Raw genomic sequence first — 72,089 nt, 5'->3', positions numbered from 1 at the left:
AATCTGGATTGAACCTGAAACTGAGCTAAACTAAAATGGACATAACTCGCGCCAACCGTGGTCGGCACCACCAGCGTACCGGGTGTGAAATGAAACCAAATCGAACAAATATGACTGACTTAAAACTGACCGGAAGTTGAATCGAATAAAATAAAAAAAAACTGAACGGAACCAGAACTGAACTGAGGACGAACTGATTGGAGCACCGCCGCCGTCGCTGTTCTCCCCGAGCCGTCGCGTCGCCGTGCATCGTCGCTGACTGCCGTCTCTCTCTCTCTCTCTTTCTTCGTCTCTCTCTCTCTCTCTTCGTCTCACTCTCTCCTCTCTCGGTTTCTGTCTCGCTGCCGTGAGCCACATCGGCTCTCCCCTTTCTCCCTCTGATCTTGTCGCCGCCACCACCGTGGTGGCCAGCCTGCCAAACGACGAGGAAAGGGGGGTTCTGCAAGTGTGAGTGAGAGTGGAGGAGTGGTTGGAGGGTGTTTGGCTCTGTGTGTGGGTGTGTCGGAGGACGAGCAGTCGGAGGAGCTCACCGGAACGTGTAGCCAGTCGCCGGAGTTGGTGAGGGAGACAGAGGTCATCAGGGTGTTGGTAATGTGCGGTTTAACAATGACGGGGCTAGGGTTTGTAATCTTATAAAAGGGCATTTAGGTTTTAATAGAGTTTAACTTGAACGAGGGTTTAAATGATTTAGGAATCGGGTTATGTCTGATGTGAAGACCGCAGAGCAGTGGTTAGTGTGCGTGCTTGTGGGAATGGTGACCCGGGTTCGAGTCCCGCAGTCATCATTTTTTTTGTAATGTTATTTTCCTTTTTGATGTTTTAAGAGAAGTTTATACTTTCAACAATTACATAAATTACCCCTGAACTTTAACTAATCAAGTTATGTTGTTTAAAAAAAAAAAAAAAAACTAACTTTACAAATTTGTTAATTAGGTTAGTTTATATTACTAACTTTAAAATATAATGAGAGTAACTAGATTATTATAGAAATTAAACTTTTATATTGTAAAATTAATTAATTTAATTAGTTAAATAGTGAATAAATAACTAAAATTATAACAAAATAGATTAAAGATAGAATTTTTCGACGAATTATAACGAAACGACAAATACAAGGATACCGAGTTACCAAAAATAGGAATAGGAACAATGGTTTCTAAATATGGAAAGTTGTGAAAACGCGGAGCGTTACATGGGTCCCTGTGGTTTCAGTTTTATTGCCATTTTGGTCCAAAAATGAAATCAGGTCATATTTGTCTTATAAAATCCTGTTATTTTGTCATTTTTCGGAGGGGCAAAATGATCATTTCTTTTTTATAAATAAATACCATATTTTATAAGACAAATATGACCTGATTTGCCCAAGAGAAAAATGACAAAATTGCAGGATTTTATAAGACAAGTATGACCTGATTTCATTTTTGGACCAAAATAACAATAAAACTGAAACCACAGGGACCCAGATGCAAAAGGTTTGAGTTTTGGACTAAAGTGGAAAAGTAACCAAACCTCAGGAACCAAAATGGTAGTTTACTCTATTAAACAATTTTACTTTTCTAATTTATTATAAAATTACCTTTTTGTTATACTTTTTATTACTCTGTTTATTTACTATTTTACCTGCTTATAGCCAATGATCCATAGACCAATTAGTATGGGGAGGTGGGAAGGTTTACCTACTTATATGGGGTTCCTGTCCGAAAGGTCTCAGGGTTGAATCTTGCGGAAGGCAAACTGGCAATAATATGCCAATCGCAGGATTCCTACTCGTGACCTAGGTGATCAAAAGCCAAAGGTCTAACCTGGTGATCTAGCCGTTAAAAAAAAATTACCTGTTTACAAGATTCCTTGAAAAGTATATTTACCTACAGTTTCGCCAACTGTAGTTGACGGTTCTCTTTTAAACATAAAAAAAAGTTAAAAGTTATAATAATAATGGAAAAAACAAAAATAGTTCTTTAAAATATTTGATTTAATAAATTTTCTTTTCTTTTGTTTAATAGTAAATAAATATTATATAAACATGAATATGATTAAATAAATTGTCTTTTTTTTTGTTTAATAGTAAAGAAATATTATATAAACATGAATAAAACTTCTAAATATTGTTTAAAGTTTATAAAAAAGACTTGATAAAACTTCTATTTTGCTGCACATGGCCCTGAGAGCTCCTAATTTCTCATGGATGACCTTAGGTAAAAAGAAAATTTTAAGGGACTAATTTTTAGCCGACAAGGCTCCTTAGGGGCCCTCGAATTCTCATGGGCGGGAGTAAGTAAAAGAAAATTAGGATACCCTGAACTTTTCTTCTAGGTCCGCCACTGCCAAAGTAGATTGCAGTGGTGTTCTAGTTGAACCCGATCTTCCGTCTTGTGAACGCCCAAGATGGCCTTACTGGGTATGGTTAGGATAGGAGAGAGGGAGAGTACAACTAACATCTATTCTAGAACTTTGCGCAAAATATACGCCAATATGTAAAGCCTTCAATATTGTATTATTTAACAATATAAATTATCTCTGTTTTATTTTTCTTTTAATTAGCATGGCCATCTATAGATTCAATGTATAAAGGATCCAGTTAGTGGTTTGAACTAATTAATCTCAGAGTATGTTATCAATATTTTCAATGTTTACTAACGAGAATAACATATATTTATTATAGTTACAAATTTTCACAATACTAACACAGTAACTTGATAGATTTTTGTTATTTTCTTTTTAAATTCTTATTTCTTTTTATATTTTTGTTCGGACTGCTAAAGAAAAATTAAGAGATTCAAACTTCGGGATATTTTTCCAGTAACTATATACATTTGAGTTCTAATTATGTAACATCTATAGAAAGAACTAAAAGAAGGTAATAGATGATTTAGAAGCTATATAATGAAATACTTTAATAAATATGGATCGTAGATTTCTTGTCGATTTTACTCGATCTTTCCACTCCTCCAATGCACATGAAATTCTCAAAGACTGTTTCATCCATATCTAAGTTTTGTGTACGTCAACTTGTCCTTATCTTCTATATATGAAAACATTACGTATTGTTATACTTAACAGATGTGCATTCTCTTGTCTTTCCTATGAAAAAGATAATATATTCCTTAGGCTACACGGTATCGTCCCGTCCTCCACCCGGCGCCGCCACCGTGTCACCGTCCATCCACGCCGCCCCCCTCCGTCCCCCCCTCCGTCCCGTCCTCTTCGTCCATTTTTCGCCGTTTGCGACGGAGCAAACAGGTGGGCCCCCCTCTGCGACGACCGTCCTCCCACGCCGCCGCCCCCGTCTTCATCCCCTCCTCCCACGACGCCCGTCACCATACCGGAAAGCCTTATATATTCTGTGCCCGATCATAGTCGGCAATCAAGCAACTTACTCTAATCAGACGGATGCGATCCTCTAGACTGTACACATCATTTATTGATCGACCGTTGTCTTTTACGCCTTTTGTCCTTCCCAAAGTATTTTAGGACTATTCTACGCTATTGAAAACACAATTTTGGCACAAAGAAGCTAACTTCCAAACACGACCGGCTTAAAATGGGGAAAAAATTGAACCCTTGAGCATGCTTAAGAGCCATCTCACATATAAAATATAAACAATTTTGACTGCTTCAAAGCATCCCCTAATATTATCCAAGATATTCTTGGTAACTTGTAGGCACCGTAAATGGGTTTTCCAAAAAAATTGTGTTTATTTCTAAATGAAATAAAACAAGAACTAAATGACCTTTGATTGGTTCTTTTTCTTTTTTTTAATTTCTAACTAGGATTACAACCCGCCGCAATGCGACGGAGATTCTTTAGTTATAAATAAGTCAATTTAGGACCCACACGTTATGTTAAACCTGTCAAACGGAGAAAAATAGACGATGTAAAAACGTTCACCCACACACGCACGTTGCGTCGTGTTAACTCGCAAAATTTAGATCGAAACGTAAAAACGTTAAACCAAAGGCGCACGTTGCGATGTGTTAGTCACAAAATTTAGAACCAAGCATAAAGCGAAAAATTTGCGGAAAATCAAAACTATAAAGGACCAAAGTTGAGAGTAAAAAAAAGTTATGAGGATAGATTACAAAATATAAAAAGTTTTGGGTTAAAAGTAAAAAAAACAAATAGTTTTGAGTTAAAAGTAATTTATGAAATACTTTTGGGTGAAAAGTAAAAAAAAATCAATTTTTTTGGAAAACCCCCAAAGCCAACGTTACGACAACCATATGCATAACCATTTTTCTTTAAAAACCCCCTAAAGCACACCCCGCGTTGCGGCGGGGCGTAAAACGGTGTCAAATAATACTAATGTCACACAACCGTCATCGACCACCAACACTGACTCGACCTATGATATGCGTGTTGCGACAAACCTGTCAAACATGGAAAAATAGAGGTAAAAACGTTGAACCACACATGCACATTGCGTCGTATTAACTCAAAAAATTTAGAACTATACGTAAAACGAAAATTTGCGAAAGATGAAAAGTATAAGTAACAAAAGTTATGAAGTTAAATTGCAAATAATAAAAAGTTTTGGGTTAATGTTGAAAAAACAAATTATGTAGGGTGAAAATTGTAAAAAGTAAAAACCTTTAGGTTAAAAGTAAAAAATCAACTTTTTTTTTGAAAAAGACCCAAAGCACAATGTACAATAATGCACAAAAAAGTTGTAAAATTATATACGGAATAATTTGTCCATTTTTTTTTTAAATTGAAAAGTAACTTCTTAATATGACACTTAAAGTCAAATATTAGATGATTTTCCAACTTTCTTTATCATTTCGGATATATGACTATATGCTTACATGAGTGTGTATATATAGGAGCTACAAAGTGTAGGTCTTGAACTATAAGTGAATTTCTTTGACTTCGAGCTTCAAAACCTCAACTCATCAATGGAGTTTCCTGCTGTTTTTCTTGTTGGTTATCTTATGTTATCCTGTTTTGCTGCAAGTTGCTATGGTGTCACCTTCTCTTCTCTTCATAAGACACTTATAGTCTCAGCTTCATCTCCGCTAGGCCATGGTATCTCTCTCTCAAAGACAAAAAGTTATATTTGTCCTTTGAAAAATGCTTGAATACTACATATTTTTGCAAGAAAATCACATACTAGAAGAGAGAGGGGGGGGGGGGGGTTGTAAGCTGTAAGCTGTTGATTGAGTAGTTGAAACCAGAGAGTGAACCAGAGGGTCAAGAGGGTTCGCTAACTCTGGGCACACTGGAATCTATTTAATTTTTATATAATAGCATTTTAGCATAAAAAAATAGTTGCTAGTCAGTAGAGAAGAAAACTTTATGATGCCCCTAAACTTTTTTCCAACAAAATCATTTTTGTCATAATTTGTTGAAAATGACCGTTTTATAGGCGTTTCCGACAAATTTTGGCTTATGAGATGAGCTAGTTTTCTAGTAGCGTAAAAGGTTCTTGTTCCACCGCCCGTTGAAATGATTGTAATGATAAATTGCTTTTTTTGCTATGGCAATCCGATCAAGTTTTTCCACTTGGGTATGCAACAAGACTCAAACTTTTACTAGTTTCTCTAACTGAATCTGAATCTTGCAGTACTAAAAGCTGGGGAAGATGAACTCACAATAAAATGGGAATTTAACCAGACTTTCCCACCGGGAACAGACTCGACCTACAAGACCGTAAAACTCAAACTATGCTATGCACCGGAGAGCCAAAAGGACCGGCCATGGCGGAAGACAGTGGACGACCTAAAGAAGGACAAAACATGTCAACACACGATTGTTGCAAGGCCATACAACCCTTCAAACAATTCATTCATTTGGAAAGTTGAAAGAGACATCCCTTCAGCTAAGTTTTTTGTGCGAGTCTACGCGTATGATGGTCAAGAAGTTGTGGTGGCATATGGCCAGAACACGGATCACAGCAAGACTTTTGATTTATTTACAATCCATGCGATCACAGGTCGTCATGCCTCAATTGATGTTGCATCTGTTTGCTTTTCGTTTTTCTCGGTTGGTTCATTGGCTGCGTTTTTTTACATGGAGAGAAGAAAGGGGAAAATTTCACAACACAAGTGAGGTGAGAATTGTAATGGACTGAAAATTTGTGTTTCTCAAGTTCAATGAATGATCAATGTATCTTTGGACCCTGAAGGATTGTGATGTGCATACATGTATATGGATTGAACATAGCAAGCTTCTTAAGGTTTGATTATGGTAAGGTACATGTGCATGTACAAGGTTAGGTCTATCTAGTTTTACTTATAAAAAATATTGTCGGATAAATGAATTTTGTTTATATATATAAGTTTCTATTATAAGGGCCTAATTTTACTAGTTACACAAAGCCCCTGAAATCTACGTCCATCGTTGGTCTAAGTCTAACCGATAAACTAGCTAGGCTTACCAATTTCATAAACCTATTACCTATGCTAATCGAACTATGATAGACCATATCCTAGTGGTCTAGTAATATTGATAATTTCCCTCACAAATGTGATGTAGATTCAAATCCCTAAAAGTTCAAGTTGTTTTTTAAGAGCAAAGGTTACACTCCAAAATTACTCCCCCACCCCAAGATTTGAACTTGGGTCACTCCACAAAAGAAAAACCCTCTTGATCACTAGGCAACATGCCTAAGGGGCCCTAAAAGTTCAAGTTAATTAGGTGATAGTTAGAACTAAGAAAAGTTTTCAAACAAAACCAAACTATTGACCAGAACCTACCAGCCCAAACAACCAAAAGCAGTTATGGGACTAACGGTTTTACAAACTAATACTAGCCAAACTAACAAACAAACCGGATCAGCCCAACCAATAAAAAACATGTATGGTTACTTGGACCAATTTGCCGACTTGATAACTTACCAAGAACCATTTCCATCATTACATGATGCTCCAAATTAATTTTGTTTGTGTGGGACACTTTTCAAAGCTCATATTAATTAAAAACAACCCTTAGACCCATGCGTACTGGAGCGTCATGGGGGATCCATGTTGACGATCGCGCCCCATAGCACCAAGGAACACCCCCCCCCCCCTTTTCCGGCGCTATGGGTTGAAAATGAGGAGGGCCGCGATGAACATAATGGCACTGTAGAATGGTTTCTCTCACATACACATATATATACATACAATTAAAGGGATATAACTCCACTACATAACCCTTCTTTTTAATACATTTTGCCACTTGTCACATAACCCCCATGGGGTTCCATGAGGCTTGACCACTACACATGGTCTTAAGACCATACGTAATGTACCGTGAGCGTGAGTGAGAGAAAAGGGTGCCACATCAGCTCACATTCATGCAAACACTTCACTCCTGAGAGTCCGTGACCAAGCTGAGCGTGAGCAAGCTCAAGCTCATGAGACAACAACAATTAACCATTGAGCTAACGAAATAACTTGTGCACGTTAGTTTTAAAAAACTAAAAGTTTTGTTTATTTATTTGTTTCTGAACATGACCATATAAATTTTAACGAAAACATAGTTGGTTTAAAAAAGGTATTTTTGGTTTCGTAAGCAGCTTTGACACGGAAACTTGATAAGATATATAAATGCATAATTAAACCAAAAATACACCAAAATCTATTAAAACTATGTATCAATATATTTGGAACCTACATCTGTAATTTTTTTTTTATAAAAATAAAAGGAACTAATAATCTGTGTAGGTAAAAATGAGGTGTGTAAGTTTGTTTCAACAAATTGTGTATGATATGTGTAAGATACGTTTAGATATGTGTAAGATAAACTTCAACAAATTTTAAAAAGAGATGAGAGAGTAATAATGTTTGTTTTCGAAAGTATAGGATAAATTTTTTATATGTATAGGATAATATGTTTAAACTAATTAATTGGAAAGAGAATAATTAATTGGAGATAAAGTTTAGTATTTTATGAATATACTCTTATCATTTTTTTTAGTTCAAAGATTTGATAAGAAACTAGTAATTTACATGTAGCGTGTTGCGGTGGTGTAATGTTTTTTTTAAGTAACCCAAAGAAAACTATAGCCTATTACACACGTTAGCTCATGCGTCATCTATAACAACCTAAAGACGAAGGAAAGGGTTAAGGCGGTGTAACGCTTTTTTAGTTAATTCAAATAGACGGTAAGATACATAACATTGAATTATAGCATATTATATACATAGGGGGAGATTCATTTGAGAAGAAAAATAAATTGAGAAGAAAAAGAATAAAGGGTACAATTGTAAAACATTAAATAGTTTTTCTCTCATCTCTTTTATTATTATTTTTGACTAATTAATTAGTCATAAAGAGTATCATCCTACACACTAAAATTTTTGCCTAGACACATCAAAATTTATCCTACACGTTTTTGAAATTTATCCTACACATACTGAAATTTATCTTACACAACTCGTAATTCATCCTACACACCTCATAATTTATCCTACACTTTAAATTAATTTTTTTCTTCTTTGAAAATATATATTTTTTTAAATAAGTTACAAATTTAATTTAGTGAGCTATTAAAAAGGAAGACTAAGAATTAATGATCTATCTAATTTTACCAATATACCCTTACACCCATATTAAATACAAAAATTAAATGAAGCATTATTATTGGTTGAAGTTTGTTCTTTTTTATTCTTACAAAAAAATTCTTCTCATTTGAACTCTCTACTATATACATAAACCGATAATTTAGAATGTGTTTATAATGCCGTCAATGTCTACAAAATGTGAGAGACAAACAAAAGATAAAGAAATCAAAACATATGACATTAGATAAACGCTTGTAAATCCTAAACCCTAAACACATTATGCAATACCAAAAGTTATATACGAATGTGTTGTGGGAGATGCTCTTAGCCTCCATTGATCATCCATGCAAAGCAAGTGTGAAATCCGTTTCTTGGAGTTCCATTTTAAGTTGCAAAATATGAAACTTGTAGTGTTTTCACTTGACTTTGCATTGTGCGTCAGTGATACAAACATGCTAGGAAATTACCATATCATCAAATGTTCATAACCATACATCAACCATGATTCTTAAAGAATCAAACTATCAAAGAAGACGCCAAGGGAATAGAAGTTCTAAAAAACAAAAGGCCAAACCCATTTAGGTTAAAATATCCAAAAATCCAAATTCATGTGAACATATTAACGATGTAAAAGCTAGTATTTATACAAATTATATAAGTTAAAAAGTAATTTAAAATTACGACAATATATACATACCAAATTTATTTTGTAGACTTCCAATTAAAGTCATATAATTTCAATCTTATGGTCGATTATTGTAGGTTTTAGATGCAAACTGGATTCCCTAATGAATTACTCGATTTTTCTTCAGTTAACGTCCTAGAGGTCTCTACCGTGTTTTAGGCCGATATCAACTATTCTATGAGATTTCCATTTCTAGACTTCAACTTGAAGTCACAAATTGTGAATTTTGTTGTTCACCACCATAAGTTTTAGTTGTAACACGGATTCATCATTCAAAAGCTTTATCACCTATAACTTTCATGTAAGAATAGGCATTAAAAGCATCCAAGTGTGCATGTTATACGGGTGAACTACAAAATATAGATTTCTATTATTATATTAACACCATGTAATATTTACTTTGGATATAAATAAAGTCAACATCATGTCATACCTTCTCTACTTGAATATATGTATTATTGGCGGGAAAAATCCAAAATATGATTCAATGTAAACATGAACACCAAAGTCCATCACTTTAAGATTTCTTTTTTAAGTTGATCTCAATTACTCTCAATGTCCCTTCAAAGTTTTCTAAAATCTAGATCACTAAAGCTTGTGCAATTGCTTCCCATGCAATTTTGAAAGTAGAAATCTAAGTTAAAAAACCAAATTTATATGAGAATATGGAGATTGATATGATTTATGCCATGTAAACTCACATGACAAACCACCAAAACATAAGCAACAACAAAAGACATATAAAGACAAACCTTATCAAGGACAAACTATAGTTTTAAAACATCATCAGGGCAATTACAATTTCCTAAGCAATGAGAAAAGACATATAAAAGAATGACAACCTTATCAGGCACACAAAAATAGTTTCCATTAAAGATTCAACACTATTACTTGAACATTAAAGCATGAAAGAAGGCTACAAATAGCAACATTACAACAACTGGCCTGATGTCGTGGTCACAATCAAATTTAATCCAAATACAACTAATTAGCTAGCTGTTGGTGCACTGAATGTCTGTTATCTACGTCTTTATCGAGTCTTAGGTCTAGATAGGTTAGATTGGAGCACGGAAATCAAGTTAGGGTTATAGTGAGTGATTTCGCTCCTAATGTGTAAGTTAGGGATTTCGCTCCAAACTATCATAGGTGATTCCGCTCCAAATCAATCCAGGTGATTTCGCCCGAAACGTGATTCCTCCTATCATTTGGAGCGAAATCAATAGCACTATAAATACCTGAGATGTGATTTCATTTGTAACGTTTGGAGCGAAATTAGGTCATGTGCTAGGTGTCGAAACGCTGTCAAAATTTACTCAGAAAGCATTAACAGAGAAGGAAATTGAAAGGAAAAGCTGTTGTGACTTTGTTTACATTGATTCCGCCTCTGTACACGAAGATGAACTGCCTTAATTGACTATTTAGGGTCGCACACGGTCCAACAAGTGGTATCAGAGCACAGGACGAGGAGTTCATACCCTAGCAGCTTGATTCTACCGGATTTTCTTATTTCTACTCTCTTCTTCTCATACTTTTCTGATTTGAACTAGTTCCAACGGTTGAAATGACCTGAATTTCGAGTATATTGTGTAAAACATAGAATTAACAAAGCCTAGAAAGAATCAGGTTAAAATTCGGATTAAAATTGGTTAAAATTGCCTAAAAACCTGATTTCGCTCGTAAAGACAATCGCTAATTTCGCTTGAAAAGGCTAATTTCGCTCGAAATTCACATGGTCATTTGGAGCGAAACCTGATTTCGCTCGAAGAGAAGTTCTGATTTCGCTCGTAGGGACATAAGTTTCAGATTTCGCTCGTAAGACATTTTCTGATTTCGCTCGAAATCAATCATTTCTGATTTCGCTCGAAACCTACTTTTTGATTCCGCTCGAAATCAGTATACATCTGATTTCGCTCAAACTGATCTTGATTGATTTCGCTCAAAAAGCTGATTTCGCTCGAAATCACTGTTTTTCAAAACTTTGAAAATTTTCTAAGTGTTTGCTGATTTTTCAGGTACTTTCAAGATGGATGATCTTTTCATGAACCCGTTTAGCGATATGTATGCGTTTGCTGGAAATTCTGGAGACGATACTTCTTCAAAAAACACGAATGAGAATCCTCCAAATACAAAGAAAAAGCTATCGGATGCTTTGGAAGTTGAAGGTGCTTTCGGAACTTACAACAAACCACCAAAATTGATGGCTATTGAGGAATATAGCCGATGGGCCAAGAAGTTCGAAGATTGGTTGAAAGCCTTTGCTTTTCCCAGCTGGAAGAATCTAAAAAAAGGATACCAGGATGGAGGCAAAAGTGGGGAAAGTTTAACTTCACCTGAGGAGATAGAATCGTTTGTTGCTGAGCAGAAGTGTGTTGCGTTGCTGTTTCAATCCGTTCGTGAAGATATAATATCTTTGATCGAGTACTCTACTGCTAAAGATCTCTGGGATAAGTTGAAAACCAAATGTTTAGGAAGTACAGAAATTGTGAAAAACAAAAAGAAACTACTTAGAAAAGAGTTTGATTTGTTTGGGTGTTTAAAGAATGAGTCTGTTTGTAAAATAATTGAGAGGTTTGGGCATCTAAAGCTGGAACTGGCAAGAAATGGAATTTTCTATTCTCAAGAAGAGTTAGTCGACAAGCTGTTTGATTCATTGCCAGACGAGGTGGATTGGCAGTATTATGCGTTAATGCTGAAGAATACGATCAAGCCTGCAGAGCTTACAGTGGATCTGTTGATTGAGAGACTTGAAAGTCATGAGCTAGAGCTAAAGAAGACACACAAAGTCAATCACTCATCGTATCAGCAGAACTTGGATTTGTATTATCCAAAAAGCATGATGCCAAAGAACACATCTCCCAAGACTGTGTTTTCTGCTGAGAAGATCTCCACAACAAACAAAGAAAGTCAAAGCAGTGGATATCATAGTGGTTATCACAGTGGATCTTCATCAAATTCAAACCAGTCTGATGCAAAGAACTTATTTCTATGCAACATCGCTATAGACTTAAAGAATGCTCAGAATTTTAGCGAGGAGTCTGCTAAACAACAGATGGTTTTCTTAGCGTCGGTGATAGAATCTTATGAAGGTCTTGTAGCAGGGAAGATTGGCAACACCAACTTGACGAAAGAAGATTATGATCAGATAGATCCTGAGGAGATGGAACTGATCGACATAAGATGGTGTATGGCCAGTGCAGTTCGTCGTGCACAGTGTTTCATGGAGATCACAGGGAGGAAGTCAATTGGTGGACCTTCTACCAAATTGGGCTTTGACAAGAGTAAAGTGACGTGCTTTAAATGCAAACAGAAAGGTCACTTTAAGCGTGAATGCAGAAACGCGTATGCTGATGAATCTGAGAACCCGTTCAGAGAAGATTACTACAAGAAGGCAATTTATCATTAGAATAAATCAGAGCCGCCAAGATTGAAGCAGCTGGAGGAGAACAAAGAGAAGTCTAGAGCTCTTGCAGTAATTCACGACGATGAAGGCTACAACTGGAGTGAGTTGTTACTTGAGGAGGATGCGGTTGGATATGCATTCATGGCAAAGACAGAACCTATTCCTTGGAAAGACAACAGAACCGAAGAACAAAAGTACATTTACAGAAGGTCGTTGGCCTCGAACAGATTGGTCAGATTAGCTGGTATTTTTAATGAAGCAGTAAGAGCTAAGAGATGGGATCCAGATAGGGAATGTTATCTTGATCCATATGGAAACATCGCTGTTGACCATAAAACTCTTGATGTGGAAACTATAATCGAAGAGTTTAAAGACGAAGATGAGTATTGGCAGAAAAAATGGTGGGGAAGTGGAGATGAGAAAGAGAAAGAAGAGAAGGAGAAAGAGAAGAAAGAGATAGAAGAAGAGAAGTCAAAGAAGATTGACACTGGGATCATTGACACGACGCAGGAGTTGAATGCTGAAAATTTTGGAAAAATGGCTGACAAGGTGCTGGCAGCTATGGCGCTTGAGGTAGATTCTAAATCCGTCTCTGAGTCTAAAGGCCAGGTCAGTTCAAACATGTCAACAACTGAGTCAGGTAAAAAAGTCAATGGTGATGTTGTTTGCAAAAATTGCATCAAGGAATGCAAAGTTTGTAACACAGTCACTTATCGATACGGTAAGAAGGTTGAAGATTTGACTGCGAGAGTCAGAAGCGTTGAAGATCAAATTCTTGATCGTGATAAAAGGGTTAAAGCTTCAACTGAACGGTTAAAAGAATTAACTAACAAAATTGAAAATGATAAAATTGATCATGAAAGGATTAGGCAAGAAAATGAAAAGTTAGTTCTTGAAAATCGTCAGATCACTGAAAAGTTTGAGAAATTGAAAAGCACTATGAAAGATAAGGATGACCGAAACGGTAAAACATATAAAGAAAACGTTCAACTAAAAACAGTGCTTCGACTAAAAGAAGAATTAACCAACCAACAACTGGATGAAATCGCAAAATTAAAGCTTAAAGTTCAAGAAGCTGAAATTGAAAATGAGCGAATCCAGTTGAAGCTTAAGAGTTACAACTCCGCAAGCTTTGTTTTGCAACACATAGTTCCCAAACCCATCGGGAAAAACAAAGCCGGCGAAGATGTTTACTCTGATGGAACCGGGGTGGGTTTTCATCAAGTTCCACCACCTGTTCTTGACAATTATTCGAAAAAGCAATCTGGGTTGGTTGAAATTGGAGAAGAGAATGAAGTGAAACTTCCTGATTCAATTGATCTTACTTTTTCTTCTTCATCATCTAATGATAGTGTTCAGACATAAATTGTCAAAAGCACAGCTGAAAGCGTTTTGATGACTAATTCAGCTGAAGATGATGGATTTTCTTGGACAAAACATTCCGAAACAAAAGTCCAAGAACAACTTAATGATGAACCTACTCTTGTCATGTACAAGATGTCGGGATCTGATAAGTTGTTTTCGGATTCTGAGTTTCCCATTGAGAATGTTAATGTGAAAAAGTGGACAAATGTTTACAAGTTGGTTGAAGTTGAGTTGTCAGAAGTGAACAGTTTGAGTTAAACAAAGAGACAAATGAATTTTGAAAAAGATAAAGCTTACTATAAGAAACCTGTTATTCCACCACGTTTTCATAATAACAATCGAAACAACTGGTCGGGTGGTTATCAGGGTGGTAAGGGTTATCAAAAGAGAAATGTTCAAAACAATAAATTTGTTGAAAAGAAGGTGTTTGTGAACAGTTCAAGTTCATTGTCTGATGAAGAAGCAAAGATTTTTTCGAAATCAAATGAAGAATTTTTTGAGAAGAAAGCTTCAGAGTCTCAGTCTGACGGCACAAGTCGGGTAGCTGACACCCGAACATGCTTCAGATGCAATCAGGTTGGACATATTGCTCGTAATTGTACCAACTTGAAGTCTAAGACTGAAGTTGTGAAGATTCAAAAATGGAAAGTTGATGCTAATGGCAAAGCTCCATTGGTTGTTGAGAAAAAGGTTTTGAAAAATGACAACACCAAAGTAAAAAATGAACCCGTAAAGAAAGTGGTAACTAAAAATGACATTTTTTACAAACGGGTAGCATTATCTCAACAAGTTTGGAAACCTAAAACAGAGACAAAAATTTCAACTTCTGAGGAGAAAAAGGTTGAGGATTCAATTCCGATTGAGTATGATACAAATTTTCCACCTCTTAAGGCTGAAAACTTTAAAATTCAAATTGCAAATGTCAAAAGTACCAAGGTTACACCCAAGACTGATGAGGCTTGGGTGGACACAATGTTTGACTAAGTAGTTTGAATTGCCGGAGCTTCCTTGTTCGCGAAGCATGAATCGGCATCCTTATTGAAGTTTTTAAATCAATTTGTGTTGTGTGCAGGATCTTCCAAAACTCATTTCGAGATGGATCATGGATAGTGGAGCTTCTCGACATATGACAGGGAAAACTGCATTGTTGTATGATGTGAGGAATATAAATGGAGGTTACGTAGGGTTCGCGGGTAATCAAGGTGGTAGGATTGTAGGTGAAGGAACGTTATCCAATGGGATTGTGACGTTTGAAAGAGTTAACTACATTGCTGAGCTGGAGAACAATCTGCTGAGTATCTCGCAGATTTGTGACAGGATGTATACCACTCACTTCACTGACAAAGAATGTTTGATCTTGAAGCCAGGATTTGTAATCCCTGAGGAATGGATTATCATGAGGGCACCAAGAGTTAATGATCTGTACGTGTTGGACATGAGCGTAGCTACTACAACCACGGGTCAGGCTCATTGTTTTGTGTCTAGAGCAACTGAGAAAGAATCGAGATTGTGGCACCGCAAGATGGGGCATATACACCTACGGAAGATGAATCATTTGGTTCATAACAATTTAGTGTTGGGTGTCCATGTCAAAGGTTTTCATCTGGAAGGGGAGTGCATTAGTTGTATCAAAGGCAAGCAGAAGAAAAAGTCACACCCTACAAAGCAAGTCAATTCAGTTTCAAGACCTCTGGAAAGACTTCACATGGATCTATTCGGTCCTGTGAATGTCAAAAGTATTACAGGAGACTACTACTATTTGGTCATTACTGATGATTATTCCAGATTTTCGTGGGTTTCTTTCTTGAAGACGAAAGATGAAACGTTTGACAGTTTGATGGCGTTGTTCAAGAAGATTGAGAATTTGTACCAAAGGCGTATCAAAAGAATTCGAAGTGATAATGTTACTGAGTTCAAGAACAGTAAGATGGAAGAATTTTGTGATGAAAGAGGTATATTGCATGAGTTTAGTGCTCCGTACACTCCGCAGCAGAATGGAGTCGCAGAACGCAAAAACCGGACACTAATCGAGACGGCTAGAACAATGCTCGCAGATTCAAAGTTACCGATAAATTTTTGGGCTGAAGCTGTTTCTGCCGCATGCTATACGCTCAACAGAGTTCTCACTGTCAAAAAGTTCAACAAAACATGCTTTGAGCTGATAAATAACCGCAAACCGAATTTGAAGTATCTAGAACCGTTCGGGTCACCCTGTACTGTTATAGAGCCTCATGGAAAGTTTGGTCCGAAGAGCATTGAGGGAATATTTGTTGGTTATGCAAGTCCTATGCGACGTGTCTTCGTTCCAAGTGAGAAGCGGATTATTGAAGCTGCAAATGATGAATGTCAAGGTTATACTATGCCGCCGCAGAATCCAGGAGATTCATGGCGTTATCATTATGACAAGTTATGGGATTCGTTTGACATGATGGAAGAACAAGAGGAAGAAGAAGATTTCTTTGATGAGTTGGATATTTTGCGAGAGTACGAGTCGTAGCAAAGGTTCCCAGCTGAGTATTCTAGACGACCACGGGAAACTTCAAATGACGATGAAGCAGGTCCTAGCAATGCTGGTGAACATGATGATGTCCAACAAAATAAAGTTGCTCAAGATAATCAGTCGGCAGAGAATGATAATCAAGAAGCTGAGAATATGCCGATATTTGATCACAGTGGTACAGATTCTGAGGGGGAGCAGATTCAGGATTCAAGTCAAACAAACCAAATTAGTGAACAAGGTGCAGATCAAAATGTTACTAATCTGGAAGGCGATGTGGATGTTCCAAACGAAGTAATGCCGCGAACTCTTTCATACCATCCAGAGGAGTTGATCATTGGAGAGTTGCAATCGGGCGTTCGCACGAGACGTCAAATTGACCAAGGGCTTACATGTTTTTACTCTACAGTAGCACCTCTACAAACTGAATTTTCATTAAGTTGTTTTATTTCGCAGATCGAACCAAGAACTTACAAAGAGGCGCTTACTGAAGACTCTTGGGTCATTGCGATGCAAGAAGAGTTAAGTCAGTTTGAAAAGTTGGGAGTGTGGAAGCTAGTGGATTTGCCGGATGGTCACAGGAAAATCAATACAAAATGGGTATTTAAGTGTAAGAGAGATGATCGAGGAGTTGTTGTACGAAACAAGGCTCGACTCGTTGTCCAGGGATTTAGTCAACATGAGGGGATTGATTTTACTGAAGTGTACGCTCCTGTGGCACGACTAGAAGCAATCAGAATTTTCCTGGCATTTGCATCTTGGAAGAACTTCAAAGTATATCAGCTAGATGTAAAATCGGCGTTTCTTTATGGGAAGGTTAAAGAGGAGGTTTATGTCGGTTAGCCGCCAGGCTTTACCGATCCAATCCACAAGAACAATGTCTACTTATTGGACAAAGCGCTGTATGGTTTACATCAGGCCCCGAGAGCCTGGTATGAGACTTTGTCTCAACACCTACTAGCCAACAGTTTCATTCATGGAAAGGTGGATGCCACTCTCTTCACCAAAAAGGTCGACGGACATCTTCTGATCGTACAGATTTATGTGGATGATATAATTTTTGGGTCAACAAATGAGAATCTATGCAAAGATTTTGAATCAGTGATGAAGCAAAAATTCGAAATGTCATCAATGGGGGAGATGAAATTCTTTTTGGGACTACAAGTTGAACAACTTCCTGAGGGAATCTTCATTCACCAGACGAAGTACGTGCATGATATTCTAGAGAAATTTGGAATGTCAAGTTCTACTTCAGCTGCTACCCCACTTGCAACAAATCATGGGATTCACCCAGATCTCACCGGAGACAGGGCTGATGAGACGTTTTATCGATCCATGATAGGTTCATTGATGTACTTAACTGCTTCACGTCCTAATATCATGTACCCAACGTGCCTCGCAGCAAGATATCAATCTAACCCGAGAGCTTCTCACATGATTATTGTGAAGAGCATATTACGCTACCTGAAAGGAACTACTTCATTGGGGTTGTGGTATCCTAGAAAAGGTGACTTTACGCTCGAATGGTATTCCGATTCGGATTTCGGATGCTGCAAAGTCAATTCAAAATCAACAACTGCAGGATGCCAGTTTTTTGGATCTCGCTTGGCTACCTGGCGGTGTAAGAAACAAACGTCTGTGGCGCTATCTACATGTGAAGCGGAGTACGTGTATGCTAGCAGTTGCTGCTCTCAGATCCTGTGGATACAGCAACAGATGCGCGACTACGGTTTGCAGTTTCTTAACACGCCTCTTTTTGTTGATAATGAGGCCGCAATTAATATAACAAAGAATCCAGTACATCACGCTAAAACTAAACATATAGAAATTCGTCATCACTTTATTCGCGATTGTTTCGAGAAAAAGTTGATACGAATTGAGAAAATCCACACTGACGAACAAAAAGCTGATTTACATACCAAAGCTTTTGAAAAATCACGTTTTAAATATCTTTTAAAACTGAACGGTATGAAGCTTCTTTCGGTGCCGGATGGCATTATTGGCGTTGATGAGGGTACTGTTGTGGATGAAAATGAGAAACAATCTGCAATGGTTTGTCGATTTTTTACCTGTTTTGGTATTTAGGGGGAGTAGATAAATTTCCAGAAAAATACAAAAACAGTAAAAAAATAAATTCAAAAATACAAAAATATGATAAAATTTTCAAAATTTCAAAAACAATAGAAAATCTGAAAAAGAGCTTGTGTAAAAAGGGAAAATGATAGTACATCAGTTTGACAGTTACAGTATGCTAAAGATTTGTAAATAATTAAAGCGTAAACAGTCTCACTGATGATGTGTCGATAGGTTTTCGCACATTTAGTAGATTTATTCGGGATATAAACCAAAAACTTCAAAACGAAACTTATTCGTGGGGAACACTACTTGGATATATAGGTAACCCCTGAAATCTCGTTTGAAAGGTCTCTTATTCTGAGATACTAGGTCTTTATACTCAGTGATATCTGGGGTATTATTCCGGGACTTCTGCTGAATGGAAGTTCTGACCTAGTCCCCGAATAATACTTTCCGCAAATGCTTGAAACATAGCATCGCCCTCAGCAACTTGATTAAACAATAAAATTGATAATCAGTGCTATTGAAACAAAAGATCCTCTAAAGGGGACACACCGAAAAGTCGAAGCCGTCATCTCTCTGCGTATACGGAAGTATCGACCTGAGCTCTCACGGCCCTTGCATTTAACCCCTTACAGATATCATTTGTGGTATACTCACCTGTAAGATTGAATACTTGGGATTCTGGATACGGGAGTATATTCAAGAGGTGGGACACATGAATGAGTTAAGTTCATAAAACATCTAAATCGAATCCTGAATAAATTGAAATTTGTGTGAAAATTTAAAATGGATCAGTATATCGACAATCAACGTGAATTGTTTAATTCTGAGTATGAATTAAAGCTTAACGGTACTAGTAATTTGTCTGATAAGCTGATATGATTCCCTGACACGCTCACCAAAAATATGATTGTAAATAGTTTAATTTCTTTACATTCTGCAATTTAAGTTTCTGTATTTCATTTCCTAGTTTAGATACATCATAAAAATCCAAAGAAATTTTTCATTTCTGCTTTATTTTCCGACAAACCAAAGTGGAGAGTTGATCGTTGGATTCTCGAAAGCTGAAGCAGATGCAGGAAAAGTTCTGGACTGGAAAATGAGGAGAGCTTATCTTGATAAAATTTGGATTGTTGAAAAGTCAAAACAAGTTCATTAACTTGATGCTTGTTATTTTCAGGAAAATGTTTTGAAAATGTTAAACAAAATCAGTTTGTTTGTCAAAAGATCAACCAAGGTCATTAAGTTGAACTTGGTAGATTAATTGAGTAATCAGGGTCATTAACTTGGACATGAATACTTGAGTGGATTTCTAAAGTTGATTAATTTTGTGATTTATTGTTAAAATCAATAGATTGTAATGTTATTGGTAGAGTAACAGGTTGTAGATTCTATCATCTCCATGGCTTATAAAGTCAAAGTTTGAACCAGATAAAGATCCTAGATCCCAGCATATCGAAAGGGGGAGTCTGTGAAAGGGGGAGTCTAGAGTTCTAGATCAACAGTCAAAGGGGAGATTGAAGATAGAACTAGATCAAGATTCTGAACCTGTGAAAAGTGAGTTTTTACAATGAGGAGACAGAGTTGGAGAAAAGACCAAGACTGAAGACTCGACGCCGAAGACTTCGTCAACATCCAAGGGGGAGTCTGTTGGTGCACTGAATGTCTCTTATCTACGTCTTTATAGAGTCTTAGGTCTAGATAGGTTAGATTGGAGCACGGAAATCAAGTTAGGGTTTTAGTGAGTGATTTCGCTCCAAATGACACTTGTGTCATTTGAAGCGAAATCAAATTTATTGTAATTTCGCTCCTAATGTGTAAGTTAGGGATTTTGCTCCAAACTATCATAGGTGATTCCGCTCCAAGTCAATCCAGGTGATTTCGCCTGAAACGTGATTCCGCTCCTGTCATTTGGAGCGAAATCAGTAGCACTATAAATACCTGAGGTGTGATTTCATTTGTAACGTTTGGAGCGAAATTAGGTCATGTGCTAGGTGTCGAAACGCTGTCAAAATTTACTCAGAAAGCATTAATAGAGAAGGAAATTGAAAGGAAAAGTTGTTGTGACTTTGTTTACATTGATTCCGCCTCTGTACACGAAGATGAACTGCCTTAACTGACTATTTAGGGTCGCACAAGGTCCAACACTATCAGTAAGTGGGTATCGAACACAGGGAGTTTGTGGAATATGTGTTATTTAAAAGTGTATCTAAGTTAATTAAGATTAAACTAATTGCAATAAAAATAAATTCAAGGGTTTGTTTGATTGGTTGAATTTTAAAACTAAGATTACTAGTCTAATTGCAAAATGAGAATTTGGGTAGTAAACAATTTAGAGACAAATGACCATCTTTAGTTTCCGGTTTGCTTTGACATTTATGCTATCATTCCACTAGAAAGAACTACATAGACATAGTTCATGTGTGATTAATTGCAGTGATGAAAGGGAACTAAGTACTCAGATTCCTAGAACGTGAGGTTGTTACCCGATGATCAATTAACCCTTACCCAAGTCTAATTCTATCCATGATATCTCGATTGCCAACGGCACCAAGAACGTATGATTTCAAACTAGATTCACATAAGAATCAACAATTTACTAACAATCAATCACACACCATAACAAATAAGTCATAAAGATGAAGTTTGTTATTCTAGAAATAAGGAATTCATGCATAAAGTCTTACATAACCTTCAACCAAAGATGATCACAAAGTATTTAGCCACTCATGGCCCGAACAAACATCATAACAAAGTCTTGATCTTCAAAATAAGTTAGAAACATAAGAACAATGATTAAAGATGTCTTCAAGCTCCCAAGAACAACCAAAAATCGTCCCCCAAATGTTGTGTAACCGATTAGGAATGATAAGTACTCAAAAGACATCATAAAATACCAATAAATGGGGCAGTTACAACTTTTACGCAGGTCAAAGCCGTAACCTACGGCTCTTGCCGTAGGCTACGGGGTCAATAAAACTCTTACGGTGAGCCAGAACTGAGCTAAGGTGGACCAGAAGACCCAGTGAGGGCCGTAACCTACGGCCAGAGCCGTAGGCTACGGCGGCGCCAGGTTTTGTTTTCTTGTTTTCTTCATAACTTTCTCGTTTCAACTCCGTTTTCTTCGCCGTTTTCGCCCACGTTCTCGTAATTTCATCCTCTATCATGTGCTATTCTTAGTTCTTCAATTCCAAAATTTTATTTTTTCATTGATGCTCCAAATTCCTTCCCTTTTAAGCTCCATTTGCACCTGCACGTCCAAACAACTAATAGTTACCAAGTTCAAACAATTAAACGTGTAAAGCATGGGAATTTAATCTTTTTAAGGCACCGAAGGGTTGTCCTACGGACCACCCGTCACATCCCCACACTTACCCGTTGCTTGTCCCAAGCAACCCATTCAAAAACCATTTCAAAACCACAAGCGATCAACATGCAAACCAAGCTAAAATGTATCGTCCTTTTACTAACTTTTTATCATACCACAAGACACACCCCTCACAACAACTCTCGGTGACATGAAATATTAGCACATTATGCTAAAACACTTAATGCATGTGTGTGATTGTGCGATAATAAGCTTGTATACAAATCAAATCTCCTCCTATCAAATATTTAGCATGCTTATGAATCAAAAGGACATTCGGGTTGTAACGGGGCTATGTGTAAAGGTAGGAAATAGTGGGAGTGTGAAAGTAGCTCATTGATTCGACCCGGTTTTTATTTCTACTACTAAACAAAGCAAACATCAACTATATACACAGCTTCATCAACTTTCTCAACTACTATTGCAACTAAATACTTCTTTTTGTATTTTTCTCATATTTTTCTCTTTTTTTTCTTTTTTTATAACACATAAAACTCAACAATATATACAAGAATATCAACAATCACAAACTAAACTCCTAAACCGGGTCGTCTCAATAGGTAAAGTTTTTTTGTAAGAAGTAGGTTTGGGTCACAACCGAATAGTATAAGGCTCAAACATGGCTTTCTAAAGACCAAACCCCCACCCCTCACAATACCAAGCTCATATATGTAACGTATGAGGTCCAACCCCCAATTCCTACACTCTCACACATTCGGACGAGGCTACCTAAAAATCCCTATCATTTTCACAAGCATGCTAACTCTAGGATTTAACAAGCATTCATGCACAAGTTCTATTAACACAATACACACACCGCCACTCAAAACAAAGAAAGCATCTTTAATAATCATGCGTGGCTCAAACACTCACCAAGAAATGACTAAAAAGGGGTGTCGGTATGTCAAGTGGAACAATATCAAGTGTTTCGATTTCGACAATTTTTCGTTTGGTTTCACAAATTTTTAAAATTCTCAAAAATTTTCCCCCCATCCCCACACTTGGGATACATTGACCCCAATGTATGGTTTTGAAAGGAATTGATCGCTAAAACCCATTCAAACTTTTTTTTTTTTAACAAAACATAAACAAACTAACTACCAAAATTTCAAAGCTAAAGAACATAACAAGACTAAGGAAAGAGTACAATGACATGGTGAAGTTTGACACAACAGATGTTGTAGACAATCCGACTTCCTATCACCACCTTCACACAAATATCCGCACATCTTCCCCACACTTGAATGTCGACACGACCCTGAAACATAGAAAAATAAACACAACATGATCAATATAAAACCCCGGGTTGCCTCCCGAGCAGCGCTAAGTTTCGAGTCTTCAGCCAGACCATGCCACCCCTATTTATGGTGGCTCAAAGATCGGTTCCTATCACATCCCCCACTGTAGCTTGTCATTGGTTGAAATGCATCCATCAAATGTCCATTCGGTGGATAGTCAACTACATACCTGCTTGAACCTTCATACTTCTTTTCACACCCCGGTGGGTTTTTTTGTTTTTATTCTCTGATGCACACTTTTCATATGGTTACTAGACTCTCTACCCTTCTCTTCAATAGGTTCATAACTAATCTCCCTAGTATGAACATCAAAGTACAACTTACGGTTCTTTTCGGTCATAGTATTTATCCCGTCTCTAAAGTTGATTTGAGCACTCGCCGTATAAAGAAACGGTCGACCTAAAATTACCCTTTGTTGTGATGCCAATTTGGTAGAGGCATAATCTAGGACCAGAAAATCCACCGGATAGTCGAATTCTCCCAACCGAATCATAACATTCTTAACCATTCCCCGTGGACACCTCCAACTTTCATCCGCCAAGCTCACCATGGTGTCTATATCTTGAAGCGGACCAAAATCATACATATCATATAAGTCACCTGGTAAGACACTCATGCTCGCCCCATAATCCAATAATGCATGAGGAATTTTTAGTTTCCCCACTCGGATAGGCACGATTAGCGCTCCATGCTCCTTGTCCATTTCAACCTCGGCATCCCTTCCTATACCTGCACTCACTTGACAAGAAGAAGTAAGAAATGTTTCATTATTAGGAACGGTGCTTACCATATTGATATTACGCTTTTTATGTTCTTGGCATTTGTCACCGTGTCATTTTGTAGTTGGCCTTTTGCTTTCTTCCATATTGAAAACATGTCGAAAAGTATTTCTAACACTTATAGTGAAAATAATTCTAAGTGTTAGATTTTTGGAAAAATTTCGCCACGACTTTATTTACAAATATCGGAGGTGACATCACTCGCAAGTTGACTCATTTGGGTAGTCAACGACTGAATTGCTTTATCACAGATTTCGTCTTTTTGAATGCGAGCATCATCAAGTTGATTCCTTCGTTGCATCTCAATTTGCATCACCTTCAACATCTCCATTACTTCGTTTCCACCTGAAAAGCTTTGACCCGTTTGATATTGCCTTTGAAATCCTTGGTTTCCTTCGAAGTTCGAGTTGGCTTGATTTGACGAATTCCCGTATCTAAAGTTCGGGTGATTTCGTAAACCGGGGTGGTAAGTATTGGAATTCATGTTGTAATTTCTACCACCCCCGCCTTGCCCTTGCAATGCATTCACCTCCTCATATTCCCCTTCCACTCCTTGGCAATTTTCAGCCGCATGCCCTATCTCATTACAAAGCACACAAACATTATAAATTTGATTAGAAGTTTGAACATTACCATCGTCTACCGCATGCACTTGAGTTCGGGTAATGGCCGGTCGTGCTCTCCTTGATGCTTGAGCTTTTCTTTTTGATGTGACCGCCATTTGTTCCAAGAATTCCCAATCGTCATGCTCATAATTCGTGCCAAAAGTGCCATTTGTGACAGACATTAAGTCACGAGCATCTTCTAAACATAACCCATCATGAAAGACATTCATCAACTCCCATAGCTCTATCCCATGATGAGGGCAATTCTTTATCATCATGTTGAACCTCTCAAATGCTTCATGAAACATTTCACCCGTTTGTTGTTGAAAACTTCTCAAACTTTTTCTAGCATCGTTCGTCTTTTGAGCGGTGAAAAATTCATCCAAGAAAATTTGTTGCATTTCTGCCCATGTATAGATAGATGCCGAAGGTAATGTATAGAACCACTTTTTAGCCTTGTCTTCTAGGGAAAATTGGAATAACACCAATGTGACATCATCGGCCGAAAATCCTTGATCCCCAATAGTGTTGCAAATCGAATCATAAGCCTCCAAATGAAAATAAGGCTCCTCCGTTGCTAGACCCTTATATTTTGGCAAACTTTGTAACGAGTTGGTTCGAACTTCGAACGTCCTTCCTTGTTCATTTTGAGGGATAACTACTGATGAAGGATTATGAGTGATCACCGGTCTAAAATGTGCTTCTATACCTCTTGCATGTTCTCGAAGATGTCTTCTTGGTACACCCACCCGAACTCTTGGGCGTACGGGACCCATTGGTCTTTGAGCTTGTGGTCGTGGAGGCCCAAATTGTTGTAGAGGTGGTTGAAACCTTGGCCCCACATGAGGTTGTTGAACACGACTTTGCACTGGTGGACCTTGTGGTGGCAATTGTTGAGGTATGATTTGTTGTTGAGGAATCCTACCAACACTTGACATTCTTTGGTTTTGACTTTGACCTTGCACATAAGTATACTCCCCTTGATCTCCATCACCCCCATACATGTAACCTTCCTCATCATATCCCCCAAAATCTTCTTCATACCCATCATCGAACCCATCTTGTCTTAATCCCGAAGTATGTTGAAACCGTGACTGAAATGGAGCGGAATGGATGATAGATGGACCAGTTTGGAATAAATTGGATGGTGGCATTTGGTATGCTGATGAAGGTTGACCGGATGTTGGGAAAAATGTTGAAAAAGCTGGAACAGCGGATGATGTAGGGTTGTAACTGAAAGAGTATTCAGATTGAGTGATTTCGGGTAAGGTAGTGTTGGTTGGTTTGACTTCTGGTGTGGATGTAGGAATGGTAGTATTTGGTGATGGTTGTGTTGAAGATGGTATAAAAGGTGGTGTAAGTTCACCCGTAGTGGGTGGTGGTGGTGGATCCATGTATCTGATTGGTGTAACTGGTGTAGTAGGTGTTGTTGGTGAACCACTGATTTTATTTTCACGTAGCAAGATTCTGTTTCTTCTCAAAGCTCGTTCAATTTCCGGATCAAATGCCAATGGTGATAGCTTGTGAGAGCTCCTAGTAAGCAAGCACCTGTAAATACCTGCACACTAACACACCCAGCGTAAACATGAAAAATAACAAACTTAAAAAGATAAAAAATAACACACGTTGCGCACTACTCCCCGGCAAAGGCGCCAAAATTTGACGTGATGTCGTGGTCACATTCAAATTTAATCCAAATACAACTAATTAGCTAGCGGTAAGTGGGTATCGAACACAGGGAGTTTGTGGAATATGTGTTATTTAAAAGTGTATCTAAGTTAATAAAGATTAAACTAATTGCAATAAAAATAAATTCAAGAGTTTGTTTGATTGATTGATTTTTAAAACTAAGATTACTAGTCTAATTGCAAAATGAGAATTTGGGTTGTAAACAATTTAGAGACAAATGACCATCTTTAGTTTCTGGTTTGCTTTGACATTTATGCTATCATTCCACTAGAAAGAACTACATAGACATAGTTCATGTGTGATTAATTGCAGTGATGAAAGGGAACTAAGTACTCAGATTCCTAGAACGTGAGGTTGTTACCCGATGATCAATTAACCCTTACCCAAGTCTAATTCTACCCATGATATCTCGATTGCCAACGGTACCAAGAACGTATGATTTCAAACTAGATTCGCATAAGAATCAACAATTTACTAACAATCAATCACACACCATAACAAATAAGTCATAAAGATGAAGTTTGTTATTCTAGAAATAAGGAATTCAAGCATAAAGTCTTACATAACCTTCAACCAAAGATGATCACAAAGTATTTAGCCACTCATGGCCCGAACAAACATCATAACAAAGTCTTGATCTTCAAAATAAGTTAGAAACATAAGAACAATGATTAAAGATGTCTTCAAGCTCCCAAGAACAACCAAAAATCGTCCCCCAAATGTTGTGTAACCGATTAGGAATGATAAGTACTCAAAAGACATCATAAAATACCAATAAATGGGGCAGTTACAACTTTTACGCAGGTCAAAGCCGTAACCTACGGCTCTTGCCGTAGGCTACGGGGTCAATAAAACTCTTACGGTGAGCCAGAACTGAGCTACGGTGGACCAGAAGACCCAGTGAGGGCCGTAACCTACGGCCAGAGCCGTAGGCTACGGCGGCGCCAGGTTTCGTTTTCTTGTTTTCTTCATAACTTTCTCGTTTCAACTCCGTTTTCTTCGCCGTTTTCGCCCACGTTCTCGTAATTTCATCCTATATCATGTGCTATTCTTAGTTCTTCAATTCCAAATTTTTTTTTCATTGATGCTCCAAATTCCTTCCCTTTTAAGCTCCATTTGCACCTGCACGTCCAAACAACTAATAGTTACCAAGTTCAAACAATTAAACATGTAAAGCATGGGATTTTAATCTTTTTAAGGCACTGAAGGGTTGTCCTACGGACCACCCGTCAACAACATCAAGAAAAAATACAATAAACATCTGTTATCTCAAAGTACATGCCAAGTAACAATAAACGCAAAAACTAACCTTCAACGCATACACCATTCTGAATGCTTGATTTATTGTCTTCTTTATCTTAATATTGTAATGTGTTGCAACTTATAGATAGCCAAGAATATGATTATCAATACACCATTGATAAGCCATTTGAGTGTTTACCAATGACTGGACACTTAACTACTTGACATTACGTTTATAAGCTAATATTTTTTCGACATTATAAATAAAATAAAAGTTTTGAACTTTAGTTGTTAATCTGCATAAACAAAGCACAAACAAAAAATTCAATGATTAGAAATTAGTACATTACAACTAACCTCATCCATCAAAGAACACATCCATCATTAATAAAACTAACTCATGAAATTAATGAAAACACAATCACATCTTAATCATTCCTAAAAATTAATAGCAACAACCAATCAAGTATTTAGGTCCTTGAAACAATTAACAATATTCAAATGAAATAACTATGAGTAACCAAAACATGGTTCACATGCAATCCATTAAAGTCAAGATCCATCATCAATACCACAAACTTATTAGATGTTGAAAGCCATCAGAAAAAAATACACACCAAAAGTCCTTACAGAAAAATACTTATGAAAATAAAATATTCAAATAAAAACACAATATTATCAAGCCAAATTGACATACAATCCATTAAACTTGAGATCCGTCATCAGTACTAGGGTTGGCAACTTTAGATACGTAAACGAATACACGACACGAACCTACACGTAGTTAACAGGTATCGTGTATGGCCATAATAGGTAACAGGTGCTAAACAGGTAGACACGAAAATACTTGTTAATTTTCGTGTCTAGACATGTAAAATACTTGTTTACCTGTTTAGTACCTGTTAATACACGTTAACAATTTTAATATAATAAAAAATATAATTTAGTGGGACCATGTGATTTGAAACCTGATCTTATCACTTATCTTTCTGGTTTTCCTAACCCGTCCCGATCCTATTCCAATGGACGTATTTAAAAAAACCCTAATTCTTCTCCTTCTCCAGCCCCACTCCCAGCGACACCACCCCAACCACCGGTCGTCGAGAAGAAAGACCTATGTGAACTTTGAATTGAAGATTTGAGAAGAAAGACACATGCAAACTTTACATTGTTTTGAATGGATGTTATGAACTACTTAAACATTTTGTGATTTGTCATTTATGGATTTCGTTTCAAACTTGTTACGGATTATGCATTTATGCTTTATTCTAGCCTATTGTGAACTTTTGGCAACTTTTGATTCACTAAACAGGTTCCTAGATATGTAATTATTGAAACATTCCTAAACAGCTGTTAATAGTTAATTATCGTGTATGCCTGTTAAAAATATTTCGTGTATGGAAAACTGGACACGAAACCTTATCATGTCGTGTTCATGTATGGGATTTCGTGTATCGTCTATTATGGTGTACAGGTATACACGCTATGCCAGCCCAATCAATACCACAAACATATCAAATGTTGAAGACCATTAAATGAAAATCGACAAACCAATGTATGTTTTTTTAAAACCTTAAAAGTTTGTAAACATAAAATACTTACGGAAATCAAATCTTCAAAGAAAAACATAAACTTATCAAGCAGGAATGACATTCAATCTATTGGACTCAAGATCCATCATCAATACCACAAACTTATCAAATGTTCAAGCTATCAGTAAACCAACATATGTTTTTGAAAACCTAAAGGGATATAGTCAAAAGGTAAATTCACCATCGACTTTGGTTTTTAGTATACAGGATAATGAGTACCATATTTGTTATCCTCTTCTCACATTGTACTTTCCATACATGCATGCATACATACATACGATAAATTATAATATAACATCATAATCTTTTTATTTAACAAATAGATAAATACATATTAATAAATAAATAAATAAATAAATACATCGATCCCACTTTCTAAAAAATAATAATAAAGTAAAATTTCTATTATTATTACAAGTTAATTGAAATTAGTTTAGTACAGAACTTTAAATAAAATAACATGTTGCATAAGGGCACCAACATTGGAATCTTTATGATTTTCGTTTTATTTTCACTCTATCCTATTCTCTAAGACATAGATGAGATCTAGAGATTCACTTCTCATTCTTTATATTTAAAGATCCGTTATTTGTTCGTCGTTTATTAAACCTTATATTTTGTGACTGAAATAAAGAGAAAACTGATAATAGAATAATATAAAAATATATAAATACTATTTAACTGAATAAAGATAGATATAGAAAATGTAATGTAGATTGTTTTTATAAGATTACAAAATTTGAGAGCGTGTTTTCGCACATCGAACCCCTCAAAACTTATTTCTAAGCTATGTTAAGGGTATTTTAGGGTATGTTTAGCTTATGATCTTGTTACGGAGTCTACGTCACTATACGAATCGGCAGACTTTTACAGTTTGATGCAAATAGTCCCTGTGATCGAATAAACTCGTTTTTGTCATACCAAACCCTTTAAAACTTATTTCTAAGTTATGTAAAGGTTATTTAAGGTATGTTAAGCTTATGTCACTATTTCGGAGTTTCAAAGGGTTTTAAAAGATGTAATAAAATATATAATTTAATTATCACCGTTGTTTTATTCTATTAAAATAAAACAATGGGGTGTAAATGATTTAATACAATAAACCGGTGGATTTCCACCCATGTAAATTGTTAGTTTTATATAACGGTCTTTTCCAAATTAAGACATTAAATCGTATCCTGAATAAGTTGAAATCTGTGTAAGAATTTAAAAGGATCAGTATATCGGCAATCTAAGTGAATTGTTTAATACTTAGTGTGTAATCAAGCTCAACGGTACTTGTAACTTGTCGGTAGCTGATATGATTCCCGAACACGCTCACCAAAAATATGTTTGTAATTAAACCTTATATTTTGTGACTGAAATAAAGAGAAAACTGATAATAGAATAATATAAAAATATATAAATACTATTTAACTGAATAAAGATAGATATAGAAAATGTAATGTAGATTGTTTTTATAAGATTACGAAATTTGAGATAAATTTATAAAGAAAATTAATTTATATTAATGACTAAGTAGTCTAGTGGTATGATGATCATCTTTTACAAAAACTAGGTTTAAATAAGTTCGCTGCGTTGCGGCGAATTTCTTTTGTTATTTAGTTTGTGTTTACATGTGTTTTGAAATCACTACGAGCGTGTTGCGAACGGAACTGCTGACAAGAATAAAAAGAAAATGTAGAAAAAAACACTAAAAGATAACCGAAAGAAAATCAACAAAAAAGTTGTATGGTAACGATGTTGTTGGTATAAAACCCGTGGTCAGAGATGAGCAAATTGTTCTGGGTACCGGTACCAAATTTGCCGAACCGAAAGATCTTAAGTACCAATTCGGTACCGACTTTTGGCGTTCCTGGTACCGGTTCACTACCGTTTTTTACCTTCATATACCGGTACCTTAACCGGTATTTTTGGTATCAGTATCGATTCTGTATCTGTTGGCACCGAGCTCATCCCTACCCCTGAAATAAAAAAAAAAAAGAAAAATTAAAAGTTGAAGAAAATCAACAAAAAAAGTTGTACGATACCGTTGTTCGTACGGTAATCGTGATCAGGGATGAGCAGACGAACCGAAAGGTTTCCAATATCAATTCGGCACCAACTTTTGGCGTTTTCTGTATTAGTGCCGGCTTTTACCTTCATGTACTGATACCGAACAGGACCGTCCCGGTATTTTCGATACCAGTACTGTTCGATACCGATTGACACCAAGCTTATCCCAACCCCTGATTTAAAAAAAAGGATTAAAGTTAAAAACTAAAGAAAATAACTATTATTATAATATTAAAATAATAAAAGTACAAAAAACACTATATATTATTATAATAGTAAAATCACTATTTATTTCACTTCGTTTATTAATATATAGTAATAATATATAGTAATAGTAATATATAGTAATAAAATGAGTCAAGATTTAATGTTATATAGTATAAAAATTGATGTAAGAAAATAGTTAGTATGTATAGTAATAAAATGAGTCAAGATTTAATGTTATTTAGTATAAAAATTAGTTAGTATGATAAGGTGAGAAGAGAATGGAGCTACCCATATTATCTTGTGAACGTCCGTGTATGAAGGTGGCATTTATTGTAAAAAACAAAGGCTAGTAATTATGTGTGGGCATCCCTCTACCGTCCGTAGCCTCACCATAATAAATCGATCTTTATTATTTATCCCGCCCCGAGTATTAGAATTCTATATAATTACTTCTTACCCGCCGATATAGACATAAGCACTATAACGAGTGTTGTCATACCTGCCAATAAAAACGACAATTGGTTTTCTTTTTAGCACGACAATTTATACATCTATCTAAACTACTCATAGTTCTACTTCACACTTCACAACGAGAATAGAACCCTCTATATAAGAGAGGCATTATTTAACACATCGAGATACCATTGAACTAAACAAACAAACTAATCTATAACGTATCAGTTTACATAAACTATTAACATGCTACATAATAAAATAAATAAATAAAAACCCAATTAACTTACAATAAGTCATGTACATGTTGAATTGCATATTTCAAATACGTAAAGGAGGTTAAATATGCCAATAGTAGTTAAATGCTTTTAAATGACATGCCAAGAAGGGATGATATGACGTACTTACAAAAGCAAATGTACAACATCAAAATAGTAATTATTCAAATGTAAATTCTAAAAATGTTTGAACACTAAAAATTCAAGAGTTGGTACAACTATAAATAACCCGTTAAGGGCTGTTTATACCAATAGTCATTTAGTTTAATGGTATCTTTGTGTGTTAATTGGTGATTCCTCTAGAGATCGAGGGTTCACGTCCCAATGTACAATATGGAGTATGAGTATGTTAAATGAGTCTCTGAGTTGTTAAAATATGGCGTTTTTATTGTCTACTGTAATTATGAATACTTACCAAGAGTCGAGTACTCTGTATTTGACCCTATTTATCTGTACTCAAGGGTGCCATTCAACAACTAAATTAGGCTATCCCATAGATCTTTAGTATATACCAACAATGGGATAAACTTTGGTAGATGTTATTAGGCAGAGCCACTCAACAACTAAATAAGGCTATCGCCAGGGCCGCAGCTTCTAGTGGGCGGCGGCCGACCCCCCCCCCCTCTCGAACTTTTCGCTCATTAGTGAAGAGTATGTAGTTTTCGTACAGAAATTTTTTGGTATATGCCCCCTAGGTTTCATAGAAATTTTTGGGTATGTACGTTTTCGACCCCTCGATCGGAAATCTCAAGCTTCGCTACTGGCTATCACATCTTCAGAATACTTTGCATTGTCCTTAGCTTAGCTAAATATTGGCTTTCCCTCTAGATCAAAAGAGGCTAGTATTTGGATGTAAGGCCCACTCTGAATTGAGTGTCAAAATCTGGAAGTGCATCATCATGCTCTTTTACGTAGCAAAATCTTGGTGGCATGATGGTTGACACATTACCAAAGTTCACCACCTTCTTAAGTGACTTCGGTAGTTATAAATAAGTATATGATGTGTTTTTGTTAGAATTATTAAACTAGTTATGTTATGTATGTTATATGCTATTCGGATTTATTTATATAGTTAGGAACACTTATAAGGTTAGTTTAATGATAAGTATATGTAATAATCAAGGGATAAGCGGGAAACCTTTTCGAATAACTGTCATGGACAGTTACCCGCCAAAATCCCTGAACCGCCAAATGTTTTAGTATAAATAGATGTCACCGGAATCAATGTCCGGTACCAAGACATTTCTGTTACACTTGAATTGTCCGTTTGATCCTTTTTATTTCTGCACTCACAACACTCATTCTTGATATTCATTTTGTTCTAATCAATGGAGAACATGAATGAATCAATGTCTTCAACTTCCGCTGTAAACATGAGTTCTCTCCCCCAACATAGTGGTATCAGAGCGATGTTGGGAAAGATGAACAACACCGAAATTAAACCAAACTCTACGTTACTTCCCTGTCAACACTGCACGGATGAGGCAAAGAAAAAAATCAACCGAAATCTGAAAGAAAAGATATGTTACTACTGTAGACAACCGGGGCACAAGATTCATGCGTGTAAAAGAAAAGAAACCGATGAAGCGACACAATTGATACGACAAGCAGTAAGTGAAGGAATACAGAGACAAGATGGAGATGTCAACAATCATCAAGAAATGATTGTTGTTGGTACCGAAGGAGGGTTATGGAATGACATTTGGTACGTAAGTACTGTATTTAAACACCATATTGCCCGGAATTTAAACGTGTTCAAACGAATCAAACATATAATCGGGGTGAATACACGCACTGGTGAACATAATTTTTTGTTCACACAGGGGGTTGGATCTATAGAAATAAAAAACGGAAACGAAAACATGAGAATTCAAAGCGTCTTTTACTCACCGGAACTCGATCGAAATGTATTGAGTCTAGATCAATTGACGTTGCAAGGATTTACGGTCAAAAAGGCCGGCGATACTTGTAGAATTTATCCAATGTTTTCTTGCCCGGTGAATAACTTGTTCAATGAAACGAGTGGGATGACACGGGAAGAAGAGTTAGGCTTACAAGAGAAGCAAAAGATTATCGAAGAGAATGTTCTTGATGAAGAATTCAAGCAACGGTACTTGAATTCCTATTTTGAGGAACTTAATCTGTCGTCACAAGAAACAGATTGGAGTGTTATGATTGTCAATGCCATGGAGTTCAAAGAATTTGAAGATTGCAAAGCCTTCATGAATCTGCTGGACGATCGGGATTTTGTCATCAAGTATAAACATATACTTGATACGAAATTTGAGGAATTAGTTAAATGGTTCCTGTGCAGTTACATGGGAATAAGAACTAGACATGTTCCACCAATGGATTCATACAAGAGGAAGGTTAATCTACTGAGTCTGTATTTGCTTGTAGCCATGGATGGGGGTTATCAAACTGTAACAACCGAGAACACTTGGCCTGCAATAGCCAAAGATATGGGTTTCAATTATGAAGATGGTGACTACATGAGAGCCACATACGCCGCATATCTTGATGTCTTAGAATATTATTACAAATTCAATCATGTACAACAGAATATGCAGGACAAGAAGATAGTTCTGGACGAAGGAACATCCTCCGGCTTTCATCAAGAAGGTTCAAAGAATGCAGGAACTGGCAATCAAAATGCGGTTGAAATGGAATCTGTTGTTTTATTTGCAGGAGTAGACGATGATGACTGGAACAAAGGTAAGCGAAGAAAGCGCTTTAATTTCAATTATGCAAAATGGGCAATGGATGAAGCAAATCGAAGCGTACTGGATCAAGCTCGTAAACATAACCTAGTTTAAGGGGTTATGTTAGAATTATTAAACTAGTTATGTTATGTATGTTATATGCTATTCGGATTTATTTATATAGTTAGGAACACTTATAAGGTTAGTTTAATGATAAGTATATGTAATAATCAAGGGATAAGCGGGAAACCTTTTCGAATAACTGTCATGGACAGTTACCCGCCAAAATCCCTGAACCGCCAAATGTTTTAGTATAAATAGATGTCACCGGAATCAATGTCCGGTACCAAGACATTTCTGTTACACTTGAATTGTCCGTTTGATCCTTTTTATTTCTGCACTCACAACACTCATTCTTGATATTCATTTTGTTCTAATCAATGGAGAACATGAATGAATCAATGTCTTCGACTTCCGCTGTAAACATGAGTTCTCTCCCCCAACAGTTTTGAAGATTAAAAAACGATCAAAGACCATGGTCCGAATTAAAGATTGACATAAAACAATTCACTCACGAACTAATCTCTTTTACTCCTTGTTCGATCGTTAAATACAACAACTTGTTCTTAGTTGATTAGTTATTTATATTAACAACGAAAGAATTAACTGATTAATTATCAAGAATACAAGAACTCATAATTTCATATTCATACACAGTGCAATTGGTAAACGATAACACACAACTGTAGTGATCAAGATTTCATGTTACATTGATTTACATATGATTGCAAGGCTATAATCTAGCTAAAAGATTTCTAATTAATCTGGTGAGAGCATATCCAAGAGTTGGACCAGCTAGAAACAGGATAGAAAATGTCCAAACTTTAAACGGGCATAACTTGGGCTACAATTGTATTTACGGGCCTACAAGTATTGGACGAACTCGACGAGCTGGATCTTAAGGCAAATGACCATAGGTGTTTGGCCTAGTTGTCAGACCCAATTTCATTTAGGACTCTGATTTCACCGATCAAGATTTTCTCTCAATTTTGTCAGAATTCAACAATTTCCCTTTTTAGCATAAAACGCACGAATCTTTAATTGAATCAATTCACACATATAAAAGGGCCCCTCATCTAATGATTTGGTTATTCGGTTTTAATCCAATTTCTTTGAGAGTATTTCTGCAACACTTTGGAACTAATTGGAAGCAAGTGTATGGTGTCACACAAGTTGTGGCTAATATTGCTATAACTCATTGCTAAATGAGGAACATTGTTAATTTCTTTTTATGAAGACAAGCATCTAAATTGGAGATGAAAATTTCTTATTTAGTTAACTATGAATGTGTGTTTTTATGTGTCCCAATGAAATCTTGAACTACAAAAGGAACAAAAATATGAGCGCAAAGGTAGAGATGCTAAACACGTCATGTTCGTGGCTTGGCTTGGCATGTTGATCCCAACACTAACACATGACACGGACACGAAAATCCGAACACAGATGAATATTCTCTTTTGTTTTGAGTCACATGTTTTTTACATCTAATACTTTAAAATTGGAAATCGACAAATATATATGTGTATAAAACAAATGAGGTATAAAATATTAAACCCTCTTTTAGCTGTAAGTGTTTAGATAAATTCACACCACAGTCAAAGAGCTGATAAAAACGACGTCACTTTAACTTCTTAAGAGTGGAGTTTTGGTACAAATTTGACTCACACAAGTTGCACCAACCCTCATTTAAAGATAATGGACCACAATGCATTTTTTCACATTCATATTGTTTTAATAATTGATTTATTTTAACGATGGAATATATGGTTTGGTAAAAAGCTACTATTTAAAATGTTCTATAGCAAACATGTAACTTGATTTTAGGAGCGGAGGTAGATGTGTTAATGAAGTGCAGAAATATACTATTTGAATGATGATATTCTATGGAACATAAATCTTCAAGTATTTGAGATTAGTAATCCACAAATACGATAGAGCTTGATCCCTAACATCTGTTTTAATATACTATGTTTATAATTTTAAGGAAATCTAGTTGTTAACTTAAAAATTGAATGTTGTCCACAATAGTTAAGATGACAAGCGTCTTTTGCTGACTTTTTTGAGCTTTCTAGAAGCATTATGTTAGATATCATTCAGTTGGAACTGTGATTTTCATATAAATATGCCATATGCAATATAGGCAAACACGTATAACGTTTCTATGTGAACATTGAAAGAACGTTGATGAAATGTCTTTCAACTTGCAAGTTTTTCTCTTCTCCTCATTTCCCTTACTTCTTGTCTTACTTCTTCTAAAATCATATTTTTCTTCTTCAAAATCCCACAAAAACCTACCACCGTCTCCCCCAAAGTTACCACTAATAGGAAACTTGCACCAAATGGCCCCAGGCCCGCACCGTGCCCTTCAGTCCATGGCTCAGACCTATGGACCGATCATGTTGCTTCACTTTGGTACTGTGCCTGTAGTTGTATTCTCGACTGTTGAGGGAGCCAAAGAGATTATGAAAACCCATGACGTAGTATTTTCAAATAGGCCGTTTCTAGACATCGGTGGGAGACTTACTTATGACGCGAGAGATATAGTTTTTGCCTCATCTGGAGAGCAATGGAGGCAAATGAAAAGCATTTCCGTACTCCATCTTTTAAGTAAACAAAGGGTCCAATCGTATCAACAAGTGAGGGAGGACGAGACGATACTTATGATCAGAACGATTCAACAAGCCAATGAATCGGTTATTAATTTAAGTGAGTTGATTAACACGCTTACAAATAATGTCATCTCTAGGGTGGCTTTAGGGAGGAAATATGAACGGAATGAGGTTAAGGCCATACTAGACGGGATAGTCGAGTTGTTGGCAAGTTTTTCTGTTGGAAATTATATTCCATGGCTAGGTTGGATAGATAAAGTAAGAGGATTACATCGAAGAGCTGATGAGCTTGCTAAAGACCAAGATGACTTTGTTGAGGGTGTCCTTCAGGAGCATGAAAACAAGAAAGAGTCTCATGTCGAACGCAAAGATCTTGTTGATATCTTATTAGAAATTCAAAGAGATAACTCAACGGGTTTTCAGCTTGAAAGATATATGATTAAGGCTATCATCATGGTAAGTTGTCTCTCTTTTGAATCCCCCCCCCCCTAATTATACCCATGAGAACTGTGAGAAGTTGATCGAAAACCCTTCAAATTAAATCTAAAAAAATGCACACATCATTATTATTAAATACAATGCTAAAAATTAAATTTACGTGTATACGTAAATAAAAAAAGTTACACATGTGTAAACTTATCATTTATACATGTGTAAATTTTTTTTATTTATAAATACATAAAAATTTATTAAATGTAATTTTGAGTGAAGAAATGAACTAATCAAAGGGTAAATTGTTTTCCTATGATGTTGTATTTTTATAACAAAATAATTATGATAGTATTAGAAAAAAATGATTTTGATTAGTTTTCACGAGTTCTCATGGTTTTGTAATACGTAGAGTTCTCAACATAAATTTCCCATATTATCATCAAATTCACAAAAGAAAAAAAAAAACACAACTCTATTAGACCCCTTGTAGTGGGGCGTTTTTTAAAAAAAAAAATTCAAAAAAAAACGTCCCCAAACCATTACATAGGGCGTTTTTTAAAAAAATTCAAAAAAAGCCCCCTTGGCGTTTTTTAAAGCACGCCTTGCCCCCTTCTCCTTGTCCAATCATCTTTCATCTCCCTTTTTGTTATCCAATAAGATTTTTTCTTTATTTTATTTAATGCCCCAATAATGCCCCATCCCCACTACACCCATTTTAGAAAACGCTCAATAATGCCCCTTTGCTGACTAGACCGCCACATGGCGTAAAATGCCCTAGGGTGGGGGCATTATCTTCCCCTTCCACTACACATGGTCTTATTATTGTTATAAAAAACACAATCCTTCCTCTGCCAACATGCATTAATTCACCACCCAATTTTCCACCTAAATTTCTTCTTCTGACATCTTCGCCCAGAATAAGATCCCGCTTCTTCACAAACATAAACTTGCTCGTATCTGAAGAGCTCGAAACAACAGTTACAGTTCCGGACCAACTATCGGGTAATGAGGACAATAACAATAGGGCTTGGACCTCATCATCAAACTTGATATTCACAAACACCAACCAAGACAAGATCGAGTTTAAGTTATTGATGTGCGTTGTAACTAAATCACCTTCCCTCATTCTAGTATTCACAAGCTCTTGAATAAGATAAACCTTGTTCGATGCAGAAGGTTTCTCATACATGTTCGATAATGTTGCCATCATTCCTCTAGCTGAGGTCTCCTTCTAGATATTGAATGCAACATTCTCCGATAGAGAAAGCGTTATCACTGCTATGGCTTTCTTATCCTTCCTATCCCAATCTGCTTGTGGCATTTTTTCTGGCTTTTCATCCTCAAGAACTACATCTAAGTCTTTCTGACAAAGTAGTACTTCAATCTGCATCTTCCACCAACCAAACTTCTTCCCGTCAAACTTTTCGATTTGAGTTTTTCCGTCTTCTGTCATTTTAACAAATAATTATCAACGGCTACAAACTAAATGAGGTTGTACTGCTAAAGGATAATTATACTAGCGGAAGCAATAAACGAAAACAAACACTTATTTGTTTCAAGATTTAAAATGGCAATGAACAAGTAATGGTAGGTTGATAAGATCCTTGTTAAAGATTGAGGGGTCTTTTTGCAAATAAGGGAAACTTGATTTTCCCTTTAAAGAAAGAAAAAAACGCGTCTGTGCTTTCTTCTTCTTCCTGCACGACGTTGTTCCCACAGAACAACAAAAAAGTTTCTTTTTCATTCTGAAATCCGACGAGCCTTAAGCAAAATCGAAACCCTAATCTTCGATTTGTAACCTAAGATACGATATTTAGCAAGGATTGGAACGCAAGACTGTGGCGGCTACTGGGTTATCGGAACCCTAGTCGCAAGATGTCTTCAAACGGAGCCCTAATCAGAGTTAGGAACTGACAGCGGTGGCGGCGGCTGTGCTAGCGACGGCTGGTTCAGAAACCCTAGTCGCGAAGTCGGCGACTGTGACTGAAACCCGAGACCATGACTTCTTCTTCGACAGGAAAGTGTTCTTCTTCTTCACCTCTTACCTAGTTCGTGCGAATCAATCAAGAGCCTAAGCTATGATACCAGTTGTTAGGTCAGGACACGAGTCACACGAACACTAGAACAAGCACAGCAAGCTCACACGCTCTCACGCTCTAAATCACAAGAACAAGAACACAAGATTTATAGTGGTTCGGTCTAATCTGACATGCATCCACTCACCACAACTACTTCTTCTTTTTGTATTAGATGCTCAAAGTGTACATGTACAAGAATAAGAAGTATTTATAGGGTACAAATTAGGTTACTGAATATAATAATAATAATATATCTTCATCAGACAAACAAAAAGACTAATCCTCTTCCAAGAGGAACAATCCTCTGTCTGGAGGAATAATCCTCTGCTCTAGTCAAATCCTCCATAACCCAACAAAATATTGGTTATTAATATATGTTAACAAGCAATGGGAATGAAGAATGCCTTGTAGACATGTTTAAACCTGATTACCTCATAACAGAGGTCTACTCACTTGTGTGGCTCTCCCTACTCTCAATGCATGCCCTATTCAAGGGCACACATCTCTTTTTTTGAACGATAAGGTTAAATAATCATTACTCCTAAATTACCCCAAATTTACCCTATACCAGAAATTAAACTATGATCTCTTTCAAGAAGGCATAAAGCCTCTACCACTCTACCAAAGTGGTGATGGCTACACTTCTCTTTTTTAACCCCATCATAAACCTACCATAGAGAGAGAACGAGAGGGCAAAATGAGTAAAGTTATATCAATTTGAAAAATTTGTGTCTACTTGGAGAAATAAAATCATAAAAGGTGGATAAAAAATAAAAGAGTAAACTGTCAAAATGGTCTTTAAGGTTCGGTCATTTTTGGCATTTTAGTCCAAAACTCAAACCTCTTGAATCTGGCTCTCTGTGGTTTCAATTTTGTTGCCATTTGCATCCAAAATCAAAATCTGATCAGATTGTTCAGTTAACATCCAAATTTTTTTTTTTGCTCCCTTTTAATGAAGGGCAAAATGGTCTTTTAACATTTTATTATAACAAAGTAAAAAAAATATGACCATTTTACCCTTCATTAAAAGGGAGGAAAAAGACAAAAAAAAAAACTGCATGTTAACTGAAAAATCTGATCAGATTTTGTTTTTAGATAAAATGACAACAAAATTGAAACTACAGGGATCCAAATTCAAAAGGTTTGAGTTTTAAACTAAATTGGCAAAAGTGACCAAACCTCAGGGACCATTTTGGCAGTTACTCAAAATAAAAAATTGTTTTAAATTCAGAATTTTGTTAACAGTATATAACTATTTTGGCTCCTGTGTTTTAACCAGTTTAACTTGTTCAATCCAGAAAAGAATCTTTTTAACATATCAGACCCTAAGATTGTATTATATAACGGTTTTGGCTCTTAACACTACCGATAGTACTTTTTTCTAGTTAAGCTTAAGGGTTATTATGGTCCTTTTTATAGCTTAGGGTTATTTGTGTAAGTTATACAGTTCTTTTAATATTATAATTTATGTAATTACTTAATTTTTTTTATTTTTTTTAATTCACGGTTATTATTTAACAATATATGTTTTAAATATACAAATAAATACATATTTCTTTGACATTTATTTATTAACCTTTTTAAAATCGTCTATCATTTTTTAAAATCGTTTCTTTTTAAACTGTTTGTTTTTAAAATTTTTCTTTTTGTAAGTCCTTCACTGTTTTTTGTTAATTGAACACTTCAATTTTTACCATTCTTTATAAAACCACATGTCTTTAAACTTTTTTTAAACAATTCATTTTTATAGTCGTTCATTTTAAAACCCGTTTATTTTTAAAGCGTTCCTTTTAGAACCATTTTCATAAATAGTTACTATTATTTTGAAAGTGTTATTTGAATCGTTTATCTTTTTAATATCTTTCATTTTTTGGACTATTCGTTTGTTTGAAATTCGTTCATTTTTAAACCTTTTGTTTACTAAAATAATTCGCTTTTTAAAATCCTAAATTTTTAACATAATTTTTTAATAGCATTTGTTTTTTTATAAATGTGGTCCTTTTTAAATCTTCAAAAAAACCGTTCGTTTGTTTAGTTGTTCATTTTTTACCTTCTCTTTTTTTAACAATTGTTTTTTAAACTTTGTATTCTATAATTTATTTGTTGCCGATAGCAAAAATAAACTTCAAAAAAATACGATTTTAAAAATCAAAGATATTTAAAAGTGAACGATTTTAATAGTCAAAGGAATTTAAAAATGAACAATTTTAAACAAAAGAATGGTTTTTTCAAAAATCTAAAAAATATTGTTTATAAAATAAAGCAAAAGGTGCTAAAAGTTAGAGATAAATGCCTAGTTGGTCCTTGTGGTTTGCAGATATTGCAGAATTGATCCCAATGCTTCAATAATTACAGAGTTGGTCCTCGTGATTGTAATTTGTATGGTCCTTATCAGCAACATGTGTTAACTTTCTCAGTTAAATGTGTATAAAATTACTATTTTACCCTTAAACAATTTAACTAAAACACTAATAAAACAATTAAAAAAACATAAAATATGCATATACCCACTCCGATTGTGTGCTATGGTATCACCCAAGCACACATCAACCTCTATAATCACCATAGGGCCTTTGGTTTAGTAGGGATTCCTCGACCATGTAGGGTTTTGTAAGATAACAACCATATGGACCAACAATGCATTTAACTCTAAAAATATGTTAAACTATAATGTTTTAAAAAGGCGTATGGTTTTAATAAATGAAAGGTTAAAAAAAAGAATGAATTTCGAACAAACGAACGGTCCAAAAAATGGAAGATTTTAAAAAAGATAAATGACTAGAATAATGCTTAAAAAATAAAAGGAACTTTTTACAAAAAAAAAAAACGATTTTAAAAGAAGCGCTTCAAAAATATTCAGTTTTAAAAATGAACGACTTTAAAAAATGAATTGTTTAAAAAACATATGGTTTTAAAAAAGAACGGTAGAAATTAACTATTCAATTTAAAAAAAACGAAGGACTTAAAAAAGAACGATTTTAAACAATCATTTTAAAAAAGAAACGATTTCAAAAACGATAGATGGTTTTGTAAAGATTAAAAAACAATTTTTTTAAAAGACAACATTTATAAAAAATTGTTAAAGAAATATGTATTTAAAACGTATATTGTTAAATAATAATTGTGAAATAAAGAAATAAAAAATTAAGTACTTACAAAAATAGAAATATTAAAAGAACTTTATAATTTACATAAACAACCCGTAAGTTATAAAAAAGACCATAATACCCTTAGGTTTAACTGGAAAAAGTAACATCGTTTGTGTTAGGGGCCAAAGTTATTATAAAATTCAATCTCAGTTTCTGATATATTAAAAGATTCTATTGTGGACTGAAAGAGTTAAACTAATTAAACCACATGGGCCAAAATAGAAATTTACTCTTTTGTTAATATAAACCTTTACTAAAGGTAAATGTGAGGTGATAAAAAATAGGAGGTGAGATTGATCTTGGTATCCCACAAAAACTAAGATTCCACCTAGGTAAGTGGAGTATTTAAGAAGTAACATTTACCGTTAAAAAAATATAAACACGAGTGAATTGCAAGAATTGTCCTTTATCTTTATACTCATTTACAGGCGTTATCCTTTATGTTTAAAATTGACGAGTTGTGTCCTTTATGTTTTCAAATCATACACGTTTTGTCCTTTAGCCCTAACCCAGTTAGATTTTTCTGTCAAATCTGGTCATGTGCAATGCACATGAGGGCAAAATTGTCTTTTCACCCTATTCTTTAAAAATCCATAAAAAAGAAAAAAAAATTATATATCCAGATTTGACAGAAAAATCTAACTGGGTTAGGGCTAAAGGACAAAACGTGTATGATTTGAAAACATAAAAGACAAAACTCGTCAATTTTAAACATAAAGGACAATGCCTGCAAATGGGTATAAAGATAAAGGACAATCCTTACAATTCACTCTATAAACACCATTAGTGCTAGTAATCATTCCATTAATGTTAACATCCATATTTTATATATATAATTTTTTTCTAAATTGAGACCCTAATTTTTTGGAAGTCCGCTCTTGCCTAACCAAGTACATTAACTGGTCGGCCTTGATTATATGGGTGAAATAAGGGGTTGTTTGACAACATCTGAATGGTTAAGTGCTGATTCAGTAAGAGGTCTGAACCATTAAGAGCCTGTATAATGTTTAACTGTTCAGAGGCAAATGTCTGACCAATTCAAATTAGAGGTCATAACCATTCAGACTCTGGTCAAATCTTAATCATTCAGAGGCAAATGTCTGAACCATTCAGACATCTGCTCGTGAAACAAACAGTCTGAACCATTAATTGTTGAACCAGTAAGAAGTCTGAATCATTAAGAGCCTCATTAAGGGCATGTTTGGCTAAGCTTTTTGAACCAATTTATTAACTTATTGGCTTTTTGAAAAGCCAATAAGTCAAAATATTGTTTAGCTAATTGAAAAGTCCTTTTCAAAACAACTTTTCACTAGAGAGAAAAAGTCATTTTTGAAAAGTCAGAAATTTGTGACTTTTTACATGTAGAAAACTAAGATAATGCATACACACTTAGGGCTGTTTGTTTACCTCTTAGGGCATGTTTGGCTAAGCTTATTTAACTCAAAAAGGACTTTTTGTGAAAAGGACTTATTGAGTTATGACTTTTTGAAAAGTAGTTTTTAAAAAAGTGTTTGGATTAGCTTATTGGGTGGGAAAAATCAGAATTACTAAAAAGGACATTCGTCATATTGAAAAGTTGTTTGGTAGGGGGTAAAAAAGTTGTTTGGTAGGGGGTAAATTTGTAATTGAGTTGAAAAGCTCTAAAAAGTTACAAATTTTATTAGTATTTATTTATTTTAATCAGTGAAGGGCGCATATTTGATGTTGGTAACGTTGCGATTAATAAGAAAAATAGATGTGATGAGAAAACGAACATCAATTTTAATCTAAGTAGATTGGTTCATGTTTTACACCTCACCATTGATTTTTTAATTATTTTTAAATTTGATTTGTTCACCAACTTCAATCTCAACTATACTTCAGTTGTCTATCAACCAAACAAAATAAAAAAAAATCCAGAAATCCATATTTTTTTGTTTCATATTAATGCATCAAAATGTTGTCTCAAAATACATTCTAAAGGCACATCAAAATGCATTACACTAGTGTGTATTAATGCATAGAAATGAATTACAACCGTGTATCATTTTGATCCCTATGTTTATAATATTCCATGAAAAAGCATTGCAAAGATGTGTATTACTTCAGCATTGTAATGCATCTTTATGCACAGTTTTAATGTTGTGTGAAAGTGTGTTGTCATAGCATCTTAAAACTATAAGTTAATGTAATGCAGACTTGCAGTATATTTTGATGCATAAATTTTAATGTTGTGTCAAAATCTATTGCAATGGTGTATTAAATTACAAGTTATATGTAATGCTCACTTGTAGTTACAATTGTGCATAATATGATCCCTAAGTTTATATTGATCCAAGAAAAAGCATTACAAAGACGTGTATTACTTTACCATTGTAATGCATTTTTATGCACATGTTAATGTTGCGTCAAAATATAACGCAATAATGTGTTAAAACTACAAGTTAAATGTAATACATTTTGATACATGTAATGCATTTTTATGCAAATGTTAATGTTGCGTCAAAATGTAAGACAATAATGTGTTAAAACTACAAGTTAAATGTAATACATTTTGATACATAAGTTTATAATAGTGCATGGAAAACATTATAAAGGTGTGTATCAATTCACCATTGTAATGCATTTTTATGTATAGTGTTAATGTTGCGTCAAAATGTATCACAATAGTGTATCGAAACTGCAAGTTTGATGCACCGTTGTAATATATTTTGATGCATAATTGTGTAAGTGCATATCAAAATGCATTGCCAATGTGCATCAAAACTGTTGTGATGTACTTGAATGCACAAGTTTACAATTGTTCATCAATAACGTACTATAGTTGTGCTTCAAAATTCATACATGTACGTCAAAAATCCATTAGTTTCATCTACCACATAGCCAAAGAGTTCCATAACTTGAAGAAAACCTAATTCTAATCCTAAACGTTAGAAAGAATTTCACAAAATTAGAGAATATCACCGATTATGGGTGAGTATATTAACCGTCATAACCGATAACTAAACCATAACTGAGATAATCGAGTTGATTATTCCCATTAACTAACATAACCGATGGTTATGGTTTTGAGGCATTGGTTAACCAACCAATCGATTATAGTTTCGGTTTTGAAGGTTTGATTAAGTGCCATGACCGGTTCCCGACTTTTGTGTTTCATATTCTTCGGATATGCATATTTCCTATCATTTTCTTCACATGTGCATGAACAACACCTGCATTAACCATTGGCCATTGGACCACTAACCGATATTAACCATCCTCTTCATCGTTTCCCAAGCTTTGTGTTTCATCTTCTTCATCATTGAACCATTAACTGATTTTAACAATAACTGAGCTCCTTAACCGATTAACCATAACCAAAGTTCGGTTACGGTTATGGTTAAAGAAATCCCATAACCAAAGCTATCGGTTATGCTTATGGTTGAGGGTAAAACCAAATTGATTCGCGATTTGCACACCCCTATCACCAATTGAGCCCAAAAGGATGTCACATACATCAAAATAAATGAATTATGGTTTTCTATCTTTTATAAGTGTGGATGTCAGGTAGCTCTAAACACACATGAAATACCATATTCACATATATGCATTTTTTTCTTTATATAACCACCACCTATATGTGTGTAATTTGATTCATGATTCCTAGGACATGTTTGGTGCTGGCACTGATACCACATCCACCACCCTGGAGTGGACACTTACTGAGCTATTGCGAAACCCACGTGTAATGAAAAAATTGCAACAAGAGGCGCAAAAAGTAGGACAAGGAAGATCATTCATCCCCGAAGGCGACATAGACAAAATGCCCTACCTAAAAGCCGTCCTCAAAGAATCCCTACGACTACACACGCCAGTTCCACTACTCGTTCCCCGTGAATCAACAAAAGAGGTTAAAATAATGGGCTACGACATCCCATCGGGTACACAAGTGATAATTAATGCATGGGCGATAGCAAGAGATCCTTCAATATGGGACGAACCTGAAAAGTTTAAACCAGAGAGGTTCTTGAACAGCCCTATCGATTATAAAGGTGTACATTATGAGTTCACGCCATTTGGTGCTGGGCGACGCAAGTGTCCTGGTATTACTTTTGCGATGGTTGTTAACGAGATTGTTTTGGCAAATTTAGTGTATAAGTTTGATTTCGGATTGCCGGGTGAAGAGGGTTTGGACATGACTGAGGATGTTGGTTTCACCGTTCATAAGAAGCTTCCAGTACGTGTCGTTGCAACTCCTTGTGAGCAGTTTGATGATTGCAAGGGTTAATTTGTCAATTGTTTCTTATTTATGTCTTATGTAATAAATCTTTGTACTTTATGTTTTGAAAATAGATATAAATTAGTATGATGAAACAAGCTTTTTTTTTTTTAACTTCTGTGATTGAAATAGAGAACTAGCAAAATACTTTTGTCAATACTAGAGGGTTGCTGCAACCATTGTTATGTAAAGCATGTTATAAAATACTTATCATGAGTCTAGAAAAAAAATAAGTTTACTATAAATTGAACAACTATACATTCAATAAAACAAATCACGACATAAAAATAACCAAGCTCTCGATTTGGTCTAGATAGATTCAGGTTATAAACGCGTTCACCCAACTACCACGTTTAATAAATGAAACGTTTTTGGTTGTGTTGTAAATAAATGGGCCGAGTCATCAATCCGTTTACAACTTGATGCAACCCAAAAACCTGTTTATAACCCGCAAACCCATTTTAGCCTGTCAACTTGTTTGACTAGTCGAGTAGTCGGGTACATGACTTTGAACGTGTTCATGCTAGAATTAATGATTTTACACAAATAAATATATGAATTGTCATCAGTACATGATTTTAAACGTGATCATGTTAGGATTAATGACTTAACACAAATAAATATATGAGCTCACTGATTTAACCTGAAAACAATACACAACTAACCCCTGATTAGACCTTTTGTTTAAATAGAAAGTAAGGCTACAGTCTGCCATTGGCTTTATTCACTCCCTTTCGCTTTATGGAAAGTAAAAGAAGCAGCATACAGTTTGCCGACAGGCTGTTGTTTATTTTTGTTTTTAGCTTGTAACTAAAGTTCTCATATTGATATCATATCATGTGTTTCTTTTTCTGTAATTACAATAAAATAGCTACCTTGGCATGTTTTATGTTTTTGCGTATACGTATTCATGTTATCATTGATTTGTTCTTGTTTACAATTTCAGTGTGAAGTTGGCTCGTTTACACCCCTACCTATGAGAACACGTCCTTTTTTATCAACTTGATATGTGTCCCTAAAGACTAGGATGTATTGACATGCACTTAGGTTATAACATGGGTCCCGTGTGATTCCAATATGTTGAGTCGGGTTCGGCATAAGGGACAAGTTTCACACACTTGATTAGTTCAACCGTATCGGTATATAGCAACTAGGCATGAGCATGTAGCTAATTTGATTTGGGTTATGTTTGATCTCTATGTGGTTAATCTAAACGATTTAACTTAAAATAAAACAAATCAAATGAGTTAAAAATGAATCCCAAATGTATTCAAATGCATAAAACCCTCAATATCACTTTGTAAAATACAAGTTTATGTTGTTGTAACAATATAGTTTTAAAATCAAAATTAACAAAAAAAAAAACTTATTTATAAAATTCATAAAAATGGAATAAAAGAATGTGTGTAGGCCAACCCGACCATTTCAGAATAGGCCCATTTTCATAAACTATATCTAAGATAGTAAGATGCAAGGGTCCACCAGCTTCTAAATGTTTATCCAAAGAAAAAACTGCTTTAAATTTAAGGGTTAACACATACATGCAAGTAAGGTACTTGATCCAATTTGAACTTTAAGATATTCCTCATCTTTCCACTGTTATATATTGCATAGATATCGCGTAATCAGAAAACCACACACCAAACTTACCTTCTATCTCTCTACCTTTCTTGGCTTTGAGCCCAAACGGTCTAACAGCAGCCCGGAAATGCAGCAGCAAGTGGTTAAGAAGGATCGTCGGATGTTCAGTTCATCCGATGACAATGCAATGATGAAGCAGGTTGTGGGGACTCATTCACCCGATGGTCGTGATGTTCACTTGGAACCCATTCTTAACGTCATTGAAGAAACACTCTATCGGGCCATTCCTGCAAGCATTGATGGTGTTGTTAAGGTATGTACAGTTCGATGCTTTTATTTTTGTAAAAGGTTGCAATTTTGGCCCGTCTGATTACAGATGGTCAATTTGGGTTATATTTTATCCCTAATGGGCCGAACTAATCGAATGGGTCGAAAGTTATCCAAAGTGTATTTATTTATCCAAACAAATTATTATTTTGTTATTGTAAGAAAATATAAATTATGTAATCATATCTAATACATAGCTCAAATGGGTTGGTTTGGGTCATGTTATATTCCTAATGGGTCGAACCGCTCTAACGGGTCAAAAGGTGTCCAAAATGTATTTTACTAATCTACAAATAATATTGTAACTCATATACACTTTGTAATCATATTCAACACATTAATCAACTGTCGGCTTTGTCACCAAACCCACCCGTTTTACCAACTTTAATTTGTCGGATGCTTACCGCGTATTTATAGGGCACACTTGATGGCCATATTGATGCACCGGTTGGAGAAGAAAAGGCCGTCTTCTCTAGCTTTGAAGACATTGACGGTATCCCGGATGGATTGGCTCATTTGATCCATAAAATTGCATGCGAGGTTAGTAAGTAAATTACTATCTAATGATAGTTTATCGGTGGTGATTTTGACCCGTTTAATAAAGAATGGATCAAACGGATAACGCAATACTTACAAAAGAGTAGCATAAAAAGGAAATAAAATACATCTTATGTAATCATCCTTGCACGATAACATTAATACTTTCATTGCGTGCAGTTTTCTTGCAAGTGCTCAGGTGGAGCCGACGCTCATGCATCAACAATGGCAATTCTCAACATGCTTTCAAGCTACACGTGGGAAGCGAAAGTGGTGATATCATTAGGAGCATTTGCAGTCAATTTCGGAGAATTTTGGCTTGTGGCTCAATTATTTGCCACCAATCCACTTGCTAAATCGGTAGCATTGCTCAAACAATTGCCAAACATCATACAACATTACAAATCACTCAAACCTAGATTTGATGCTATTAATAATCTCATTAAAGCCATTTTGGATGTGACCAAATGTATCATTGATTTCAAGAATCTACCTTATCAGTATCTCCAAGATGACACACCACCCAAGTCAACAGCATTGACTCATATTCCCACTGCAGTTTATTGGTCCATCAAGAGTATGGTGGCTTGTGTATCTCAACTAACAAGCCTTTTAGGCATGAATTATGAGTAAGTTGTTTTTGTTTTTATTTTATTTTTGTCAAAATTATTTAAAGATATAATGTGTTATATGATAAATTCAGGTATATCACAGCTACCTCAGAGGCATGGGAACTTTCAAGCTTGGCTCACAAGGTTCAGAATATTCATGAGCATCTTAAATCACTCCTCCTCCTTTGCATGAAAAACATAGGTAGGTGTTTAACATCTTTTTGTAGTTTTAATGTTTAATGATCCTTAAAATACTCAAAAAAAAAATTAATGTTCGTACGTAATGTTGCTGCAGAGGAGAAGCAACATGATGAATATTATCTCATGCTTGTACGAATCTTTGATGTGTCTCACTTAGACAACTTGAAGATTCTCAAGGCTTTGTTTTGTGCCAAGGATGATATTCATCCGCTTCTTGATGGATCGTCGAAAACAAGGGTTAGTTTAAAAATCCATTTTTATATTTTTTATTCGAGTAAAATGTCATTTTTGTCCCTGAGGTTTGGCCAGTTTTGCGACTTTTGTCCAAAGGTTTGTTTTTTCGCATCTGGATCCAAAAGGTTTGAAATCTTGCCATTTTCATCCGGCTCGTTAACTTCATCCATTTTTCTCCGTTTTGTCCAAAGTTTGTTGTTTCGCATCTGGATCCAAAAAGTTTGAAATCTTGCCATTTTCATCCGGCTCGTTAACTCCATCCATTTTTTCTCCGTTGTCAGTGGTATTTCCGTCTTTTTTGTTAAACTTAAAGGGCAATTCGGTCTTTTTCACTTTATGTACAAGCATTTAGCATAATGTACAAGTATTCAAAAGACCGAATTGCCCTTTAAGTTAACAAAAAAGACGAAAATTCCCCTGGCTTAACGGAGAAAAATGGATGGACTTAACGAGTCGAATGAAAATGGCAAGATTTCAAACCTTTTGGATCCAGATGAAAAAAAAAAAACAAACCTTTGGACGAAAGTCGCAAAACTGGCCAAACCACAGGGACGAAAATGGAATTTTACTCTTTTTGTTCTTTAATTATATATTCGTAAACCAATGAAATGATTAATTGGTTTAATTCCTTCTTATGACTAAAACAGGTTAATGTGGATGTGCTAAGGAAAAAGACTGTGTTGCTGCTCATATCAGACCTTGACATCTCCCATGAAGAGATTTTGGTCCTCACTCAAATCTACAAAGACTCGAGAATACAACCTGGTCTTCAATACGAAGTTGTGTGGGTCCCGATTGTGGACGATCTGATGGCGTGGAATGATATACATCAACACAAACTTGAGCAGCTTCAATCAATGATGACGTGGCATATGCTGCATCACCCTACGTTGCTAGAACCGGCAGTCATTAAGTACGTCAAGAAAGTGTGGCACTTTGAGAAAAAGCCGATTTTAGTAGCGTTAGATCCACAAGGCAGAGTGACATCACTAAACGCGCTCCATATGGTCTGGATTTGGAGAAATGACGCTTACCCTTTCACTAGCATGAAAGAGGAAGCATTATGGAAGGATGAATCTTGGACGCTAGATTTATTGGTGGACAGCATTGATCGATATATATTACATTGGGTAACTAACTTCTTTCACTTAGTAGCATTTTTCAAAAGTTCAGTTGTAACTTATTATTAAGAGTAACGTACACGGATGGTCCCTTTTGTTCATTAAAATTTTGGATTTGGTCCCTAGCTTTCCAAAAGTACACAGATGGTCCCTGTGGTTTACACTTTGTAACGCATTTAGTCCCCAACTTTTTCCAAAAGTGCATGGATGATCCCTGTGGTTTACACTTTGTAATGAATTTAGTCCCTAACTTGGACATGCTAGAAACCTTTAGATTTTTTGGCCGGGGACTAAATGCGTTACAAAGTACAAACCACAAGGACCATCCGTGTACATTTGAAAAGCTGGGGACCGAATCCCAAATTTTGGTAAACCACAGGAACCATCTGTGTACTTTACTCCATAATTAAAAAAATATACATATTAAAAATTCTCGATATGTATATTGCTAGATTGCTGAAGAGAAATACATATGCTTGTATGGAGGAGATGATCTAGAATGGATCAGGAAATTTACAACGATAGCGATGAATATTGCTAGAACCGCAGGAATCCCATTGGAGATGGTTTATGTGGGAAAAAGCGGAACCAAAGAGAGAATAAGAAAAATAACTACAACGATCAGCGAAGAGAAACTAAGCCACACTTGGCCCGACCCAACTTACGTGTGGTACTTTTGGACCCGACTTGAGAGCATGTTGCACTCAAAGATGCAACAAGGGAAACGTTTTGAAGACGACCCGATTATGAAAGAGGTGATGACCATGATGAGCTTTGATGGGAGTGATCAAGGGTGGGCATTGATCTGTCGCGGATCAAGTGAAATGGCAAGAGCAGGCGCTGATTTGGCACTAACGAGTTTAAACGAGTATGATAATTGGGAAGGAGATGCACAACAGAACGGTTTTGTCCCAGCGTTAAAAACTTACTTGGCGTTAAAGCATACGCCGCAACACTGTACCCGACTTATTCTTCCTGGGGTTGGTGGCGGGATGCCTGATGAGGTGGTGTGTTCGGAATGTGGTCGGACTATGGAGAAATTCTTTATGTTTCGTTGTTGTACCGATTAGTGGGAATGATTGTCGTGTTTCAGTTGAGTTTGACATTATGTTTATTAGTTGTTTTGGTATCTACACCGGTGAGGAGATGCTGTTAGAAGTGTGATACTGGTTCATTGTTTTCAAAAATAACTAACAGTGTGTTATTCAAATTTCAAAATTCCACTTGCAATGTACCTTAGAAATCCAAATGGAACTGATGAAGTAGCTTTTCTTGTCTCCGCTTCGGCTTCATCAATAGTAGCAGCTTGTTGGACTGCTTCTGCATTAAGAAATAATGTATATTTTTTCGATCAATCAATTAAGCTTCGTTCAACTCAACTGCATAGGAAACAAGCATTCAAAGCCCTTCACAACTTTTATACTAATAAGGGGATCTTCATCTACCTGTGAGTCGACAAAGCACAGCATTTGAATTGTGTGCATTTTGACACAAATTAGACGCTCAAATCGATGACTGAAATTGAAGTCTGGCTGTCTTCATTCTTCTACCGCTCTGTAACGGAAACGAATGGAGATCGATAAACGCAAAAATTCATTCTACAGAAAATCAAAGGATCAACGGTTTTCATCAAAATATCAACAATACTGAATTGATTATTAAATAATTTCTAGTGTTATAACGTCAATGGGGTGGTGGCGCAGTTGGCTAGCGCGTAGGTCTCATAGCATCTGAGTAATCCTGAGGTCGAGAGTTCGAGCCTCTCTCACCCCAACATTTTTTTCTAAAGTATATTTTGTCAAATACTTCGAAGCAATCGTAGTTCGAGTACATACAAATTATTTTGTTTTTTGGATTGGTTTGTTTATAGTCTTTATATATATTTGATGACTTACTAGCAATTTAACAGAAAATGACTCCAACACGATTGAATCTTTTTTGTAATTAACGTGTATCTAAATTATTTTTGTTTCTTACCCTCTCATTACTAAATAACAAACTTTGGTATACTAGATTATAGTCGCGTGTGTTACACGATTTGAATAATGTTTTCCCTTTTTTCGTAATACAAATTAACCTATCTTGTCTCACGTATAATTTAAAAAGCTGTTAGGCTATATTAATAAACTGTTAAGCTATATTGATAAACGTTTATTAAACTTAAGCGATTTAATGATCTTTCTATTTATTAAATGGGTCACGCTCGGGTTAACATGTTTATTAAAACGGTTCCATGTTAGGTTGTCCCATTTAATAAACAGGGTATATTATTCTCGTGTCGTGATCTGGATCATAAATTACCACCACTAATATTCTTATACATTCTCCAAAGTCTAAACAAACACCTATAACATGTTGAAAATTCAATCCATATATACAACTCATGTTCGTTGTAAAAGTGTTATGACAGATGACTTTGAGGCATTGGGCACTGTTAGAATGTGCGCATCTGAAGACAATACGCTTGTAGACAATATTCTTTTTCTAGCCAAGCCTAAGAGAAGAGATTTCGATCGTTGTAGAAGCAAACGGGTTAAAGTTATAAGAAGTAGGGTGTAAAAAGACTGGTTTAAGCTCAATCTCACCTTTTTCTTAGTTCCAAAAGCTCGAGACTAGCTTCATAGAAATAGGTTGAATATGCAAAATAGTATGAGGATCGTTGAAGTTCAACATTACCTTTTCATACTCAAATAAAATTTGGTTTTCCAATTAAATATTGTAGATAAATTCACCACCAACCATATGACTTGAGGGAAACAAAAGTAAAGACAAAACTAGAAAGATGAACAAGTTAAGAGACCATCAAACACAGTACTAAAAACAAAGCAAAGACACAGGACATGTTCCATTCAACAAGTGGTCCAATTGACCCGTAATGTTTCTATTTTAACCTTCAGGGTGGAGCCCAGTGTTAAGCGTCTTACCAATCTGACTACAAGTAAAAGATAACTCAAATCAACACATTTATATGTTAACAAGCTAACGTATGAAATCCCAATGTGAAGAACCATACGGAGGGGCGCTAAGCATAAAGTTTTTGAATATTATAAACTAGGTTAGTTCTCCGTGTGTTACACGGGTTTGAACAATTTATACTTTATAATAAATATTTCTTGTAAATGCAAACCAAAGACGATAATATTTATATACCAAATTGACATAAATGGATTAATATAAAGATGATGTATGTTAACATTATAAAATTCATCAAAAAGCATGTAATTAAATTGTCGTTGAAAATAATACAAAAATAAATATAGTATATAATACTTATTATTGTATTTACGTACTACATTATATTTATGTAATGATAAATAAAATGTTACAATTATAACTCGCATATTACCGACAGTAATTTGAATCCAAAAAATATTCACATCGTTCGTAAATATCTATATATTTATTTGTACACAATATTACATCTTTTATTCATAACTTTACTATCTCTATCTAGAATTAGTAGTTTTACATGTCTCTACTTTTAATTATTAATAATGCCAGATACAATTGATTATGGATGAATCCAGTAATGCTAAAAACAAACCAACCTTGGATAGTGACTGACATTGGCTTATATTAATTGTTATTGCAAAACCGACAGATAGTGGAAGTGGAGATCTATGGATATACAGCCACAATGCTACATAACAAAATTAGGTGTTGATAGCAAAAACGGCCACTGCTTACGCACATTCCTAGACTGGCTCGTAGACTTTTCCGGTAACTTGATTAAAATCTCATACACAAATATATCAAAATAATTCTCAAAAAACTCTCTCTCTCTCTGAGCAACCAAAGGTCGCCGGAACTGCCCCTTCGCTGGACGTGCTCGACGATGGGGATCAACCTGGTATAGCGAGTGAGGTTTGTTCGGTTCCTCTGGGTAGTGAATCTTGAGTTTACCTCTATCTCTATTATGAGTTGTATCTTCTTCCCTCGCCGTTTGGGTTGGATAGTCCGGCTGGTGGCTTATGGAACCTGAGGACGAAGGAGGGCCATGGTTGGATCCGCATCGCCGCAGTAAGAAAGGGGTCTCAATTGCTTCTTCAGGTAAAGTGCCCATTACAAAGTTTTTTGTGACGAACCTGCCTCTGGGTTGTACTCCGTGGGAGGTTTCGGAGTTTGTGAAGGTCTTTGGGGAGGTTTACGGGGTTTATATCGCCAGGAAGAAGGATAAAGTCGGTAATAGGTTTGGATTCATAAGTTTTAAGAATGTTCGAGACGCAAAAGAATTGGAGAAGGTTCTAAATGGGACGAAGATGGGTAACTCTAAACTTAGGGTGAATATTGCTAAGTTCGCGGCAGAGAATTCCGGCATGTGTGGTGGATCGGTCCAAGATAAGGGGAAGGGGGTCTCTAAAGAACATAATGGAATTGCCCAACAGGTTTCTGGTTTAGGCCATACTTATGTTAACCAAGGTGGTGGGCGCTTGTATAGTGACTTATTCAAAAAGGAATCGGACTCTAAAGGATCTTCTTCGAAGATGGATGGTTGCTCTGGTTCGACTTCAGGGAATAGGGTGGTAGTAGTCCCTGATAGAACGTCGGCATTCAAAGACTCATTTGGAGTATCAGTTGTTGGTAGAACGATGGACCTCGAGACACTGGTAGACTTTGATAAGCTCCTTCGGATAGCGAAGATTCCTTATAGTAGAATTCAATACCTGGGTGGACTCTCGTTGCTCATAACGTTCATGGACGAGGCGGCGGCTAAAGGTTTTCTGGAAAAACGGGATGTTTGGGGTCCTTGGTTTACCAAGGTGGAAATATGGAAGGGTCAGACTTTACCTATGGAGAGAGTGGCTTGGTTAAGGCTGGTTGGTATTCCCCTTCAGTTACTGGATATTGACGTTTTTTCTCTTATCGGGGGTCTCTTCGGAAAAGTCCTGCATTACCCCAAAAGTTTGGATAATGATCTGGATCTCTCGCTGGTCAGGGTGGGAGTCTTAGCTGGTGAAGCAAGTAGGATTAAGGAAGTAATTTCGTTGTCATGGAAGAAAAAGAGCTTCAGAATTCTGGTAGAGGAGGAATTAGACGTTTGGGTTCCAGATTGCTTGGGGTATTCGGTGTCTAACTTGCAAAGCTCAGGATCGGAATCTCCGATGATGTCCTCCCCAGTGGTCAGTAGACCGGAGGCCGTTATCTTGGAAGAAGATGGTTCGACGCGGCCTGGTAATAGGGGGGAGATGGATCGTCGCCGCGGTTTAATTTTGGCAGTTCCCATGCAGATTTGGAACACATGCATGAGGTGAGAGAAAAAATAAATGATGACATTCCTTCTTTCCTTGATATTAGGAACGGTGTGAATGAGAACGTGCAAGATGAGCTGCAAAGTGGTTGTGAAGGTGGGCAGCACTTTATTGCTCCTGGGAATTTTACCATGGATGGTAATTTACTATTTGGCCCCACTGTGGAGACACATAGGCCCACCAAAAAGTCTTTTAAGCACAGGCCCAGGAGTGGTATACGGACAAGGAACAAGAGCCCAAATTCGAATCAAAGGCCCAAGAAAAGGATGAGGGACGATGAGGAATTTGTTTTTGACCTCAACATTAAGGCTTCTGAAGAAAATAAAGATGGTTCTGGAAACAGCTCTCCCTCAGCCGACAACCCAAATTCAGATAAGGTGTCTTCGGGTTCAGAGGCCTCTATGGGGAATCAAGCTAATTCCAATCCCGAAGGCAGTCCCTCTTTGGTGGTCGATTCCCCAGCGGTTAATGTGGAGGTGGAGGATGCGGATAAAGTCAGGAATAACACAGAAACCCAAATTCGTAACGAGATTGAGGCCACAATACAGCTCGGTAACGTTGTGGGAGCTAACCTGGGAAATCACTGTGATATTATTAGGGAGGCTATCTATAACTCAGGTAACAATGCGGTTTCCCGATGAACTTCTTGTCCTTTAACATCAGAGGTATTCACGGGGGTGCTAAAGCCTCGTGGATTAAAAGTATTAGGATCTCGAACAAGATAAGTATTATTGCTCTGCAAGAAACTAAAGTGGAATCTATATCTAGTGCTTGTTGTGCTAGTATCTGGGGAAAAGGCAACTTCGAGTATGCCTGTGCGGCCTCGGTTGGTTTATCTGGGGGGTTGGCTTGGATCTGGGATCCAGCTGTGATTAAGATTGAGACTGTTGTCCGTAACAGACACTATTTGATTTTAAATGGATTCATTGCTGGAGATTGGAACCCGATTAACCTGGTAAACATCTACGCCCCTCAGAGTACATCAGCGAAATTGCAATTGTGGAATGTTATTTCTTCTATTATAGATCCGGATGCTGGGTTTTGGGTTCTTGCTGGCGACTTTAACGTGGTTCGGTCCTCGGAGGAGAGAAAAAATTCCAGCTTCAAGCCGGTGTGTGTGCAGAGAACTTCAATAATTTTATTTTCAGTAATGGCTTGATAGAGTATCCGCTGCAGGGTCGGAAGTTCACATGTATCAGGGACAATGGTAAGAAGCTAAGTAAGCTGGACCGTTTCTTAGTTTCTCCGGAATTTTTTAACAAATGGTCGTCGGCTTTGTGAGGGCTTTGCCAAGTAGATACTCAGATCATTGTCCGATTATAATGGCATTGGTTGAGTTGAATTTCGGCCCTCGTCCGTTTAGGGTCTTTAATTCGTGGATTGGTAAACCGGGATTTGATGATGCAGTCAAGAATGCTGTGGAGGGTTTTGAGTTGTTTGACCCCCCCGACTCATGTCTCACAGCCAAGTTTGCTCGGATCAGAAATAATTTAAAGATATGGAGGGACGAGTTTTATGCAAAGGAAAATGAAGCCGAAAGTTCGGCTTTGACGGAATTGGAGTTGTTAGAGATTGAAATGGAAAATAGGGACCTTTCGGAAGAGGAGGAATGGATTTTGGCGGAGAATAGGAAAATCATCAAAGAGGCGGAAATTAGGAGGAACTCGGATCTCAAGCAGAGGGCTAGACTAAAATGGGCAATTGACGGAGATGAGAATACGAAATTCTTTCATGCTGTGGTGAACAACAGGAAAGCGGTTAACGCTATTCACGGTTTATCCATAAGTGGGGATTGGTGCACGAAACCGTCTACAATCAAAAAACATATCCATGCTTTTTTTCCGTGATAAGTTCAAAGAACTTCATCCGAATAGACCCGAGTTGCTTTGCCAGAACATTAAAAGGATCTCGGAGGCTGATAGCAATATGCTGGAAGAAGATTTCTCTCCCCAAGAAATAAAGGAAGCTGTTTTCGATTGTGGAGACGATCGGGCTCCGGGCCCTGACGGGTTAAATTTCAGGTTTATTAAGCATTTTTGGGACCTTTTTAGAGATGATTTCTCTAGAATTTTAGCAGCCTTTCACGCTAATGGAAAGATTAGTATGGGTAGTGCGGCCTCTTTTATTACCCTTGTCCCGAAGATTTTAGACCCTGTGTCTCTCAATAATTATAGGCCAATCAACTTGGTCGGAGCGATAAGCAAGGTGATTTCAAAAATTTTAGCAAATCGTTTAAGGAAGGTGTTAAATGGTGTGATCTCGGATTCTCAATCGGCGTTCTTGAAAGGAAGATTTATTTTGGATGGCCCCTTGATTGTCAACGAACTAATCTCTTGGATCAAAAAGATAAAGTCAAAGGATTTTTTTGCTTAAAATCGACTTTGAAAAGGCGTATGATAACGTAAGTTGGGACTTCGTGATTGATGTCCTCCATCAAATGGGTTTTGGGGATAAATGGTGTAATTGGATAAAGGGTTCTCTCATGTCGGCTAGCTCCTCGGTTTTGGTTAACGGGGCTCCTACGTTCATATTTAAATGCGAAAAAGGTATGAGACAGGGTGATCCTCTATCTCCGTTCCTTTTTTTGGTGGTGATGGAAGCGTTTTCGTGTATGGTTGATAGTGCTAGAGAAGCGGGGTTGTTAAAAGGTATAGCCGTGCCTAATAACGGCCCTACTATGACGCATCTTCTATATGCGGACGATGCCATTATGGTGGGGGATTGGTCCAAGATGGAAGTTTCCAATGTGGTAAGAGTCCTCCGTGTGTTCCATGTTTGCTCAGGTTTGAAAATAAATTTAGAAAAATCAAACCTTTTTGGTATTGGAGTAGGATGGAATGAAATAAAGGATATGGCTAAGGAGGTCGGTTGTAATCCGGATTCCACGCCTTTTAAATATCTTGGGCTGAAAGTGGGAGCTAATATGAACCGGATTAGTAACTGGTACCCGGTTTATGACGTGTTCCGTGCTCGTCTTGCTAAATGGAAATCGAATCTTCTATCCATAGGGGGTAGGGTGGTAATCATAAAGTCGGTCTTGGAGAGTTTACCCGTTTACTACTTCTCCCTCTATAAAGCTCCCAAAAAGGTCGTTTCGGACTTAGAGGCTATGATCAAAAAGTTCCTATGGGGTGGCTCAAATGAAGATAAAAAGATGCATTGGGTGGGTTGGGATCGGGTGTCTTGCGGTAAGAAAGAAGGTGGGCTCGGGATCAAAAAGCTTTCGGATGTTAACACTTCTCTCTTAGTCAAATGGGGTTGGCGATATAAAACTGAAACAATATCCTCTAGAAAAGAATCATCGATGCGTTACATTCATCTAGAGTTGAGTGGGAATGTATTCCGTTTAAAAAATCTCTGAATGGAGTGTGGAGTAATATAGCTAAGTTGTTCATTAATATTAAGGTGGGGGGACTCCGCTTCGGAATTTCTTTAAGGGAGAAGTTGGTAATGGTCGGAATATTGCGTTTTGGCTTGACCCATGGGTATGCAGCGAACCACTCAAGTGCAGGTTTCCTGATCTTTTTAAATTGGAATCTAACAAAAAATGTTTGGTGGCGGATCGAATTCTATTTTCGGACAGCGGTGACTCGTTTCAGTGGAGCTGGAAGTCTGCTCTTTTGGATCCTGGGATCGTTATCGCTTATCAGCAGCTTATGTCTTTAATGGACAACATTCAGATCTCTAATGCGGCTGATCGGTGGTCATGGGTTCCTGACTCGACTGGGAATTTCACGGTTAAGGCCGTGAGACTCCTATTTCTTGAAGATATTAATATAAGTGGCAGATTTATCTTGGATTGGTGTAAGTGGCTCCCCGCTAAGGTTAATATCCATCTTTGGAGAGCTGAAATGGAGAGAATTCCTACTGGATCGGCTTTAAGGAAAAGGAACGTGCAGCTTGATGACTATACGTGTAAGTTGTGTGGTACTGGTGAAGAGTCAGCGGAGCATATTTTCACTGCGTGTCATGTGGTGGCGGTCATTTGGAACGGCATAAGTTCTTGGTTTAAGATTCCGGACATTTTCGCATTCTCTATGAGGGACCTGCTCGAAATCTATAAGGATCTTAGGGTGTCGGATAGAAAGAAAGAGGCTGTTCAAGGTATCATTATGTTAGCATGTTGGAGTATTTGGCGTGCAAGGAACAATCTTATCTTTAATAACAAAGCGGTGAGGATCGAAGGTATTCTTAGTGAAGTTAAAGCGTTGAGTTATTTTTGGTTTTCTAATAGATCGAAGTATAGAGGAATTGAGTGGGATGAGTGGAACTCTTTTGTAAATATGTAATTGTTTTGTTTTTGGTCGGCCCGGCTTGGGTCGGCGTGGTGTGAATGAAATTTTACCTTTCAAAAAAAAATACACAAATATATCAATATCAAAAAGGTACAATAATAATAATAATGGTAGTAATTATAAATAATACGAATAACAGTGATAATAATAATATTAATAAAACAATATTACTTTTTATCATACATATACATTAATAGTTAGAGTAAGGTTAACATACAAAAAGCCTTATCATACATCACGTAGGAGACAATGGTAACCGTTGGATCAGGGGTATAATCACGCATGGGATCACATAATCACGCATGGGACTATAATCACGCACGTTCTATGATAATAACGCACGTTATATTTTTTGTCATTTATGTTAATATAGGTTAAGCCTTGAAGTACATTATACTTTCTCTTAATAGTTATACTAAAAAAATATATTTTTTATGTATAACAACATTATCCCCTGTATAATTTATCAAGTTTTGTGGCTATTTGGTTTATCTCTTTCTTAAAATTTGTAACACTCCGAATTTTTTCAAGCATTAATATTAAAATAATAGTTTTCTTTTTGTATTATAACATGATAGTTTGCTAACCAGTTAATATGGATTTTAGTTAAATAAAGGTGCTTATTAAAATGTTAATTAAATAATAAATTAATCAGTTCAAAGCAATTTGAATGTTAATTATGGATTTCAGATTATAAAAACAAAAGAGATAAAAAGATTTAGTTAAATTGATGGTTATTATTATTATTATTATTATTATTATTATTATTATTTAATAAAAGAGATAAATAAAAAAATAAGGGTGAGAAATACCAGAGAATGACACGTGTCCAAAAAAGATTTTTCTTTATTAGTATCAAAAGATTCCTATATAAGAAAGGTAGGAGTGTAGTACACAGGCTAATCCTAGTAAGCTCGAGCTCGATTGGTTTAACCTCAAAAAGTTTAAGTTTAACTCGTTTAACTTTAAAAGCTCAAGCTCTACTAATTTCATATACTACTTTTAAAGCTTGTTGTCGACTCATTTCAAGTTTGTTGTCGGGTGTCAACTCGTTCCAAGCTCTATGTCTAAAACTCAAACGATTACGAGTAATTTATAAACTCGAGCTCGGCTCATTTATTATATATTAATTAGTAATTATATTATTTAGATACGTATATAATTATTTTGTATATGTATTTAAAATTTTAGTTTTACTACTACTACTATGCACTCTTTCACCACTCATGTTATATTGGTAGCTTCATACACACACCTCATGTTCTATTTTTTTCTTTCCTGGGTGTTTTGGAGCCGAGGGTCTCACTGGAAGCAGCATCTCTATCCCTATGGGTAGAGGTAAGGTGTGCCTACATCTCACCCTCCCCAGACCCTACCAATAGCTTTGCTATTTGTGGGATTTTACTGGGTATGATTGATTGATTGAGTTTTACTTTTTTTTTGAACGGCAAATCACTTTATATATATATATATATATATATATATATATATATATATATATATATATATATATATATATATATATATATATATATATAATTCTAAAAGAGTCATATTAATGTCATACGGCATTTTCTCATTCAAAAATCCAATTAAAGCCACATGGCATTTTCTCATTCAATTCACTAATAATAGATATTTATATTTCATATGCATAAATATTTTAATGCATAATAATAACAATAATTACTTTGCATGTGTCATAAGGTTTGTTTAGCTATTTAATATTTAGTAATTTAAAAGTTTAATATTTCTTTAAGGACAATAGAGTTGTTTTAATTGGAAAAATAATAATTAAAAAAACAAAAATAATAAATTATAATGATATAAAGTATAGTAATCACTAAGGATAAATAAAACTATCAAAATAATAATAATTTTTACATTTTATAAGAATATATATAATACTGAATTAGTTTACCCAATTAATAAAAATATTAAGAATATATATATATATATATATATATATATATATATATATATATATATATATATAGGGTAGGGATCCTAAGAGAAATCCACCCTATTTGAGAAACTTGAGAAACATTCTTGACCACACATTTTCCCTAAGCTTTTCGTAATGTACACATATGTATAGTTTACAATTGACTATATACATATATGTATAATCCAATATACATATATGTATATAGTCAGTTTTAAACTATACATATATGTATATTACGAAAAGCTTAGGGAAAATGTGTGGTCCAGATTGCTTCTCAAGTTTCTCACTTAGCCTAGGGCTTCTCACATGATCCTAACCCTATATATATATATATATATATATATATATATATATATATATATATATATATATATATATATATATATATATATATATATAGGGGAGGGTTATCTTGAGAACGCTAAATATTGCGAGAACCGTGAGAACGAATGAAAAAACCAATCAAAACCAATTTTTTTTATACAAAGCTCATTGTAATTAAGATACAACATCAAAACAAGAATTTATAACATCACATAATTCATTTCTCATTTCAAAATCATTCTTTTTAGATTTTTTTACACATGTGTAAATATAGCAGATTTACACATGTGTAAATGGCAAACTTACACATGTGTAAATTTTCTTTATTTATGAATTCACGTAAATTTAAACGTGTAAATTGAATTTTTAACATTGTATTCGAATACTAATGATAAGTGTAGAAAAAAATTTTGAATTTGAATTATTTTTGACCAAGTTCTCATGGTTTTTTCATTTGTTCTCACGGTTCTCACAAATATTTAGCGTTCTCATTTAAACCCTCCTCTTATATATATATATATATATATATATATACACACATAAATAAGGGAGGGCGGGCCACCAAGCGGCTTCGAGAAACATTCCATAAAATGTCACCTGGCAATTCCTAATGTAATTGACCTTTTAAAATACATGTTAATTCGATCTTTAAGATTTTTAAATTTAATATGAATTCTAATTCTAATAAAAGAGTCATATTAATACCACGTGACATTTTCTTATTCAATTCACTAATAATATATATTTATATTTCATGTGCATAAATATTATAGTGCATAATAATTATATTTTTAGCTATTTCATATTTATTAATTTAAAAGTTTAATAATTCTTTAAGGAACAATTGCTATGTAAGGTTGATTTGTTTCTAAAAAACAGTTTTCACGCATGACCAATAATATGTGGCATTGTCCAGAGTAAAAAGTAGAGATGACCTTAAGATATTGATACTTGCTAAGGATAGTTAAATTACAAACAAAACTACAAATATCGTGTATAAAGAAGTGTTTAGAAATTTATAAATGTAATGTGTATCTTGATTTTACATTGTTTGATTTAATAAGAATAATTCATTTATGTAAATTGGATTACACATTTTAACATTGCATTATTTTTATCTTCAAATCCGTGTAGTACGCGGGTTTATAAACTAGTATATATATATATATATATATATATATATATATATAAAGAGCTAGCTAGAAACTGGGAAACAAAACAGGAAAAAACAAAAAACGACAGAAACAAAAAGACAACTACATCAGCCCTACGGAATCAAAAATCAACCAATTCCATCCGGATCCCAAACCGACACCGAACCCCCATTGATATAGATTGAGAAACAATTCATTTACGCCGGTTGATCTCCATCTCCCCACACACCAATTTTTTTACTACTACTAGTATCATATATCTTGTTTGATCTATAATAATAATAATAATAATAATAATAATAATAATAATAATAATAATAATAATAATAATAATAATAATTGGATTAATTAGTTATAACCCTAGTTAGAAAACACATAATTTTAGGTCCAATTTGAGGATATGTCTACCACATGATATGATGTTGTGTGTCAATGCCTCCTAACTGAATTGAGCTTGACAAGGTTTGGTTTATTATCCCATTTGCATGTGTCTTTTCTTTATAAAATAATTACTTTCTTATTTTCTTATCACGTTACCTTATTTTTTAGATGAAAGTTTTATTTCATAGGACGTGTGGCATTATAATTACTTTCTTATTTTCTTATAGTTACTTTCTTATCTTCGTGAACTTAAAGTTTCACCAAATCAACCTCCGTTCTTTGGAGTGATCTACTTCTGATTATCTTTAATTTCATGCTCAGAGAGAACATGGCGCTCGTTTAGTTCTTGAATGAATTGGTAAAGGAGAACCTAAATGTTAACCCTGAAATTTGAAAATAAAAAAGTCTATTTGTCTGTCAAGAAAAATTATATCAAAGAACAGTTTTGTGAAATTATAGAAAAAAAGTTGGCTTTAAAATTAATAAAAAAAAATCCTACCATATGGACCCGCCCGCGATGTAGCACGACGTCCACCGAAAATCCATAAATTGATACAGGCCTCAAAACAACCGTTTTGCAAATGCCACTAACAAATTGAAAAGGTCATAAAGAACCATTAGGTTTGCACAAAGAAAAACAGGAACAAACATCATGTCATGTTTCTTAGTGATTTTACTTTTTATTTTCGAACATCAGAATTTATAAGCCAAGGCAAAACAAAAACGCCTTGCTAGCAAGCTGCTAGCCAAGGGCCCATACAATTGACCAGAAACAACAATTAAACATCAATTTTTATCCAGTTCGACCATTCCAAATCTAATCATTTCGACTTGTTTTTTTTTCCATAAGAAGCTAAAGGCTTTAATGTCTCCACAGATGCTCGAAATATTCATTTGATGAGTTGCATAAGGCGCAAACTGAAGGACCAACCAACATTCCACGTTTCAACAGATTATCCAATGTTGGAAGCCGATTCTGGACTATTCTCCGGTCAAGGATGTTTGTCTTTAGAGGAACCTAACTATTCCACTCCGGCCAAATTGTCGGTCTCGGGTTTAAATTAGCACCTCTGATTATTTTTTTCAATGATTTTACATAGAAAACACGATAACGCGCTAAATTTATTTAACCGAATATCAACATACATTCTACTTGATAATATATGAAACTTACCAGATGTATGTACTATGCAAAAAAAACTTGCATAAAAAAGGTAACACATATTAAACTTATTGCAAGCCAAATTGTTACCAAATTTTACCCTTCACACACCATGTATACACGTAAATAATAACCTATGTTAACATTTCCTACCACCTAACCTATATCAATTACCTAGTCTAACAATTCGCCTTTTTATTTTAATAAAATTTAAGAAACAAAACCGGATTTTTGTGTATGACCACAATATCCCAGATGGAGTTCTGTGTGTACTACCAGCAAAAGCTATCGCGCGGTACACAAAAATCCGATTGGGGATCTTGAATTCCATTAGCTTCCCTTTTACACCCGCGCGCCTAAATCAAGTGCTTGAAAATAAACAAAAAGTGTTTTGAAATACTTGTTAGAAAATAAGCTTAAATTCTAAGCTAAGAAAATTACATTATTATGTTTTCTAAATATTGACAAATAATATTCAGTTATCTGTAAAGATTAACAACATAAATGAACAATAAGAGTAAGAAAACATATAGTTGTTCATTGCAGGGCTTCTCACTGAAGCCAGATTTTTTGCTTTACGGGGCTTTTCACTCAAGCCGTTTATCTTGTTCATTGCAGGCCTGCGCACGAAGGTTTTTTGGCGCCAACTTTGCCTGACGAAATACAACATTAACATACTGTAACACCCCAAAACCCGAATGTTTATATTTGCCGTATGTTCCTATATGACTTAGCATGAAATAAATACCTAGGCTATTTAACCTAGTTAAATGTGTGGTTAAAAGTATTAAATGACGAAAGTAGTACAAATTATGTTAAGTGACAAACATGAGGGGCTAAATGGAACAAGATGGAAGTTGGGTTATTAAAATGAAATATCACCACACACAAACACACACTTCGTGTGTGTTCTTGAACGTTCGGGAGCTGCAAAGAGCCAAAACCCTAACTCAACTATAACCATCAAACTGAAGGGTGAATCAAGGCTTAAATTCACAACCGAACATGGATTAATGATCACCTTTACAAGGGGATCATAAGATATGTCTTAAAATTTAGATTGGTGATTATGCACGAAGTGGGTTATGTTAGAAATCGCAAAATTGTATGAAATTGAGTATGAGTATGTGTTAGAATCATCATATTGGACATGGATTATGCGTTGTTTGGGGTAATTTGATGTTTGGAGGTGAAACCCACTTCTAGTGGTGAAGATGGCGACATGGGTGTGTCACCCATGTCCAATCCTTGTTCAAATCTTGTTGTGCTATGCTGTATGTAATGCATTCTTGTTAGGTAGATTGAATGTGATATGAATTTGTTGATGTTTTTGTGTTAATTGATGAATTAAAGCATGAAGTAGGAAGTAAAGCATGAAACACTTGTACATTATGCATAAATTGTGACATGCACACCAAGTGTTTGATGAAATGCCTAGGTGAGATTAATAGATGAAATGGTATGCAAGTAATGGATGAAATCATATAATATGGGGATGTGATGTATTTGATGATAAATAAACATGAGAAATCTATTTTTAGATGGAATTCATGTAGGATTTGGTTGGCCATGTTATTTGGTAAAAGTATGCATTAGAATATTGTACTCTATGTTGGAGTGGTATGATATTTACTACATGTTTTAATAATTGCTTAATCAAAATTGATAAGTAAAAGTACTCTAAATGTGAAGCATATGAGATCATTAGAACAGGATGAAGTTAGAATGATGTTGGGTTGTTAAGCATAGGTCATGGTGTTAGTTGTAAAATTATGTTACTAGAATGAACGGAATTGAATATGTTTGGTGTGTGCATATAACTAGATGATCATGTGGTTGTATGCTTATTGCATCGTGAGTATGAAATGTATATAGTGTCATTAGTATAGTCTACTATAATGACATAGATGTATGGGGTTAAGTCAAAAGTTCATATGATAAATCGTTGACTTTCTGAAAGTCAACTGTGCATAAGTAGCAATGTTAGACTTTTTGTCACAATTGTAATATTATAGAAGGTCATATGATGCGTGTTATATCCATATGTGTTATATGTGATGACGTGATGAATTATATGAGTTTGAAAAGATTGACTTGTGGAAATATGCCTTATGCTTGTTAGAATTGACTAATGAAAGTCAAATATGAAACACGAATTTGATATGATCATTAATATGTACAATCATGTATGCTAACAAGAATGTGAATGCGATGACATGAAAGTATAGGGATCATGTCAAGATGGATGGAAGCATGGAAGGCTAACGGGTCAAAAGGAGGCGAGGAAACGAATGCGAATACGGACACTTAAGGTAAGTGATTTCCGGAATCACTTCTTATTTATAAATGAAGTTTGGTATGTTGTATATAGGGAACCAAGTAAGAATTTAAGGGTAAGGGTAAGTACCAAGGTAAGTTCATATGAACTTCGTCTATCCTTAATGTAAATTAAGATAATAGTTTCATCGTGTTAATGGAATGTTCATTATGTTGCTGAATATTCATCGTGTTAATGGAATGTTCATTATGTTGCTGAATGTTCATCGTGTTAACGGAATGTTCATTATGTTGCTGAATGTTCATCGTGTTAATGGAATGTTCATTGTGTTGCTGAATGTTCATCGTGTTAATGGAATGTTCATTATGTTGCTGAATGTTCATCGTGTTAATGGAATGTGCATTATGTTGCTGAATGGAATATTCATTATGTCGCTGAATGTTCATCGTGTGAATGGAATGTTCATTATGTTGTTGAATGTTCATCGTGTTAACGGAATGTTCATTATGTTGCTGAATGTTCATCGTGTTAATGGAATGTTCATTGTGTTGCTGAATGTTCATCGTGTTAATGGAATGTTCATTATGTTGCTGAATGTTCATCGTGTTAATGGAATGTGCATTATGTTGCTGAATGGAATATTCATTATGTCGCTGAATGTTCATCGTGTGAATGGAATGTTCATTATGTTGTTGAATGTTCATCGTGTTAATGGAATGTTCATTATGTTGCTGAATGTTCATCATGTTTGTTGGAAGTTAGTCGGTTATGTTTGTTTGTAATTGCATTGATTTGTGTTGATATGTTTGTAGGTAAGGCTCAACTTACAAATAAGTGAATGTGACTTGTATGTATGTATGTATGTATATATGTATGTATGTATGTATGTATGTATGTATGTATGTATGTATGTATGTATGTATGTATGTATGTATGTATGTATGTATGTATGTATGTATGTATGTATGTATGTATGTATGTATGTATGTATGTATGTATGTATGTATGTATGTATGTATGTATGTATGTATGTATGTATGTATGTATGTATGTATGTATGTATGTATGTATGTATGTATGTATGTATGTATGTATGTATGTATGTATGTATGTATGTATGTATGTATGTATGTATGTATGTATGTATGTATGTATGTATGTATGTATGTATGTATGTATGTATGTATGTATGTATGTATGTATGTATGTATGTATGTATGTATGTATGTATGTATATAGATATGGAACTGTAGTGTGTGTAAGTCGTGTGAACTTGTATGTATGTGCAAATGAATGAGATACATATGAATGTACTTAGATATATGAAAGTGTATACACGTGATGTAATCTAATGATTGTAGATCACTGGTATACGTATACGTGAAGATGTGGGTTTTCAATATGTTTGAGATTACGTACTCCTAACCATGTTACTATTGAGAATGAAATAAATGGAGTGTAGGTATGGGAATGTCGGACCCTCGAGGAATTGATGTCGGACTCGAGTAAATAAAATTGAGAGGATGTTTCAAAGGAATACCTTATGTAGTTAGAATGTGATATAGCCTTTTAAGTATATGTATTAAATTATATATGATGTTACCATGTACTAACATGTTGGTTATATATGGTGACCGCAGGTTAGTCAGATATTCATGAGGGACAAGTGAACGAGGATCAAGTTGAAGATCATGGATTGTACGGGAAAGCGGTCACGTTTTTGTAATCATTTATTAACATAGCTACAATAAATTAATGATGAATGATGTATTTATGTTAGAAGGGTTGACCTAAACGGTATTTAAGTATGTTAGAGTAGTTAAAAGAAAGAAATTTTACGGTTCATTTTCCGCTGTGTCGTTTTGGGTCAAATCGTGAATAGGGTGTTACACATACTTTAAGTATCATAGTTTTGTTTTTGAAATTAGCAGTTATATTTAAGACCAAACAAATACCTATTATGCATATATTAAGGCTCCATTCTGGCCGAGTATGTGCAAGGGGAATGGGTCCATACCGACCTATAGACGATATCACGTTGTTGTTATCTTTTCAAATAGGGGAGCATGAATTCATCAACTTTGCCAGTATCAAAGTTGGCTCGCAACATGCAACATTCTGTAAGAAAAAACAATAAGCAAATGTTAAACAATAAGCAAACCAACATAGCAAAAGTTACAAACGTGAATGCACCATAAGCCCCCATAAACTTACAGGGACCACAAAAAAAAAACAAAAGGTGTACAAAAAATAAAGCAAGGAAAAGCATGAAAGCCAAAGTTAGAAGCAAGAACGAACCAAAATGTTACTCATTAACACCATATAGATTTAAAAGCTCAGGTTATGGGCTACAACCGGTGGCTTCTCGGAAGCATCCTTGATTTCCATGCCAAAATAAAAACGTCTTCATAGCCTTTACAAAGCAAGCAAAAGATGGTACTTGATATAAACACAAAATATTACACCAAGTACAACATATTGAATAAGAAAAAGGTCTTATAGGAGATTGTCTTCCTCATTATCAACCACGTATGCCCGCAAAACAAAACAACCCAAAAGAAGCAACGTAAGCACGATAAGCCTATAATAGGCCAAGATGTAAGCCAAAGCATAGGCAAAACTTGTAAGGACTCTCAAAATTTCCTAAAAATACCAGTAGTTATAAAACCCGGACCTCTGAAACCCTAAACCATATTAAAAATCAAGAAAAACAATATTCTGGGTCTCAGACGGGCCGCGTAAAAGACAAGCCTTGTCTTACGCGGGCCGCGTCAACTTAGGGTTGACCGGATAAAGATGCCGAGGCCACGTGTTAACCATCTGGGAGCCTACTTGTGATCAATCAACCCTATGCCTAGACTAGGCGGCCACGCGGGCCGCGTAAGGTAAACATGTGGGTTTACGCGGGCCGCGTAAAATCCAAATTTTAGCTATAAATAGCCTGTTACCTGCACAGTCCAATGATGTCGAAAACTTTTCGTAAAAACGAATTCTCACTACTTTGAAAGACGAAAATTTCAATTAGTAGCGGGGTGCTGCAACGATATCGGGTATTATCTCGATCGCTATTTACGATCCAACGTCCGATCGATTGAAACTATCCAACGAATGTTTAAGTGCTGCTCAATTTGGGTTTATACTTTGTCATTCATCGTTAATTCGATGGATGTTTAAGTATCGCACTTTGTCATTTGTTGTGAGGGTTTAATCTCGTGAATTGTCGTAAATGTTATATTAGTTACTAACCCCGTTCGTATGCATTGTATTTAAATTAGGTCAAAAAGGCTAATCAGTAGATTAAACTCTGCCTGTATAAATCTGCAAGGTGAGTCATTCTCTTT

General features: G+C 35.5%; 3 protein-coding genes and 2 non-coding genes across 5 annotated transcripts; all 5 read left to right on the top strand.

Annotated features, from left to right (window-relative positions):
* The first annotated feature begins 4,838 nt into the window (after positions 1–4,838).
* LOC110941817 (high-affinity nitrate transporter 3.1) lies at positions 4,839–6,270 on the top strand. Its single transcript, XM_022183493.2, has 2 exons — positions 4,839–5,023; positions 5,562–6,270. The coding sequence occupies exons 1-2, from the start codon at positions 4,894–4,896 to the stop codon at positions 6,044–6,046; spliced, it is 615 nt and encodes a 204-aa protein (XP_022039185.1). The 5' UTR covers positions 4,839–4,893; the 3' UTR covers positions 6,047–6,270.
* An 18,535-nt stretch (positions 6,271–24,805) lies between these two features.
* LOC118492705 lies at positions 24,806–24,911 on the top strand. Its single transcript, XR_004894707.1, has one exon. It is a non-coding gene; the product is annotated as a small nucleolar RNA R71 (small nucleolar RNA).
* A 12,089-nt stretch (positions 24,912–37,000) lies between these two features.
* On the top strand, positions 37,001–47,422 carry LOC110941816 (psoralen synthase). The gene is made up of 2 exons (XM_022183492.2): positions 37,001–37,902; positions 46,734–47,422. The coding sequence occupies exons 1-2, from the start codon at positions 37,027–37,029 to the stop codon at positions 47,352–47,354; spliced, it is 1,497 nt and encodes a 498-aa protein (XP_022039184.1). The 5' UTR covers positions 37,001–37,026; the 3' UTR covers positions 47,355–47,422.
* A 1,556-nt stretch (positions 47,423–48,978) lies between these two features.
* LOC110941815 (protein SIEVE ELEMENT OCCLUSION B) lies at positions 48,979–53,187 on the top strand. Its single transcript, XM_022183491.2, has 7 exons — positions 48,979–49,239; positions 49,671–49,793; positions 49,971–50,419; positions 50,494–50,603; positions 50,697–50,839; positions 51,484–51,966; positions 52,410–53,187. Exons 1-7 carry the CDS (start codon positions 49,054–49,056, stop codon positions 53,025–53,027), a joined length of 2,112 nt encoding a protein of 703 aa, XP_022039183.1. The 5' UTR covers positions 48,979–49,053; the 3' UTR covers positions 53,028–53,187.
* Positions 53,188–53,645: 458 nt separating this feature from the next.
* On the top strand, positions 53,646–53,730 carry TRNAM-CAU. The gene is given in 2 exon segments: positions 53,646–53,683; positions 53,695–53,730. It is a non-coding gene; the product is annotated as a tRNA-Met (tRNA).
* The last annotated feature ends 18,359 nt before the right edge of the window (positions 53,731–72,089 follow it).

The sequence above is a fragment of the Helianthus annuus genome, chromosome 5 (genome assembly GCF_002127325.2).
Source record: "Helianthus annuus cultivar XRQ/B chromosome 5, HanXRQr2.0-SUNRISE, whole genome shotgun sequence".
In the NCBI taxonomy this organism is placed as follows: domain Eukaryota; kingdom Viridiplantae; phylum Streptophyta; class Magnoliopsida; order Asterales; family Asteraceae; genus Helianthus; species Helianthus annuus.
The sequence above is the reverse complement of the archived record's forward strand: the minus strand, read 5'-3'. Positions and strand labels throughout refer to the sequence as shown.

Bases quoted from the DNA above. Each gene is read 5' to 3' on its own strand.
- LOC110941815 (XM_022183491.2), top strand. From the start codon at position 49,054: ATGCAGCAGCAAGTGGTTAAGAAGGATCGTCGGATGTTCAGTTCATCC. The intron at 49,240-49,670 runs GTATGTACAGTT...GCGTATTTATAG, and splicing joins GCATTGATGGTGTTGTTAAG to GGCACACTTGATGGCCATAT. The intron at 49,794-49,970 runs GTTAGTAAGTAA...CATTGCGTGCAG, and splicing joins TCCATAAAATTGCATGCGAG to TTTTCTTGCAAGTGCTCAGG.
- LOC110941817 (XM_022183493.2), top strand. From the start codon at position 4,894: ATGGAGTTTCCTGCTGTTTTTCTTGTTGGTTATCTTATGTTATCCTGT. The intron at 5,024-5,561 runs GTATCTCTCTCT...TGAATCTTGCAG, and splicing joins TTCATCTCCGCTAGGCCATG to TACTAAAAGCTGGGGAAGAT.
- LOC110941816 (XM_022183492.2), top strand. From the start codon at position 37,027: ATGTCTTTCAACTTGCAAGTTTTTCTCTTCTCCTCATTTCCCTTACTT. The intron at 37,903-46,733 runs GTAAGTTGTCTC...CATGATTCCTAG, and splicing joins TGATTAAGGCTATCATCATG to GACATGTTTGGTGCTGGCAC.